Source organism: Lampetra fluviatilis, chromosome 79 (genome assembly GCF_964198595.1).
Source record: "Lampetra fluviatilis chromosome 79, kcLamFluv1.1, whole genome shotgun sequence".
In the NCBI taxonomy this organism is placed as follows: domain Eukaryota; kingdom Metazoa; phylum Chordata; class Hyperoartia; order Petromyzontiformes; family Petromyzontidae; genus Lampetra; species Lampetra fluviatilis.
In genome coordinates, this window is record NC_136353.1 from 940036 (window position 1) to 1012124 (window position 72089).

The 72089-nt window shown below is 46.5% G+C and overlaps 1 pseudogene across 1 annotated transcript; it reads right to left on the reverse strand.

The window, feature by feature from the left end:
• Positions 1-8675: 8675 nt before the first annotated feature.
• LOC144953627 (ribonuclease inhibitor-like) lies at positions 8676-32777 on the reverse strand (annotated as a pseudogene). Its single transcript, XR_013640863.1, has 15 exons — positions 32330-32777; positions 28867-28999; positions 25487-25573; positions 23470-23553; positions 22810-22896; positions 21022-21105; positions 20358-20448; positions 18587-18669; positions 17933-18019; positions 14823-14906; positions 14166-14252; positions 12182-12265; positions 11529-11615; positions 9730-9813; positions 8676-8943 (listed from the first exon to the last, which is right to left on the reverse strand). The product of XR_013640863.1 is annotated as a ribonuclease inhibitor-like (transcript).
• Between the last annotated feature and the right edge of the window lie 39312 nt (positions 32778-72089).

Genomic DNA, 72089 nt, shown 5'->3' on the forward strand with positions numbered 1-72089 from the left:
GGGTTGGCTCCGTTGCTTGGTGGTGGCGAGGCCGCAGATGGGGCGCCTGCTGAACGGCTTCGTGGTGGCGGCATCACACAGTCTCGGATAAAATCCGCACGGAGAGACGCACGCTCCCAGCAAGGCACTCTCGTGGACTCCAGCTCCAACTGGCGCTCTTTACGCTGTTGATCCAGGCCCCTGTTCTCTCTCTGGAGAGTCTCTCGGTTCTTCATCAACTCCTGCTGATGCTGTAGCTTCAGATGGAGCGTCTTGTTCGTCTGGCAGAGCTCCACATTCTGCTGGCCCATCCTCTCCGTTTGCAACGTCGTGGTCTCGCGGTAAAAGTCTGAGATAGAAAGCGTAAAACGACGTAAAATGAAGATCTCCATCCAAAGCAGGGCCAAGAGCAGAACGCCAACGATCAGCAGCGCCATGCTCAGCTCGTGTTGACGGCACGCGGGACATAATCAAATGTGAGACACGTCACGAAGGGGCGTGTCATTTATCGCGGCGTCATCACCGGATGTGACGTGTTTTATGACGTAACAGCCTTTCCTGCCCGCACTTTCTGTCAATCATTGGGCACCACGTGACTCTACAGCCCCGCTCCTAACCGCACAGCTCCTCCCCCTACTCTTCGTCTGTCTTCCCCACGTGACGCGAAGCGAGCCAATCACGCGAGAGGCGGCGCGCGGTAGGCCCTGCGTCAGCTTCCCACCATTCTTGCAATGGGCGGCGGGGCCGCGCAGGGTGGGGGGGACGCGGGGGACTGAGGGGGGGGGGGGCTGAGGGGGGGGTGCTGAGGGGGGGGGGCGGGGGGCTGAGGGGGGGCCGGAGGGGGGGGACGCGGGGGGCGGGGCTGAGTCCACCCCACGTCGCGAGCGGGAGGAGGAGGGACGAGGGGGAGGGGCCAGGAGCGGGAGGGGGGGAGCCGCGGCGCCACGCGGAGACCGCGTCAGCAGCAGCAGGTGGTGGTGGTGGTGTTTGAGGTTGGAGGCAAGGGAGAGGTGGTGGTGGTGTTTGTGGTTGGAGGCACGGGAGAGGTGGTGGTGGTGTTTGTGGTTGGAGGCAAGGGAGAGGTGGTCACGGAGAGGCGGTAAGTGCCGGGTAATGGAGACGAGGGAGTGGATGACAGGGTGAGGGTGGAGTGAGTGAGTGAATGAGACGGAGAATGAGTGAGGAGGTGAGTGAGTGGAAGGGTGAGGTGAGTGAGTAAGTGGGTGAGTGGTGAGTTCACGAGAGGGAGATTGGGGCTGAGTGAGTGAACGCAGCGCACGGTAAAGTGTACACATTTGCCACTGGGAAAACCACACGCAAATTACTCACTTGGCATGATATACATATTAACCATTGTAAACGATTATAACTATGTATGCTATTTGTCAGAGCTAATGCGATGCGCGTTTAGCATATTTGTAGCACGTTAACCAATGTCAACATCATCACTTAGAGTAACCATTAGTTCATACGTGTCACTTGCTAATAATCCCCGGGTCAATCACAACTTTGCCGTGCGTGCAGGCTTTCTCTCTGGCTGCTCGCAAGGCTGCGATGCCTTTCCATGCCACAAGATGACGTTCATTGCTCCTTCCACACTGCGACAATATCTACTGCAGTGTTCTATAACGCGGTAGTTGCGTTGCTGAAGAACACCGCGTTGTGGAAACTCCCTCATTATAATGAATAATACAGGGTGAAGCACAGTCCGTGATAACACGTGAGATGCGTGTGTCGGCTGAACAGAGACTGAGGCGCGTGGGTAGCATCAGGAAGCATCCAGCAGCATCCCAATGCCTCGTGTGATGCTGTGCTGAGGCAGCCGTACAACCGCACATTCCTACTCGCGTTATATCCAATTAGCATCGATATTATAAAACGTGTTCCCTAATACATTCATCGTGTTATATCCAAATGGCGTTATGAAAACATTTGGTTGTAATGGTGGTATTGATGACGGTAATGGTGGTTGACTGTTACCCCTTTCGTGTCCTTCCACCACCAGGTTCAAAATCTGCTGGCGTCTGTGCTGGAGGTGGAAGTCTGGATATCTATGCTGTCTGGAGCGGTGGACAATAGACTCCTGCAGCTCAACCAGGTGGACGCACTGGGCAGGGAGCAAGAGGGGGTGGCCTTAAAGACCCACTTACTCCCACGGAGAGCCACAGACTCACTCACAGAGTTCACTCACAGAGAGCCAAAGTCTCACTGACACAGAGCCATAGACTCACTCACATGGAGAGATATAGACTCACTCACACAGAGAACCATATGCAGTACATCCTCGTCTTTTATGTATTATGTTTCGCTTAGCGCACACCACACTCACTATAACTGGAGTAGCACATAACGGACTGCTCTTATGAATGGTGTGGGTGTTGGCAGTGTTGTTTTGTGATGCTGGGAGCTGATGCTGTACTGGTGCGCGCTGTGTTACGTGGCATGTCATCCTCTTCCTCAGCCTTTGTTCCAGCATCTTTGTGTTTGTAGTGTCATCTCACTCCCTTATACTTTTCACTCGCCATATCTCCCTTTCACATCGTTTGTATGTATATTAATGGCCGTCACGCAATTATTTAGATTATTTGGCTGCTATAAATTTCCACATCATAAGCCACTTCATTGAGCTATCATTTGTGGCCAGGTCGCTTCTGAAAAAGAAGCTAATCGCTTAGAGGGCTTTACCTGGTAAGATAAAAATGTTTTCATTTTATTTTTTGTGATTTGCTTACCTTTCCTATACTTTGCACTACGATTGTGTTTTTGCATCGTTTGTTCTTGTAACTTTCTGTACCACCCCGACTGAAAATCTGAATAATGGCTTTTTAGATTCCTCTAGTATAATTAAAGATTATAATATAGATCTTCTACATATACACAACACATTTAAAATAAACATATAAAACAGTGTACTGTACTCTCAATTAAAAACAATAATAAAAGTTTGTGCTGAAACGGAGCCACTCCCCCTTTACCGTTGTTCCTGATAGACAAGTTTTCTGCTTCACGTAAAATTGCTTTAAGCAGCAATTTTCGACAACGCAACCCCCACGTTAAGCAAGGATCAGCTGTACTCACTTACACAGAGAACCATATACTCGCACAGAAAGCCATAAACTCACTTGAACAGAGAGACTTGGAGTCATTCACACAGAGCCATCGACTCATTCAAACACAGATAATAACAGAGACTCATGAATTCACATTGAGACCCATGGACTCACACAGAGTCCAGTAAACTTACCAGACCCGTAGACTCACAGGGACCCATAGACTGGTGAGCGAGAATTGAACTCGGATCACCAGATTTGTAGCGCAGCGCACTCGCCGATACATTACCTTTCACCTTACACACTTACACTTGCACTCACATGCTCACTCATTCACGCAATCAGATGCTCACTTACACACTCAATCAATCACTCATACTCGCGTTTTCTTGCATGTAGCAATATCTTCAGGAGATAAATGACAATTATTGAGGTCTGTCAAGATAAATGATTGTGTGGGTATGTGGGTGACATAGCAACAGTGGGTGAGTAGGTAAGTGAAGAGGTGAGCTCAATAGCATGTTGCAGGTCTCACACAGGACACGCCGGGTCATGTTTAGGGTGTGTAACATGTTGATTGACTGGGTGAGTGTTGTGGGTTTGTGAGTGAGTGGGTGAGCTCACTCGCATGTCGCAGGTCTCCCCCAGCGTTTTTCAATCAAAGATGAAACAGATTAATGAGCTTTGAGATTTTTTTTTTTTCAAGTGAGCAGCACAACGTTACTACACATATCTTTATTACATCTTTATCCATGTAACAGCTGTATCCCTCTTACACATCGATTGTCTTAGAAGCCTCTGGATTTTACATAGGAGATCTTTTTCTGCGTGTGTCCGTGTGACCCAGTCCTGGGCCTTCCCTTGGTCGACTCACCCTCTAATGAGTACCTGGTGCAGTGTCTATACTAAACATCAGCACTTGGGAGAGACAAAGGTGGCCGCGTGTATGGTGTTGGCCACATCCCCACAGCGAATTTTGGCAAACCATCGAACAAAGGCAGTCGCTGCATCGCGCTTTCAGAAGCGATTCTGCGGCAGTCTCGAACGCTCTTCCTTCTGATATTAGGAAGCCACTGGAGCTGTGCACTTTTACATCTCGATTGAAAACTAATTTCTTTACAACTACTTTTGTGCTTGGTTTGTTGTCCTTCCCCTGCACCTCCGATTAGCACGGTTGGCTACGTACCGTGCAAAAGTTCAACATACAAAATACATACCACCCCCTCGTGTGTTCCACAGCACAAGGCTCCACAACTGGCCCTAACATGTCTAGTGAGGCTACTTTGGTGACCTGTGTGTGTGCATAATTAATTCTCATTATTTTATGAAATGGCCTTCATCAACAAAGGACACGAGTCCATTGTGGGATGGGGACAACGTGTGGGGCCCTTCGTGGAGCTGATTCTCGCAATGGCAAAGGAAGAGTTGGAGGGACGCAGCAGAGGAGGGGGTGGCACCACACGATGGTCGTGCTGAGAGTGAACGTGGCACTGGGGGAGGCTCCGGAGTTGGGCCTCCTCAGGGCGACTGGCGATGGAGTGGAGAAGTCAAGGTGAGAGTGACTCGGGGAATGGGGGTGAGGTGAGTGGATGGGTGACTCGGGGAGTGAGATTAGTGGAGGGGTGACTAGGGGAGTGGACGTGCACCTGGTTATGCACGAATGTGAGTGGACTGCCCATGCATTCATCATCATCATCCGCATTGTCACCAGTGGTAAATCCACTGTTGGATGAAGGCCTCCCCAAACCAACGTCACTTCTTGTGACTCCTGCGCTGTGACAATTGGTCCCAGCTCCTTCTGTGCATGATTTTCCCACCTCCTCCTCCCCTCCAAGTTACTCTTGATCATCGGCCATCGTCACTTCCAGAAAAGTTTTCATCTACGTGTTGCTCTTTCCGTCTCTTGGTTTAATCATCATGGTCAACATGAGGGATCTTACCTCTGTGTATGTTCTCTCATCTGCGCGTTCCTCTGTATTGGTGTGATTTCGAGCACGCGTCTCTTCATGCTTCTCTGTGCATGGTTTGTTCTGTACGTGTTTTTTGCGCTGGTGGCCGCGTCTGAACTGTGTGGTGCCATCAGGATGCCACTCAATACAAAGCAAATGGAAGGAGTGAAATTCTCTTGGGACCACAACCTCCTCTCAATTCTTCACTCCTGGTGTACAAGTCAGCAGCTTGGACCATCATTGCTATCCATTAATATGTACGGGCTGATAAGGATCCTCTAAACGATGACTCTCTGAGTATCGACCGCAGTGCATTTCTCAGCTCTATCGAGCACCCGGTAAAGATCGAGAAACTCTCAGCTCACACGGTGACTTCGGGTGATCAGCTAATAAATACATCAGGATGTGCAGCCTTGTGAATAACAAACCTGCATTGTGGATGGTGCCGACTGACCGCCACGCTGCATACTGCTGTATTAATAACCCACCCTCACATGTACAAGCCTGTGTGCGTATGCGTATCATCCGGTAATTGTATAGTGTTTCGCGGGTGAACTTGGCAACACCAGTACCGATGAACTAAACTGGTTTTGGGCTAACCCTAGGTCGACTCAGCCTCCAGTGAGTACCTGGTGCGTGAGTTAACATCACCACTCGGGAGATAAAGGCGGCCAGGCATGGTGCTGGCCACCCACCTCATTGTGTACCGTGCTGGCTCTCATCGGTGCTGGCTCTCATAGGTGCTCGCTAAAAGCACTTGCCTCAAGAGTCCATTGAGGTTATACAGACAACCTTTGTCTTTGTGTTTAATGTTTTAATTGTGGCAGTGAAATTTTCAATGTTAATTTTTTTTCATGGCCAACTTGCACTTCGGCCACTTCCGGACCCAAAAAATAAATCTGTTCCTCGTGGTGGCGGTGGGCGCGGTGGGCGCGGTGGTGGTGTATATTTATAGAGTGCCTTCTCTCAAGGTGCTGTTTTTGTTTCATGTATGTAATGGCAGAGATTAGGGATTACTAAAGTACAACCATAACCACAATCATATTAACAGAAATCTATTTTACACGCGTTAATTTAACTCACTCCGTCTGTTGTCGTATCCTCAAAAAATATTGTAACTCAATTTTTACCCACTTCCCAATGTGCTATCGACTGCAAACTTGGTATACTTATGTCATACTGATGACAAGACTATATTCTATCATTAAAAATATATATTTAAACATTTTACACGATTTTATTTAACTCACTGTTGTCGTATCCTCAAATCTTGTAACTCAATTTCAACCGTCTTCCCAATGTCGTATCAACTGCAAACTTGGTATAGGTATGTCATACTGATGACAATACTATATTCTATCATTAAAAATCCAAAACATATATTTTTAAACATTTTACACGCTTTTATTTAACTCACACTGTCTTTTGTCATATCCTAAAATCTTGTAACTCAATTTCAACCGTCTTCCCAATTTCGTATCGACTGCAAACTTGGTATAGGTATGTCATACTGATGACAATACTATATTCTATCATAAAAAAAAATGTAAACATTTTTACGGGTATAATTGTCCACGCTCAACTCACGTTGGCTGTAAATCACCACGGTCCCTTACGTTATGGCAAGCTTCGGGGAGCCACGTCGAGGGGCGGGGGATGTGGAAGGAGGGGAGGGGCGATGGGGGAAGGGAGCACGGGGAGGGGCAGCTCGGAGTTGGCCGCGGGGGGGGGGGCTTCCTTACGCTATGGCAAGCTTCGGGGCCACTTCCTGGAGTCGTGGAGTTCTGCCATTACTCGTACGGTACATTTCATTAAAGTGTGTTTAAAAAAAAGATTATTTTAAATATTTTATTATAGGAATATATTTGGGGCGGAAATTTTTAGCATATTTGATTATTGGGGGGGATGTGTCCCCCTCTATATATTATAATTACGGCCTTGGTTTAATAATATTGAAACATGTACATTGCAACGCCGCATAAGTAACCAGGAGACTCTTCTTGTGAGTTACACCGAGTTTGTATTCTCCAGCACGTAGTCCATTCGAAAAGTTAGAATGCTTGACAAGCAAGAGAAGAAGCAAGTGGAGTGTGCCAAATGGAAATTTCCTAAACCTCCTGCACCAAAAGCTCAATGCGCTGAAACTGGGAGGGGTGGAGTAGGGCCACTGGGAGTATCTTCTCTGTTCCCGTGTTTCATCACCACATACACCACGGCTACCCCCACACACAAGTACAACACAGATCCCCCATATACAGTACACACAAGGAAACACAGATCCTCCATGTAGCCTACACAGACTGTTGGGAAAAGTGCAGTTAGTGAACACCTATTCAGGCTGACATGGCCACACGATGGTGTGGTGTGGTCAGTGCCACGCTCGGCCACCTGTCTCCCCAGTGCTGATGTTTACACACTGCGATGGGTACTTGGTTAAGGCTGAAAATGTAATAACAAAGCTACATCTAATCGCAGAATCTGAATATTTATACTGGAGTAAAATCCAATGAGTACAGTAGAGACAGGACAGGAAGTTACAACCAACACAAATACACGATAAGAGTGCAAAGTAGAGTGAAGTTGATCAAATTACTTGAAGATATACAAATGAAACTAAACTCTTTTTGTATCTTACCAGGTAAGGCCCAGAGCTATTTCATTTTTCAGAAGCGAGCTGGCCACAAATAATAGCTCGAGGAAGTGGATTATCACGTGAAAATCTATAGCAGCAAAATAATCTAAATGTAGAGAAAAAATCTGGAGAACCCAGAGATAAAATACAAGCATCCACGGAGAGAACATGCACACTCCAACTATACAGCAGGTGTCAGGGTCTGGATCAAACCCCCGAACTCTTGCATACCAGGCGAGGAAGATAGCATCACACCACCATGGTGTCACTTGAATAAATACATAAAAGTATGCAAGTTCAACTTGCATCAATTCCCAAGCTTGTGAAAGGCAGTAAAACAACAGCAATAAACATTCCCAGACCACACCCAGACAATGACAGTCTTATTCTTAGGTTTTTTTGGTAAAGTTACGTAAGAATATGAATCCTTGCAGTCACGAAAGCTTGACATCTAAAATGACAATCTTCCAATAAAATTGTACATTAAAATTGAATTATTAATACATTGTTAAGCATTCCGAGGCTGTTCAAGTGCTGTTATTTGGTATGCAGATATATGTATACGCAAAGATTAGAAATATCAAGTGTATTTATTTAGCCAGGTTTTTTACCTGGATAGTTCATTTGCAAGTGTAATCTGAGACACCAAAATCGAAAACTAATACATTAGAGCAATTAAAGAGAATTCAGAGCAACAACAACTTTTATGCAAGAAATCGACAACATTGCACAATCATTCATAAATTCCTTCTAGCTGAAGTCGACTTGGAAGATTGTTTTTAGACCGATCATTGCGCAATTGAAAGTTAAAATACATGAATTTTAAACAGATATAGGGTGACTATTGAAGTCATAAATAGACTAGGATATGTGCATGAGTGTGATACAAACCCCTATGTACGCACATTTATGAAAAACTTTCCTACTCGGTGAAACCATGGTGAGCTGCCAGACCATTTAAAATCCCCCCCGCATGCCCCCCGCCACCCCTCCTCCACAACCCCCAACGTTTCTATACACCACATTCATAAATACACTTACATATCAGAATCACCACGTTTATCAGCATTTTGGAGCCGCGTTTACCCTCGGCTCCGTGTGGAGCTCACAGAGAGCTCCCCCGCTCATTGTCGTCTCAGAGTCGGTGTCGGCGATCGGAGCCGTGGAGGTGAAATATGCTGGGCTGCTGTGCGAGTCACGCGTGGGGCAGCTCCGTCTGCTGCAGGGCCAGCACGTCCTCTCAGCTTATATATAAATATCCAGGCCTCCTCGGTGATTCCATTTGCTCCTCAGCTCCTGCATCATTTTGCCACTGAAGTTATTTTGCTGCAACCTGCAGCACAGAGAGAGGTTCACGCTGACGCGGGTTCACACGGAGACTCGGGCAGCTCCCCACAGTTCGAGACCCACGCAGCCCCCACAACAACCACGCTGGATGAAGGTCTCCCCATGCCATGAGAGCTGCTTTACCATACTTCACCACGCAGGTCATTGCAGGTCTGTGACGGCAGGGACTGCAGAATAGTTCAAGGGTAGATTGTGCTGCACACCACAGTCTGTTGCCCGCAACTTAGCTCTGCTGCCTATAACACCTGTGGTTATGTGCGGTGGTCAACCATCTAAGCACTATCCAGGCTCAATTCTGCTTACCTTGCAGATTTGAGATTGGGGGCATTCCCAGTGGTTTGGCCATGTGCCTGCATCTGATATAATGAATATTACATGCACTGGAACACATCCACTACTAATCCCACTTCTGACAATGGCTCTGATAGCACATAAACGTCATGTGCAGGAGGCCCATTGCCCAAAACGTTGCCTTTGCCATATTTGTTCTGTTAAGGCCACAGTGTTACTAACGAATCTAAGTTGTATTATTGGTTCTTTTGGTAAAGTCACATAGGAGGGAAATAATAAAGTAATAAAAATAAAACAACAATTGTTATAATGTGTTATTTAATTATTTTTATGCTTTATTTTTATTATTTCCCTTTTATGTGACTTTACCGAAAGAACCAAGAATATGAATCCCTGCAGTCACGAAAGCTTTAAATTGGATATCTAAGTTGTTTTGTCTGTAGCAACAGAGCACATGTGAGACACGAGTAGCAGAGCTTACCAGAGTTTCCTCAATGCTTTGTTGGTGATCATGATGTCATGAAGAGCTGGGATCGATTTGTCCGTCAGTGAGCAGCTCTGCAGACTACAGGGAGAGAAGGAGGCACTGAGTGGGGTGAAATTGGAAAAAAAAGTGTACACTCACAAGAAATGGAGAGCAAATCAACATCCTTCAATACAATTACAAGGGAGTAAATCTCGTAGAATCAGTTAAACAAAGAGGTAGGGAGTGATCATTGCGGACCCAGCAACGCAACCCTACTTGTCTATTATTTGTTTAATGCGCCTTTGTCCAACACGGCATTTTCCAGGAACATAACACCTTGCATTCGGCGAGGTCTGCCTGTGCGATATTGTATTAAACATTGCGTTGGTCCATGAAAGGCCACTGTAGATACAGGCAGTCAGAATCAAAATCTGAATATTTAAATTGGAGAATCCGAAAAGCTATGAAGCTCATTATCACAAGCCCACACTACCCATTACGAGGCCAAGGCTGGTTTAAATTGTATATTGGGTAAGGGTAAAAAGAATGTTAAAATGTATAGGGTCGGCGTATAAGAGTCATTGGTGACTTTATGGCTTTAATAAGGATCATGTTGTGTTATTAATATAAACGTATGGGTGGCCAATTAATGTCAAGCTTGCAGCCGTTCGTTATATTAAATTCTTAATTTAAATTTATAACGTTAAACACAGATGATCATCGATTATATCCAGAGCGTGCCCATCTGGCTTCCAACATCTGGTGAAACCGGTAAAACCTCTCCAAAGGATGTACCATTCCGGCAACTGCCACCATGTGCATGACAAAACAAGTAGCTATGCTTTATTTCAGGATCAAATACTATATACAGTACATTACACACTACATACAACTTAAACAATGAAAATACTGCACGTATATAAATGTTTCATGACTAATAACTACAGTCATATAAACAGAAAACATACAGTGAGATATGGCGAAAATTGCGTGCAATTCGGCGTTCGCCAGAGCACCGGTCTGAAGGCTGCATCAGTCTGACGATTGTCAAACACAGGTTGTTGTCTAACACAAGTTGTTGTTGTCAAACACAAGTCGTTGTTATCAAACACAAGTTGTTGTCAAACACAAGTTGACGTCAAACACAAGTTGACGTCAAACACAAGTTGACGTCAAACACAAGTTGACGTCAAACACAAGTTGACGTCAAACACAAGTTGACGTCAAACACAAGTTGTTGAACAGGAGCGCAGTACGCACATCAGCCCTTGCGGAGTCTTCAATATTGGAGTGGTGAGTGCGGTATAGTAAATACAGTAACTTTTTACAGCAGGATATACATTTTTCTTTGTAGATTTATTTCAGAGATTTTCACATCGCAAACTATTTTAAAACACTAAATATATACAGAACACTTTAAAATAAAATTTTCAAAAATATGCAAAAGTAAGCTATTTTAAACAATGATGCGATTATCGAGTGTTTTTGAAAATCCGGCACCCCCTTCCCCCCGAAGCCGCCAGATAATCGATGATCTACTGTATTAGCATAATATAGTTTGAAACAATATCATTGGTGAGAGTAGGTAACGTGACAATTGTAATGGTATTGTGATTTAATAGTGATTTAAAGTGCTGTAATAAGTGTGGCTAATAACTTAATTGATGCACACAAAAGAAAGTTATAATAGACGTTAAAATACTGTATAACATTATTATGAGATACCGAGTATCTTTGTGTTTTGTGTCCACATGTGTGTATATATTTGTTTAGGTGTACTTATCAAAGTGTGTCTGCATCAGGACATTACTCACAATAACATCTCCAAACTCCCTTCTCTCCCCAACATCCCGTCCGCTAAAAGTCGCAGTCCGCTGTCTCCGATCTTGTTGCCATTCAGCCTAAACCCGGGTGGACGGGAGAAGGGACAGCGCTGACTCACTGAGCCCACGGGAACCGCGGAGTCAAACGCGGTGAGTGAGGGACACTCACAATGGCGGTGAACATGACCAGAGCACACGTTCATGAGCAAAGCTGCTCATTGTTTAATGCTTCTGTGTTACACATTTTATATATAACAGGTGCCATTCACAAATATCAGTTTACTCACAATCATCCATTCAATTATACTGCACTGTACCTTTATAATATGAAAAGTGTTTGCGTTTATATAAACACAAAGTTACAACAGAGGATCACACACAAGTACATTTTCATTGAGGAACACAGGGAGATATTTACAATTAATTAATGTATCTGCTAACTATATGAATATTGCTTTAGCCGACACGTTAAACTAAACAAATGTGTTAAGATTACAGTAAAAGATTTTGAAAGTGGACTCGATTAAGCAGGACAGCAAGATTAAATGTGTTCACATTTAAATGTTTACTTCACGACGCGTTGCACCAACAATTAGCACAGTTCGTGCACAGAGCACATGTGAGAAACGAACAGCAAAGCTTACCAGATAATCTTCAATCCTGTGTTGGCCTTGAGGATGACACTGAGAGAGGAACCCGACTTGTCCCTCAGGAAGCAGTCAGACAGGCTGCAGGGAGAGAAAAGGCGGTGAGTGGGGGCAGAGAGGATGGGTGGAGGGTCTGGGCACAGAGTGGGGGATGGTGAGAGGTGGTGGTGGTTGACGGAACAGTGGTTGAGGGTCGTGTTTGTGGATACTGTGCACATAATCTTGGGTATTTCGGTAAAGTCAAGTAGATAGGTTCAAATAAAATAACAAAAAACTACGACGTTTCGATCACAACACAAGCGATCGTCATCAGGAGAAAAAAGAGCAGGGAAGCTATTGAGGCAGGCTGTTTTAAAGGTTTGAAATGGGTGTAGTCACCTATATGACCCTTGGACTGCACCCATTTCAAACCTTTAAAACAGCCTGCCTCAGCAGCTTTCCCGCCCTTGTTTCTTCTGATGACAATCGCTTGTGTTGCGATCGAAACGTCGTAATTTTTTTATCTTGGTTATTTTATTTGAACCTATCTACTTGACTTTACCGAAATACCCAAGTTTATGTGCACAGTCTCCACAAACACGACCCTCAACCACTGTTCCGTCAACCACCACCAACTCAGGTAGCCGGGTTCGTAGCACTGTGGTGAAGCAGCCTCACCACCCAAACACATCATCAACACAACCACAGGTGGAGAAGGGGAAATCCTCGAACCTGGCATCACAAAGTTAAACCACACAGGTTACGTCACCGGGCACACGTCTGTGAAAACTACTGGACATGTGTGCAAAAAGAGCTTTATAGGATTCCTCCGATACGAAAATATTCTGAACAACGAAACATCAGCACGCAACTTTCTCGTGGCTGTAGCAGGGAAACCCCCTCTGAGCTGACACTCTAAACGTCGTAGTTTTTTTTTCTTTGAACCTATCTACGCGACTTCACAAATAGACCCACGAATATGAATTACTAAAATCACGAAAGTTTTTAAACAAAATGTAATCTATGACGTTAAATACAGATGATCATCCATTAAATCCAGAGCGTGCCTATCTGGCTTCCAACATCCGGTAAAACCGCTGCAAATGCTCTACCAGTCCGGCGATCGGCACTATGTGCATGACAAAACAAGTAGCTATGCTTTATTTCAGTGTCAAATAATATATACAGTACATTATACACGAAATACAACAACTTAAATAATGCAAACACTGCACGTGTATAAATGTTTAATGACTAATAACTACAGTAACAGAAAACATACAGTGCGATCCTGAAAAAATTGCGTGCAATTCGGCGTTCGCCAGAGCACCGATCTGAAGGCTGCATCAGTCTGACTATTGTCACACACAAGTTGTTGTTGTCAAACACAAGTTGTTGTTGTCAAACACAAGTTGTTGTTGTCAAACACAAGTTGTTGTCTAACACGAGTTGTTATTGTCAAACACAAGTTGTTGAACAAGAGCGTAGTACGCACACCACCCCATGCAGAGTCTTCGATATTGGAGTGGTGAGTGCGGTACAGTAATACAGTCACTTTCTACAGCAGGATATTTATTTTGTCTTTGTATATTTATCTAAGCAATTTTGATATCGCAAGCTATTTAAAAACACTAAATATATATACAGAACACATAAAAATATAATCTTATTAAAGAATTTGCAAAAATAAGCCATTTTTATATAATGATGCTATTATCTTGTTTTAAAAAATCCGGCTGCCGAATAATCGACGATCTACTGTATTAACATAATATAGTTTGAAACAATATAATTGGTTAGAGTAGGTAATGTGACAATTTTAATTGTGTTGTTATTTAATAGTGGTGAAAAGTGCTGTAATAAGTGAATAAAAAAGAAAGTAAAAATAGACGTTCCAATTTTTTTTACCTGATACTGAGTATCTTTGTGTTTTGTGTCTGTGTGTGTGTATATATTTGTTTAGGTGTACTTATATAAGTGTGTGCATCAGGACATTACTCACTATAACGTCTCCAAACTCCCTTCTCTCCCCAACATCCCGTCCGCTAAAAGTCGGAGTCCGCTGTCTCTGATCTTGTTGCGAGTCAGCCTAAACCCGCGTGGACGGGAGAAGGGACAGCGCTGACTCACTGAGCCCACGGGAACCGCGGAGTCAAACACGCGGTGAGTGAGGGACACTCACAATGGTGGTGAACGTGACCACAGCACACATGTTCATGAGCAAAGCTGCTCATTGTTTAATGCTTCTGTGTTACACATTTTATATTTAATAGGTAGCTTTCACAAATATCAGTTTACTCACAATCATCCATCCAATTATACTGCATTGTACCTTTATAATATGAAAAGTGTTTGCGTTTATATAAACACAAAGTTACAACAGAGGATCACACACAAGTAAATTTTCATCGAGGAACACAGGGAGATGTTTACAATTAATTAATGTATCTACTAACAATATGAATATTGCTTTAGCCTACGTGTTAAACTATACAAATGTGTTAAGATTACAGTAAAACATTTTGAAAGTGGACTCGATTAAGCAGGACAGAAAGATTAAATGTGTTCACATTTAAATGTTTACTTCACGACACGTTGCACCAACAATTAGCACAGTTCGTGCACAGAGCACATGTGAGAAACGAACAGCAGAGCTTACCCGAGAATCTTCAATCCTGTGTTGGCCTTGAGGATGACAACGAGAGAGGAACCCGACTTGTCTGTCAGTGAACACTGATACAGGCTGCAGGGAGAGAAGAGACGGTGAGTGGGGGCAGAGAGGATGGGTGGAGGGTCTGGGAACAGAGTGGGGGATGGTGAGGGATAGGGAGAGGTGGTGGTAGTTGACGGAACAGTGGTTGAGGGTCCTATTTGTGAAGACTGCATATTCTTGGGTATTTCGGTAAAGTCAAGTAGATAGGTTCAAATAAAATAACAAAGATCACAAAAACTACGAGGATTTAAAGCTTTCGTGACTGCAGGGATTCATCTTCTTGGTTCTTTCGGTAAAGTCACGTAGAAGGGAAGTAATAAAATAATAAAAATAAAACATAATAAAATAATTTTCACGACGTTTCGGCTACAACGCAAGCAGCCGTCTTCAGGTGAAGAATGAGACACTGCCAAGCTAGGAGCTTATATATAAGCTGAGTTGGGGGTGTAAGAAGAGCGCTTTAACAAAAGAATGTGCATATCAAGAGGAATTTAGCATATTCATGGAAAATGCGTATGAGGTGGGCGGGGGGGTTTCAAAGTCATATTATGCCCATGCATTATGCAGGATCAGCAGCACCAAAGGGAGGGGGCAGGGGGTAGCATTAACAAAGGGAGGGAATGTTAATAGTATGTAGAAGCAATTAAACATGTGAATGGGAGAGCGGTGGCAGGAGACCCGCAGCGGAGCAAATAATGCACAAGTAGTTGTTGTCAAACACAAGTAGTTGTTGTCAAACACAAGTAGTTGTCAAACACAAGTTGTTATTGTTAAACACAAGTAGTTGTTGTCAAACACAAGTTGTTGTCGTCAAACACAAGTTGTTGTCATCAAACACAAGTTGTCATCAAACACAAGTTGTCATCAAACACAAGTTGTCATCAAACACAAGTTGTTGACAAGAGCATAGTACGCACACCACCCCATGCAGAGTCTTCGATATTGGAGTGGTGAGTGCGGTACAGTAAATAGTCACTTTTTACAGCAGGATATTTATTGTCTTTGTATATTTATTGTCTTGCCTTACGGCAGATGTGGAGCGTACGTTCACAGGAAGTTCCTGTTTTTTTATGCTAATTTTGGTCACGTGACCAGGAAGTTACAATTTTAGATTTCCACTGTACCACGCGGGCGTCGGCCATTACACAGATAAGTCAAGATGGCGGCATGCATCGCATCTCAGTGAGACCACAGCCGCACTTGTCCATTGTGGGAGCTTAAGAAGCATTGTCTGTAAGTTGTTTATATTCCTATAATATTGGCAATGCTGTTGTAATGTTGGAATGACCGTTATAGTGATGTAAATGCCTTTAAGGTGCCGTTAAGTTGTTGTAGTAAATACGAGGCCTAGTTAGTAACGAAGCCTGCAACTTTCCTTATTGTGGATGTTACTTGTGATTTAGTAGGTCGAGTCAGACTTGTGCCCAGGTGGCTATGTTGCGATCCTGAGAGTAAAGATGACGAAATAAAGATAACTCATCCACAGTTTAGTGTTATGTGTAATGCTGTACCTTTGAGGTGCAGTGGGATGAATACCCGATGTGCCTGTAAGCAACGCACCGGCTTGTGCTTTTGTCTAGTTGTTCAGTGGTAATGTAGGGGCCTGGTCCGTCCAGGATCGATTGTTATCTAAGACAATGTTCTGATGCTGTGGTGTTCATTGTGTTGGTGTTTCCGGATTATAACAGATGCTGTATCTGTGTTTTCTCACCAGTTTTACCTTGTTACAATCAATAAATGATGATTGGAGTTGGACGTTCATCCTGGCTCCGAGGGTTTATTGAACGTAAGGTTATCTACTCGACTAGCGGTGCAACGCAGCGCACAGCAAGGCCGAGATATTTATTTAAGAGATTTTCATATCGCAAACAATTTTAAGACTAAATATATATATACATAACACCTAAAAACATAATCTTATTCAAGAATCTGCAAAGATAAGCCATTTTAAATAATGACGCGATTATCTGGATATAATCGATGATCTACTGTATTAACATAATATAGTTTGAAACAATATAATTGTTTAGAGTAGGTAATGTGACAATTGTAATTGTATTGTTATTTAATAGTGGTTAAAAGTGCTGGAATAAGTGTGGCTAATAACTTAATTGATGAGTGCATAAAAAAGAAAGTTATAAAAGACGTTAAAATACAACATTATGCTACTTACTTATTAGCCCGTCCTAGGACGGAAGCTGTAATATTTACAAACAAAAATGAGCAGAGTATATTTGTATATTGTGTTAATTGAATGCCAGTGAATCTTGGCACGAAAGTTTGTCATAAAACACTTCACTGCATTTCACAATAGGACTGTATATAACTGACCTTAAATTTGTTCAAATTCACTGCTCTTATACTTTATTCTCTTCTGCTTTCGGTTGCTGGGGTTCAAATAAATTGGATTGCAGTACAATATCTGGAAAATCACCGAGAAATATCTATTTAACTAAAATGTAGAAGCATAAATTAGACTTACCTTTTGTTTCAAGTGCTGAAGAAAAAATAAAGACCCCAAATCCACTTTGTTGCTGCGTATAATTATTTATTAGATTCACTTTCAATAAAAAAAAACGTCAAATTTAAAGCGAATTTGCAAAAAATATATATTTCCGCTCGACCTTCTTAATGACGGGGGGATGCGGCATGTGGAATGACGTCACGCGCGGGACGCAACTCCCTCATTAATAATCAAGAGCGGATGACGTCACTCCACATGGAGCCCCCCCCCTCCCTCACCTTCTGTAAATAAACGTCTGCGTAGAGTTATTTATTTGGTTAACTTTCAATAAAGAAAAGTCTAATTTAAAGCGAATTTGCGTTAAAAAAAATTCCGCTCGACCTGCATGAGTTAAAATCCACCCGCTCATGATTATTTTATTATTAATGACGGGGGGGGGGGGGGGGAGTGTGGCATGTAGAGTGACGTCACACGCATTACACACATTTCTGGGCTATTATAGTAGTAATACTGTGTTTTGTGTCCACATGTGTGTATATATATTTGTTTAGGTGTACTTGTATTAGTGTGTGTGCATCAGGACATTACTCACTCTAACGTCTCCAAACTCCCTTCTCTCCCCAACATCCCGTCCGCTAAAAGTCGGAGGCCGCTGTCTCCGATCTCGTTGCGACTCAGACTAAACCCGGATGGACGGGAGAAGGGACAGCGCTGACTCACTGAGCCCACGGGAGCCGCGGAGTCAAACACGTGGTGAGTGAGGGACACTCACAATGGTGGTGAACATGACCACAGCACACAGGTTCATGAGCAAAGATGCTCATTGTTTAATGCTTCTGTGTTAAACATTTTATATATAATAGGTGGCTTTCACAAATATCAGTTTAATCACAATCATCCATTCAATTATACTGCACTGTACCTTTTATAATATAAAAAAATGTTTGTGTTTTCTCAACACAAAGTTACAACAGAGGATCACACAAGTACATTTTCATCGAGTAACACAGGGAGATGTTTACAATTAATTAATGTATCTACTAACAATATGAATATTGCTTTAGCCTACGTGTTAAATTAAACAAATGTGTTAAGATTACAGTAAAACATTTTTAAAGTGGACTCGATTAAGCAGTACAGCAAGATTATGTGTTCACATTAAAATGTTTACTTCACAACGCGTTGCACCAACAAATAGCACAGTTCGTCCACAGAGCACATGTGAGAAACGAACAGCAGAACTTACCAGAGATTCTTCAATCCTGTGTTGGCCTTGAGGATGACACTGAGAGAGGAACTCGACTTGTCCGTCAGTGAACACTTAACAGGCTGCAGGGAGAGAAGAGACGGTGAGTGGGGGCAGAGAGGATGGGTGGAGGGTCTGGGCACAGAGTGGGGGATGGTGAGGGATGGTGAGAGGTGGTGGTAGTTGACGGTACAGTGGTTGAGGGTCGTGTTTGTGGAGACTGTGCACAGAGTCTTGGGTATTTCGGTAAAGTCAAGTAGATAGGTTCAAATAAAATAACAAAGATAACAAAAAACTACGAGGTTTCGATCGCAACACAAGCGATCGTCATCGGGAGAAAAAAGAGCGAGGAAGCTGCTGAGGCAGGCTGTTTTAAAGGTTTGAAATGGGTGTAGTCACCCATATGACCCTTGGACTGCACCCATTTCAAACCTTTAAAACAGCCTGCCTCAGCAGCTTTCCTGCCATTTTTTCTCCTGATGACGATCGATTGTGTTGTGATCGAAACGTTGTAGTTTTTTTATTTGAACCTATCTACGTGACTTTACCGATAGACCTACGAAAATGAATTCCTGCAATCACGAAAGTTTTTAAACAAAATTTAATCTATGACATTAAATACAGATGATCATCGATTATATCCAGAGCATGCTTATCTGGCTTCCAACATCCGGCAAAACCGCTGCAAAGGCTGTACCAGTCCAGCTTATCGGCACTATGTGCGTGACAAAACAAGTAGCTGTGCTTTATTTCAGTGTCAAATACTATATACAGTACATTATACACTACATACAACTTAAACGATGAAAATGCTGAACGTATATAAATGTTTCATGACTAATAATGACAGTCATAGAAACAGAAAACATACAGTGTGATCTGGCGAAAATTGCGTGCAATTCGGCGTTCGCCAGAGCACCGATCTGAAGGCTGCATCAGTCCGACGATTGTCAAACACAAGTTGTTGTCAAACACAAGTTGTTGTTGTCAAACACAAGTTGTTGTTGTTGTCAAACACAAGTTGTTGTTATTCTTGGTTCTTTCGGTAAAGTCACGTATAAGAGAAATAATAAAATAATACAAATACGTGACTTTGCCGAAAGAACCAAGAATATGAATCCCTGCAATCACGAAAGATTTAAATGAAAACAATACGAATTGTCAAACACAAGTTGTTGTCTAACATAAGTTGTTGTTATCAAATACAAGTTATTGACAAGAGCGTAGTACACACATCACCCCATGGAGAGTTTTCGATATTGGAGTGGTGAGTGCGGTACAGTAAATAGTCACTTTTAATAGCAGGATATTTATTTTGTCTTTGTATATTTATTTAAGCGATTTTCATATCGCAAACTATTTTAAACACTAAATATATACAGAACACCTATAAACATCTTATTCAAGAATGTGCAAAAACAAGCTATTTTAAATCATGATGCGATTATCTGGTGTTTTTATTTATCCAGTACCCCTTTCCCTCCGAAGCCATTGGATAATCGATGATCTACTGTATTAACATATCGTTTAAAACAATATCATTGTTTAGAGTAGGTAATGTGACAATTGTATTGTTATTTAATAGTGGTTAAAAGTGCTGTAATAAGTGTGGTTAATAACTTCATTGATGAGTGCATAAAAACGAAAGTTATAATAGACGTTAAAATACAACATTACTATGCTATACTGATTATCTTTGTGTTTTGTGTCTGTATGTGTGTATATATTTGTTTAGGTGTATTATATAAGTGTGTGTGCATCAGGACATTACTCACTGTAACGTCTCCAAACTCCCTTCTCTCCCCAACATCCCGTCCGCTAAAAGTCGGAGGCCGCTGTCTCCGATGTAGTTGTCACTCAGCCTAAACCCGGGTGGACGGGAGAAGGGACAGCGCTGACTCACTGAGCTCACGGGAGCCGCGGAGTCAATCACGCGGTGAGGGACACTCACAACGGTGGTGAACGTGACCAGAGCACACACGTTCATGAGCAAAGCTGCTCATTGTTTAATGCTTCTGTGTTATACATTTTATATATAATAGGTGGCTTTCACAAACATCAGTTTAATGACAATCATCCATTCAATTATACTGCACTGTACCTTTATAATGTGAAAAGTGTTTGCGTTTATATAAACACAAAGTTACAACAGAGGATCACACGCAAGTACATTTTCATCGAGGAACACAGGGAGATGTTTACAATTAATGTATCTGCTAACAATATGTTGTGAATATGAATATTGCTTTAGCCTATGTGTTAAATTAAACAAATGTGTTAAGATTACAGTAAAACATTTTGAAAGTGGACTCGATTAAGCAGGACAGCAAGATTAAATGTGTTCACATATACATGTTTACTTCACGACGCGTTGCACCAACAATTAGCACAATTCGTGCACAGAGCACTTGTGAGAAACGAACAGCAGAGCTTACCAGAGACTCTTCAATCCTGTGTTGGCCTTGAGGATGACACTGAGAGAGGAACCCGACTTGTCCGTCAGTGAACACCCATGCAGGCTGCAGGGAGAGAAGAAACGGTGAATGGGGGCAGAGAGGATGGGTGGAGGGTCTGGGCACAGAGTGGGGGATGGTGAGAGGTGGTGGTGGTTGACGGAACAGTGGTTGAGGGTCGTGTTTGTGGAGACTGTGCACATAGTCTTGGGTATTTCGGTAAAGTCAAGTAGATAGATTCAAATAAAATATCAAAGATAACAAACAAACTATGACGTTTCGATCGCAACACAAGCGATCGTCATTAGGAGAAAAAAGGGCGAGAAAGCTGCTGAGGCAGGCTGTTTTAAAGGTTTGAAATGGGTGTAGTCCAAGGGTCATATGGGTGACTACACCCATTTCAAACCTTTAAAACAGCCTGCCTCAGCAGCTTTCCCGCCCTTTTTTCTCCTGATGACAATCGCTTGTTTTGCAATCGAAACGTCGTAGTTTTTTTTATTATTTGAACCTATCTACGTGACTTTACCGATAGACCCACGAATATGAATTCCTGCGATCACGAAAGTTTTGAAACAAAATTTAATCTATGACGTTAAATACAGATGACCATCGATTATATCCAGAGCGTGCTGATCTGGCTTCCAACATCCGGTAAAACTGGTGAAGCCACTGCAAAGGCTGTACCAGTCCGGCGATCGGCACCATGTGCGTGACAAAACAAGTAGCTATGCTTTATTTCAGTGTCAAATAATATATACAGTACATTACACACTACATACAACTTAAACGATGAAATGCTGAACGTATATACATTTTTCATGACTAATAATTACAGTAATAGAAGCAGAACATATATAGTGTGATCTGGCGAAAATTGCGTGCAATTTGGCGTTCGCCAGAGCACCGATCTGAAGGCTGCATCAGTCCGACGACTGTCAAACACAAGTTGTCATCAAACACAAGTTGTTGTCAAACACAAGTTGTTGTTGTTGTCAAACACAGTTGTCATCAAACACAAGTTGTTGTTGTCAAACACAAGTTGTTGTTGTCAAACACAGTTGTTGTCAAACACAAGTTGTCGTCAAACACAAGTTGTTGTGAAACACAGGTTGTTGTCAAACACAAGTTGTTGTTGTGAAACATAAGTTGTTGTGAAACACAAGTTGTTGTCAAACACAGGTTGTTGTCAAACACAGGTTGTTGTCAAAGACAAGTTGATGTCTAACACAAGTTGTTGTCAAACACAAGTTGTTATCAAACACAAGTTGTTATCAAACACAGGTTGTTGTAAAACACAAGTTGATGTTGTGAAACACAAGTTGTTGTTGTCTAACACAAGTTGTTGATCAACAGCGTAGTACACACATCACCCCATGCAGAGTCTTCGACATTGGAGTGGTGAATGCGGTACAGTAAATACAGTCACCGTTTACAGCAGGATATTTATTGTCTTTGTATATTTATTTAAGCGATTTTCATATCGCAAACTATTTTAAACACTAAATATATACAGAACACCTATAAATATCTTATTCAATAATGTGCAAAAATAATCAATTTTAAATAAAGACGTGATTATCTGGGTTTTTTTTTTAATAAGTGTGGTTAATAACTTCATTGATGAGTGCATAAAAAAAGAAAGTTATAATCGACGTGAAAATACAACATTATTATGCTATACTGAGTATCTTTGTGTTTTGTGTCCACATGTGTGTATATATTTGTTTAGGTGTACTCATATAAGTGTGTGTGCATCAGGACATTACGCACTATAACGTCTCCAAACTCCCTTCTCTCCCCAACATCCCGTCCGCTAAAAGTCGAAGTCCACTGTCTCCGATCTTGTTGCCAATCAGCCTAAACCCACATGGACGGGAGAAGGGACGGCGCTGACTCACTGAGCCCACGGGAACCGCGGAGTCAAACACGCGGTGAGTGAGGGACACTCACAATGGTGGTGAACATGACCAGAGCACACACGTTCATGAGCAAAGCTGCTCATTGTTTAATGCTTCTGTGTTAGACATTTTATATAACAGGTGGCTTTCACACATATCAGTTTAATCACAATCATCCATTCAATTATACTGCACTGTACCTTTATAATGTGAAAAGTGTTTGCGTTTATATAAACACAAAGTTACAACAGAGGATCACACACAAGTACATTTTCATCGAGGAACACAGGGAGATGTTTACAAATAATGTATCTGCTAACAATATGTTGTGAATATGAATATTGCTTTAGCCTACGTGTTAAATTAAACAAATGTGTTAAGATTACAGTAAAACATTTTGAAAGTGGACTCGATTAAGCAGGACAGCAAGAGTAAATGTGTTCACATTTAAATGTTTACTTCACGACGCGTTGCACCAACAATTAGCAGTTTGTGCACAGAGCACATGTGAGAAACGAACAGCAGAGCTTACCGGAGACTCTTCAATCCTCTGTTGGCCTTGAGGATGACACTGAGAGAGGAACCCGACTTGTCCGTCAGTGAACACAGACACAGGCTGCAGGGAGAGAATAGACGGTGAGTGGGGGCAGAGAGGATGGGTGGAGGGTCTGGGCACAGAGTGGGGGATGGTGAGGGATGGTGAAAGGTGGTGGTGGTTGACGGAACAGTGGTTGAGGGTCGTGTTTGTGGAGACTGCACATATTCTTGGGTATTTTGGTAAAGTCAAGTAGATAGGTTCAAATAAAATAACAAGGATAACAAAAAACTACGACGTTTCGATCGCAGCACAAGTGTAGAGGTGGTACGTATCGGGATGTATGTGTCTACATCACGGTCCGCACATGGGTGGCTACACCGACGTCCGCACTCGCCCCGCCCCTCGGGGAGCAGAGGGCTATATAAGGCGATGCGCATGAGCGCTCGGGAGTCGTTGGAGCCAGTGAAGAATGAAGACGGAGCAAGCTACATAGGACGCTGGGACCCCTAGCCCCGCTGCCCTTATCAGGGCCAGGACTCTGTGTGGCTCAGTGGTGAGACCCTGGGTACCTGCGGCCCGACGTCCTTATCAGGGCCGGGTTTGATGGGCCAGTGGTTGAGACCCGTACCCTGGCTAGGACGGGTCAGATAGCCTCCTCTAGGAAGGACGTAGCCGGAGGACCTGAGAGCGTAGCCGGTGTCAGGCACGCGTAGCCGTAGGCTGTGTTCCTAGGCTGTATAGCTGTTTTTGTAGGGTGTTATAATAAATACGTGCTGCCTCCGTCAACTCGTCTCCTGCAGTATTCACGCCATTACACAAGCGATCGTCATCAGGAGAACAAGGGCGGGAAAGCTGCTCAGGCAGGCTGTTTAAAAGGTTTGAAATGGGTGTAGTCACCCATATGACCCTTGTACTACACCCATTTCAAACCTTTAAAACAGCCTGCCTCAGCAGCTTTCCCGCCCTTTTTTCTCCTGATGACGATCGCTTGTGTTGCGATCAAAACGTCGTAGTTTTTTGTTATTTTATTTGAACCTATCTACGTGACTTTACCGAAATACCAAAGAATATGAATTCCTGCAATCACGAAAGTTTTGAAACAAAATTTAATCTATGACGTTAAATACAGATGATCATCGATTATTACCAGTTCGTGCTTATCTGACTTCCAACATCCGGTAAAACCGCTGCAAAGGCTGTACCAGTCCGGCGATCGGCACCATGTGCGTGACAAAACAAGTAGATTTGCTCTATTTACGTGTCAAATACTATATACAGTACATTACACACTACATACAACTTAAACAATGCAAACACTGCATGTGTATAAATGTTCCATGACTAATAACTACAGTGACAGAAACAGAAAACATACAGTGCGATCTGGCGAAAATTGCGTGCAATTCGGCATTCGCCAGAGCACCGGTCCTAAGGCTGCATCAGTCCGACGATTATCAAACACAAGTTGTTGTTGTCAAACACAAGTTGTTGAACAAGAGTGTAGTACACACATCACCCCATGCAGTCTTCGATATTGGAGTGGTGAGTGCGGTACAGTAAATAGTCACTTTTTACAGCAGGATATTTAGTTTGTCTTTGTATATTTATGTAAGCTATTTTGATATCGCAAGCTATTTAAAAACACTATATATACAGAACACCTACAAATATAATCTTATTCAAGAATATGCAAAAATAAGCCATTTTAAATGATGCGATTATTTGGTGTTTTTGAAAATCCGTCTGCCGGATAATCGATTATCTACTGTATTAACATAATATAGTTTGAAACAATATCATTGGTTAGAGTAGGTAATGTGACAATTGTAATTGTGTTGTTATTTAATAGTGGTGAAAAGTGCTGTAAAAAGTGAATAAAAAAGAAAATTATAATAGACGTTCCAAAATGTTTTACCTTATACTGAGTATCTTTGTGTTTTGTGTTCGCATGTGTGTATATATTTGTTTATGTGTGCTTATATTAGTGTGAGTGCATCAGGACATTACTCACTCTAATGTCTCCAAACTCCCTTCTCTCCCCAACATCCCGTCCGCTAAAAGTCGAAGTCCACTGTCTCCGATCTTGTTGCCACTCAGCCTAAACCCGCATGGACGGGAAGAAGGGACAGTGCTGACTCACTGAGCCCACGGGAACCGCGGAGTCAAACACGCGGTGAGTGAGGGACACTCAAAATGGTGGTGAACATGACCAGAGCACACACGTTCATGAGCAAAGCTGCTCATTGTTTCATATATAACACAGAAGCATATGATATTTGTGGCATTCACAAATATCAGTTTACTCACAATCATCCATTCATTTATACTGCACTGTACCTTTATAATCTGAAACTTGTTTGTGTTTATAAGGGTGTTGTTTTGCAAGACCTCGTCTACAAAAAAGACAAAGATCCCCCGTATAGCCTTAACAGACTGTAGGGGCACGTTCTGTTAGTGAGCACCTATGAAGGCCAGAACGGCACACGAGGGGGTGGGTGGCCTGCACCACACGCCCGACCGCCTTTGTCTCCCCAGTGGCGATGTTTACACACTGCACCAGGTACTCATTTGGGGCTGAGTCGACCTAGAGGGAGGCCCAGGTTCGGTTCAGATAATCGTCACTGGTGTTGGCCGTGAGCGGGAATCGAACCCGGGATGCCGGGTTCATAGCGCAGCGTAGCACTAACCACTACACTATCGCTCCTCGTCTACCAGAGGTCGCAACCGGGTACCCGATACCCGTACCCTACCCGATACCCGGCTACCCGTACCCGGCCGGGTAAGGGTAGCCGTTTGCGACCCTGGTGCGGCCGGGTATGGGTAGGCCGTGAGTCACTGGTGAGTAACCGTTTGTCACTCATTTTGGGTAGGGTACGGGTAGGGAACGGGTATCCGTACCCAGCCGGGTACGGGTACCCATTTGCGACCCTGGTACGGCCGGGTACGGGTAAGGAATCAAAACCCGTTTGCGACCTCTGTCGTCTACACACCCACAGTAACTAAAGTAAATAACTCAAGAAATGACCTTAAAATGAAAACCAGTAATAGAAACATGGGAAAATATATAGTACTAAGCATATAAAACAAACAATTACGTAATGCTACAAAAGGAAAATAATTACGTAATGATATAAAAAAATGAAATTGACCTTAATCCTCGTGAAGCTCGGGCTCGGTGAAGGCGACGTTTTAGTTGGGGCTGGGCTTACGCCTCGCTCAACAGTATACATCGTCAACCTCAACTCGCTGAACTAGTTGCACTTATGTAAACTAATGCAAACATTTCCACACGTTGATTTTATTACATGATTTATGGGAGCATTTCCGTAAATTCGGATTTCCGTAAACCTGGGACTGCCTGCACATACATGCGTATATTAACTAATGTTGTTGTCCATTGCGCACTCAGATCACTCGACAAATTGCGCCTTATTAATATCAATCCTTATTATATGAAGAGTGCTTGCATTTATTTTAATGTAAAAAATACTGTAACATTAAAACAACTGCAGACTCAAACATGGGTGTGTATAAGTGTGTAGTAATGTGCAAGTATTCGTGTATATGGATATTAGTGTATATGTACATATGAGTGTGTGTATATTCATACATGAGAGTGTGTATATTAGTGTACATGTACGATCTAATAAATTTGAAAATCTAAATAGGATCGAGCCTGGATGGTGCTTCTACCCGTGACTAACATGCATAACAGGTGTTGTAGCCTGCGGAGCTGCGTTATGGCAATGGAACAACATTCATCTATGCTCGACACCAACCCACACTGACACCCCCAAGACCTGCATGGTGTGGGAGTGCCTTATCCAGCAGTGGAGTGACCAAAAGCTGTACTTGTACATATGTAGGAGTGTGTAAGTTTATATGTACACTATGTACGTTTGTGTGTGTACATGTCTGTGTGTATATACGAGTGTCTTTCATTGCATATTTTTATGCGTTTATGGGAATGGTGGGAAAGTCGTTGGCACATTCCATTACTAAGTGACCTGGGTTCAATATCTGGTAACAGCATCAGTGGTGAGTGATATAAAATCTGGTCCAGGAACTCCCCTAAGGTGACTGAGCCTTAAATGAGTACCCTGGTATGGTGTGTAAACATCAGCAATGGGGATAGAAAGACAGCCAAGGACGGTGCTAGTCAGGGAAGTGTGCTCAGCACTTGCCTCAAAAGTGTATGCAGGCTCCACGGGGAGATTGTCTTTGTGCTCTAAAATGCAGTGTAGTAGTGTGTGCTTGTTCTCTGTCACGGGCTTCACTTTCCTCAACAGTTTGTATGGGCTACTTGGGGGATCGTTGTCTCTTTAATGCTTTACAACTAAGATTAACACCCATTACGTATCAGCTGTCTCTGTAGTGGGGGGCACCATCACTGACCATGATCCACTGTGAACCAGGGGCTTGAATCGGCCACGTGGATCAAACCGCTACCCTCACTCTCCACTGCAGAGCCGCTATCAGGGCTCCATTTTCTCAGTCGGGTCTATGGTCACCTCATTTCCTGCACCTAGTGTGAGGGTTATCATTATCGCTAATTAAATGTTGCTGAAGATGATGGAAAGTGTTACAGCAGCCATGCATATGCATAACTTTTCTTCCCTTTGTACTTTAATGTACAGTGAGTGCAGCATTCACTGTGGACCCACCTACTCACTACACATTTACTCACCCACTCACACTAATTCACTCATCCACCAACCCACTCACACCACTGACCCACCTACTCACTCACATCCTCACCTAACTCAACATTCACTCATCGATCCACCCACCAAGTCACCCACCAACTCAATCAGGCACGCATTCACTCACCAAACATTATCCCTCAATGGATGAGTGGGCGTGAGTATGGGGGGAGAAGAGTGAAGGGATGGGCAAGGGAGGGGTTGGGTTATGGGAAAAGTGACAGCAGGAGCAGATTGGGGGATTTGGGGGTTAAGGGGAGGGGTGAGCGTGGAGTGCGGGGAGAGGAGTGAAGTGAGGAGTGAAGACTAATTGCAGTGGCGAGGGGAAATATTGTCAAAAGTTGTGTTCATGCATCGGCTATGCATGTCCGAGTGTTTACGCAAGTATGGGGTTACATTGCACTCTGTGCGTGCACAGTTATTAAGTGAGGATTCTTATAGAAAAAGATCCGCCGTATAGTCTTAACAGGCTGCTGGGGCAAGTGCTGTTAGGGAGCACCTATGAAGGCCGGCATGGCATATGATGGGGTGGGTGACCAGCATCGCGCCTGGCCGCCATTGTCTCCTGAATCACGATGTTTTACACACTGCACCTGGTACTCATTTGAAGACGAGTTGATATCACACACACACACACATATGCACGCACAATTTGTGAAATAGTGAATGCGAGGTGTGCAAGTCTTACTCTAGCTTTTTACATTTGTGCAGTCCAGGCTGAAGTCTCTTCATTTCCTCAGTGCCGATGCCACAGTCCAATAGGTTGAGTGTCTCCACAAGTTCTTCTCGATGCTGCAGGATCCAGGAGAGGGCAGCGCAGTCTGGCAAGGACAGCCTTGTCTTTGACAGGTCTATCTCAGTCATGGACCGAGTGGCATCACTCAGGGACTTGCGGTCGTGCAGCTCGTGCACGCAGTGCAGGAGACTGATGAGCCTGTGTTTGTCAACCCTCTGAGTCTCTATGCTGCGATTGAGCCACTCGATTATTTCCTTTTGAGAATCTGCAGATGGAGGATCCAAGATACTCTCAAAAAACGTCCATGGAGTGCTTGATGCTAGTCCACAAAAAAACCTCTGAAACACATCAAACCTCCCATCTTTGCTGTCCTCAATAGCTTCGATGATGTAACTCACTGGCCGTGTTGAATGTGACAGATGCACGGCTATTGCTGCAAAGAATTCCTGCATTGTCAAGTGTGAAAATGAATAACAACTCCCTTGTTTAATGCCCTCACATGTGAACACTTTGTTGATGAATGTACTTCCTAGTTCGAAAGAACTAACAACACACTCTTCTAGATCTTTGTGGATGTTTTGCTGAACCCCCTTCAGAGCCATATTGGCAAGAGACGATACAATTTCCTTGGCTCCGCGGCTGCCACGTCCATGGTGTACTGTGAGCCCAAACACGTATTGTGTGAAGAGGTCGGTCATTGATTTTAGGATAATCTCAGAATGTTCAGACTTTTTAAAATGTTCCTTCAGTGTAATGGCTGCTATATGGCAGAATGACGGGTTCTGGGACAATGTATTCACTGTTTCATTTTCCTTCAGGAGCTTGAGTGCCCTTTCTGCTAGACTACTATCTTGGTAAAATTTATTAAAGAATGCTATTTTATCTTCGTTGGAAAACCCAGTGATTTCAACAGCTCGATCAACATTCACTTCACTCAGCTGCTCCATGGCAATGGGTCTGGTCGTTATCAAGACCGAGGCCTTGGGCAAGAGATTTCCGTTCACTAGGGCAGCAATGATGGCTTCTACGGTTGCAGTCTTACGTGGATCAGTGCAAGCATTGGCATAGTGAAGGCACTTTCCAAACTCGTCTAACCCATCCATAACAAAAAGGGTTCTCTCTTGGTTTGCGAAAACCTCATCTGCTTTGTTTCCCAAACATGAGTGCAGCACAGAAAACAGCTCTGCGAGTGACACCTCTCCAACATCATTTATCTCCCGGCACATTATGAGCACAATGTGCTCAAAGCGTTGTGCAAACACTCTCTCCCCTGACAGCAGGTTGTGCACAATGAATTTGCTCAACATGGTTTTACCGCTGCCTGGAGTCCCCACTATAATAACCAGTCGGGGATGTATTTTTTTCTCAGTGGAATCAATGGGATCAAAGAGCTTGTTGTAAGTCATCCCTTCTCTCTGTGCTCTCTTCATTAGCTCCTCGTGCTGCTTTCCTCTCGCTAGTAACTCGTGCTCCTTGTTTTTTTGTTGGTGGTAGTAGGGAACCAGAATTGGCTTCACTATCCTCTCCAGCAAAAACACTGCAGGTTCTCCAGGTCGTGCATCGTAGTTTCGTGTTAATGATGTCAGCTTCAGCAAGAATTCTCTGTAATCATCACCAGGGTTATCTAAATAAAACAGAAATCATTTAACTAACAAATTAGTTTCATTGACACTAAAGAAAAATTTGTATAGCAGACATACGTTAAAAATAAACTACATCATTAAAAAAGTCTAGCGAATTCATTCACCATTGATAATGCAGCAACATCATGTGCATCATGAATTATTGCGTGGAAGTTTTCCCGATATGTATTCTACATATATCCAATTTTTATAAACACTGTACCTTTGTAAAATATATTTTTATCTTGACAAAAAATGTTCCCACCACTTGTCTTGTTTGTTTTGTATGTGAAAAAGATAGTATCACCTAATTTAGCATTCATCAAATCATCATAACCTAATTCTATAAATCTGTGTGTAAAAGTCACTGCTGCCTTGTCCTACAATTATTGTTTTTTGTTGTTTAGGATGTTGAATTTTACTTTTTATATTTCACTGGTATTGGGCCGTTTTTCCTCTCCCATCTCAAGCTGGCCTACACCACGTAGCACGGGGGCTACACTGTGGTGGAGTGTAGTACACCAGGCACGGTCCTCTGCAGGCAGAGAAGATGCAGCGCGTGCACCACAACAACAGCCACATGAATCACACAACTCGTAGCATCCCACGTGATGCATCGTAGGTTCACTTGAACTTCAACTAATCTGGCTACTGCATCGTCAGCAAGCACTGTGGCATTCACTACATTTGGGAGACTGGCGATTTCCTATGACAAATTTGCTCAACAACTTCCATCGGCTTCCCAAGGAAACATTGAACCCAGTGGCTCATAACTTTGACAGTGTTAAATATCTCCGTAATCAAATACTTCGAGTCATGAAATAGTGTACTTTTTATAATCGTCGAGGGCTTAAAAATGACATTTTATCTGGAGGAAGTTATAACCAATCCAAGTCAGGGTGTAAGAGGAAAGTATGTTCCTTTATATGAGTCAATGGCAATATAAGGTCGGGTGTCATTAGAAATATCAGTTATAGTCGATAATAAAAATGTATAATTATTTCTCAAAAGGAGGAGATTGTACTGAGAAATGCAGATGGCCAAGGACTGTGCCACGTGGAACACCACAGAATTGGGGCTTCTGAACAGAAGGCAGTCCTTGCATGGAAAAATATGAATCAATTTCAGAGGTTTAAGCAGAACCAGAAGAGAAGTTTGTCAGACAAGACCTGCATAGCCATGACGATTCAAGAGGATGGAGCGGTGTGTGGTGTCAAAAGCAGCCCAAAGGTCAAGAACTAGAAGCAGCATCTATAGTTTAACAGAAGTGGTCATTCACCATGCATAGGGGAAGTTTCATTGACATGGCCCTGGTGGAATCCAGATTGTACCAAGTCATGGAGACCATGGCAGCAGATGGATTTGCTGCCATGGCCAAACATCTTGGGCTTGACACTTGAAAGAGAGCTTCATAGCTCATTATATTCTTCCAGCTTAAATAAAATGTCTGTGTCTGAAGAGGTGAGAGAAAATCACCATGTTCAAGTCTTTTCCAAGGAAAGGGAGGTGTAGGATAGGACAAATTCAGGAATGTTGGGGTCCAGTGTGGATGTAATGTTTTGATACTGACACATTTGTATTATCCATCAATCCTTTCCTCCCAATTGCTGATCGCTTGTACATACCCTGCTATGGCATGGAATATTAATGTCCTCCTCCTGAGAGGGATGTTGTCATGCAAGAGTGGTGCAGTTTGCGAATATCAAATGATAATTAATATCAGTTCAAAGCAATTCCGTTACCTAAACTTGCCCAAGACATGCGAATGGGTAAGTGAAGTTAGCATCACTCACGAGAAGTTGCTCCAGGGATGGCTTTGCCTGCAGTACTGATCAGATCGACACCCATCACGTTGAGCTGCTGCTCATGCTGTGATATCCACTGATCCAAGAGAGGGATTTGGGATCTCAGCAGCACCAGCACATCTTCAATGAATCTCATGCAGACTTGTTCTCCGTTGTCGAGCACCAGGTCAACCAGGTTCCGTGTTCGTGCAATGGGGTTATTCTCGCTTTTGAGGGACACGTATTCATCCTTCAGGACTATCTGTTTTTGATAGATATGGTCAAGCACTTCTAAAGACTTCGCCTGGAGGTATTCCTGTAGTTTCACTTTGTTGGTTCTAATGATCTCATATGCAGGATCTTTTGATGCCATCACGACAAATGCATCAAGTCACCTGAAGAAAATGAAAACAAACCACGTGTCACCTGTAAGCATAGTCGTGTAATTTTAGCCAGGTACGGGAAAGAATAATAATTATTATAATAAAATTCTGCTACTAAAATCTGAGAGGTCTCGGTTAGGTACAATTGTGACTTTAGGTATTTTATTGTGAATACATTGAGATATTTAAATTGTAATTTAAATTTCAAATTGTTATTGGAATTTATGGAAATACATTAAATAGCATCGAAACACCTTAGGCATCTCAAAACACTCTTCAGTACAAGCATATGAACATTCATATGAACACAACACTACGACAAAAAAAGTAAAATGTAAACCTAATTCAAAACACCACACAGGTTTAGCAGATTAAGCAGCTGCCTGACACCACGTGCTCACTGCCACGACCACCGTGATGCCACGCAGACGGCGAATTGCGCTGTGATGTGCAATGATCGGGATAGCGTCACCTCTAGTTGAGTGTCGATTAGGATGGAGGTGGAATGGCAGAGGGTGGGACCCAGGTTTGATCTTGGGTGGTCCCCATGTAGTGGGCACTCCCATGCTCTCAATGTATGGGTAGAGGGTGCTCTGAGGTTGTCTAGCAGTGGTATGACATCACAAACGCTTCACGGAAATTAGTGAACATGATCTTTGCAGAGGTACAGTGTGTTTGTGTGGGGAAGCCAAAACTTAAAGTACACACATGAGGCAGCGTCAATTTTACGGTGATGTTCATTATGTTAAATAAATCACTTATCCAGGACAGCAGTGGTCCAGGTGTCTATGCAGCCACCTTCCTATGCCTTTGAATCTCCACCTACACCGTCTCTTAGGAGTCTTTCAAAATAAGCAGCACGTTACATCATCATTAGCAGCCATTGTCTCTCTCCGCTGGATGAACGCCTCCCTATATACAGGTAGGAACAATGTTCCACACTGCCCACCAGGGATTTATTGTCTGTGTCGTGCATAAATAAATATATAATACACACAGCTCTTTGATTGGTGGAGACCTTACAAACAGCTCTTTGATTGGTGGAGACCTACTGCCGGGTACGGAGAGGGGAGGTGCCTAAGGGAGGAGGGTCAGGGGAGGGGCCTAAGGGAGGGGGGGTCAGGGGAGGGGCCTAAGGGAGGGGGGTAATGGGAGGGGCCTAAGCAAGGGGGAGGGGCCGATAGTTAAGGGGGCTGGCTACCTGGCTGGCTGCCTGGCTACCTGGCTGGCTGCCTGGCTACCTGGCTGGCTGCCTGGCTACCTGGCTGGCTGCCTGGCTACCTCAAGTCAAGTTATCTTTTATACAGGTAGGAACAACAGGTTTCACACTGCCCACCAGGTATGAGTTGTCTGGCTGTCGTGCACGAATGCGCTGTCCAACCAAGTTCCTACCTGCCCACTCCGAAGGAACGTGTTTTGTTTTACATAATAAATGAATGAAAAAAAAATCCTTATTAGTATCAATAATAATGAAGCAGCTCCGTCGGTGAGCATGCACCACATGCATTTACAACAGCACGCAGAGCATAAGACTATAACAAGTTTTGTACACCATGTTCGTAAACGCAAGTGAGCCATTCTTTAGTGGATTTTACTTGGTAAATAAAATCTTTTCTTTGTTTTTGACCTCACGTGACAAACACCAGCATTGAAAAAAACAGTAAATGCACCAGAATGAAGCAGGGAACATCTCACCAAGTCGTATATGTGTAGTGCCATAAGAGGGGCCACTGTGCCAGCCCAAGAGGGGAGGGGCTGCTGGGGGCTCTGGGATCCTAGACAGATAAGCCTCGGCGCCAGGCGCTAGGATCCCAGGCAACCCAGACGCATAAGCCCCTTGGCGCCACCAACGGGGGGGCTGTGTGTGCTCTGTGGGATATCTGGGGGCGCACACAACCCCACCCCTCGTTGGGGACGAGGCATAAAAGAGCAGCTCCCTGGCCGATCGGGGCCAGTCGCAGCTCAAGACCCAAGACCCGCCAGCCAGCCTAGGACCCTGGACCCCCTCGTCCCGCTTGTCCTTGTAAGGGCCGGGACGCTGTGAGGGCCGGTGGTGGGACTCTGGGACTCCAGGCTCTACGTCCTTGTAAGGGCGAGTTCTGAGGAAGACCGAGTCCAGACCCGCACCTTGGCTGGGTCGGGTCAATTAGCCTCCCCTTGGGTAATTGTAGCCGGAGGACCCCAGAGCGTAGCCAGAGTAGTGTATCTAGGCTGTGTACCTAGGCTGTGTACCTAGGCTGTAACAGAGTATCAGGACTGTTGGAGTGTTGTATTTTAATAAAGAAGTTACCTCTACAAGTGTCTCCGGAACCCATTACATATGCAACAAAGAGACAACTATAGACAAATAATCACATCCACAACCAGACCTGGATATGATAATAAAGTAAAGCCCTGCTAGATAATGGGCACCCTATTCCCTGTCGGTCGTAGTTGCTTGTTTTGTTTTGTGATACTTCACCACACTGGCCAGTGCAGGTTGGTGAAGCGAGGGCGCCAGGACCGATTCATTTGTCACTCGCCTCTGATATTCGGCCATGGGTTCGTAGTGCAGTGCGCTAAGCGCTGTGCAACTGCTCCACCCCATATGCCCTGGGCATCCCCGCGCATGAGAATTCAATCTCAATGGAATTTCCAGGTGAAATATATAATTTAAAAAATGACAGTGCAATGAAGAATAATAGATCAATTGGAAAGTGCAACGACACGGTGGACAGGTGGAAGATACAATGGATTAAAATGATGAATCAGAACTGAACGTACAGGCCAAGCACACCATGATGGTGTTCGCTTTATCCACCAATCTTCACACTTCAGTGCCATTGTTTTCCAGCACATACGTCGTGACTCTATGGAAATCGCTGCGTCGGTGTTCGCTCGTGCAGCTCCACGCTACCCACAGCATACGCGCGCTCCCTACAGAGGATCCACAGTCGCGCATCTTCTACGCCTATAACACGAGCTCTAACACAAACACGTCCTCGAGTCAGCGGAGGTCATCAGCATCGAGGCCATGGTCCTCAAGATACAGCTTCGTTGGGCAGGGCACATTGCCAGGATGGAGAACCACCGCTTACCTAAGATTGTGCTGTATGGGGAACTGTCCTCTGGCCATCGCGACATAGGGGCACCACGAAAGCGATACAAAGACTCCCTGAAGAAGTCCCTCACTGCTTGCTGCATCGATCACCGTCAGTGGGCAACACAAGCAGCTGATCGCAACTCCTGGCGGCACACAGTCCACCAGGCCACCTCCTTCTTCGAAGATACCCGCAGGGCCCGTATGGAGGACAAAAGGAGGAGGAACCATGATCCCTCAGCACCCATCCCAGATCAGACCTATACTTGCAGCTGTTGTGGCAGGACCTGCTTGTCCCGCATAGGCCTCTTCAGCCACCAGCGTGCCTGCAGAAGACGTGGAAGTCCTTCCTAGATCTTCGTTCGCGAAACCAAGCCATGATGATGGAACACAAACACCCCCCATGTAGCTTCACAGACTGGTGGAGCAAGTGCTGTTATTGAGCCCCTATAAAGGTCAGCAAGGTACATGCGGGGTTAGGTGATCAGAACTACACCGGACCGCCTGTGTCTCCCCAATGTATGATGTTTACACACCGCCCCAGGTACTCATTTGAGTCACACACACACACACTGACCACCCGTGCTACACCATCTTCCACACACACAGACATTGATACACAAACAAAACATCCCTCGTGTTGCCTACACAGGCGGTTTACAGTCTGGACCACACCACCCATCGTCCCCCATGCTGGCTATTATAGGCGCTCGCTAACATCACTTGCCCCAGGCTGTGATTATAGCCCCCTAACCTCACCCCCCTACCCCACATCACAAACTCCCCACACTCACCCACGCTGTGAAGTGTTGAGTCGCTTGCCTCTTTTGTCCCTGACACACGCAATCGCGGACCCTCTCCCTAACTTATCTGATGTAGTATTATTAAACAGAGGTTTCGGTTCAATTGACGTGAACTCAGGCTTTTATATAACGACGAGTCGCATAGGCAACACCACGGGATGAAGGGGACAGTGGGGGGGGGTCTATCGCTCTGTCGATGGACTGGGCGTGAGTAACAGACTTCAGCCTCTATTTACAATCTCTGTGAACAGGGAGGTAGAAGCCAAGAGTTAATTTGAACAACAAAAACGGTGACTTTTAAATTAGCAATGTTCCTGCTAAAATACGATTGACTTTACCATTTTGCTAATGTCAATCGTTTTATTTGTAAAATTGTTAAATATGGAATCAAATCCCACCTGTTGTTGATTATGGCTTCCCTCTCCGTGGGTTTTCACAACAGGAATTGTGGAGAAATTATTTTACTCTATGGTAATGAAACTTTAAAATATGTTTCAAATGGAAAACAATAATTTGTGTTAACATCCCCGATTGTGAATTTTGTTTTGGCAAACCAACAGGCCGAAAAGAAACGGCGTTACATTTTGGATGTGAGTACCATGAGACAAATACACACACCCACAAAACTACTAACTTTTATATATAGATAAAATATTGTGACGTGTTTTTTTTTTACCATGTGATGAGTACCGATCTCCCAGCAGAGAGTGTGGGGCAGTGTGGTCCCTCGTGGGTACGGATAGTAAGGTCACCCTGAGCGGTTTCCAGAAGATGATCGGTGGAAACTCTTGTGCTGCCATTCTCTACCACAAGATTCGTTGATTAGCACGGTTGGCTACATATGTTGTGAAAGAAGTTCAACATACATACATGCGTAAATGCTCTCCGAGATTTCTAATGGGATTCTTAATCAAATAACCACTTGCCGATATGCATTAAGGATAACACTGAACATCAAACACTGGATTAACTCAGAAAAGAGGGGGATATGGAAGAAGTGGGGAGCATTTTCCATTAGTCTCTGGTCGCTCGCTGGGATTGTTCTCTTGCATCCTCCAAAGATAAACCACGGGGCCTCAAGCCACACTGGACCGTTTCCACCATCCTCGGAGTCTGCAAAGATCGACAGATCCCATTCTCTCTCTCTCTCTGCATAGCTAGTATGGGGCAATGCATCCCTTAAAATAGAGAGTCAATTAATTTATTGCCAGCATGGAACATCTGCTAATATTGACAAGATAGGGGACCTGTTGACCGAAGAAGGGCACATTTATTATTTCCATCAGATACAGGCACGTCACGATGTCTCACAGTCACACTTCTACAATTATCTACACATCAGGGACGCCATCACCAAGGCCCCAACCAAAAACTTTGCCCAGAGCACCCACCCCATTGTGGACTGTCTCGTGGAGAAAAAGGAGACGTACAAACGAGCAGAGGCGTGCCATCTCCTCGACTCAGGCAAAGAGTGGATCAGACTAAAAGCAAAGAAACTGTGGGAAGCACTGCTGGGGTATGACATCTCATCCCCGCCCCCCCCCCCAAAAAAAAAGGGGGGGCAGGGATATGGTGAGCATGGACAGCTGATTCTACGTCGCTCCCATTGAAAGTGATCCAATATAAAACCTCAATCTCCTACCCAGACTGCCTCAGATGTCCACAAAGCACTACACAGGCATGTTTGCATGCCTTGTGGATATCCTCAGACATTGCCGATTTCTACCGGAACATCGCCACCTACTTCTACTCGATCTGTGGCACCAAGGTCGGCCCTTAAGTGGATTCATCCCTCTGGGGCATGAAACTGTTGGGGGTATCCACACACCAACACACATTGCTCCAAGCCTTCGATACCAAGGTAATACAAACTGTCCTGGGAAACTGGAGGCCTTGTTATAAATCTCTATATGCATTTGGAGCGATGGAGCACCTCAGCTACAAGATTAAGGGAGGAAGAAAAAAAATACTACATGAGGCGATATGTACCCTATTCCATCAGAATCCCACGTAACATAAAACTTCTGGATGTGATGAGGAAAGACAGTAACCAGTGGGCGGCGGGTGGGGAGGAGGAATGGGTGACAGGAATCACACCACTCTACCACACTCTGACTGACAGTGGTCCCCAGGAGGGATAAAGGCAGAAGCAGGCTCCACACTTATGTTGTTCTTTATATTATTTTATTTTCCCATTCCTTGATTTGGTTCTAACCCCCCTGTCCGGAATATCCCTCCCCACCCTTCCCCTCCCCCCTCTAATACTCCTCTCCCGATCTCGAGCGCTACCTTTAGGAGGGAAAGGAACACGACAACCCCCAAACAGCCCCCGTTAGGGGGAGCGTAAACACCCAGAGGGCATGGCTCCTAGTCACGTTACCCGTGCACAAATCTGTTTACCGTCTGTTTTGTTCAGGGTTCAAGAAAAAACGTAAAAAGGTCAACTGAAAACAAACCAACATATTTGTTGCGCAGATGTTTAATTAATTAGTCCAGTTTGTCGAGTGAGGTGCATGCTATTGCACTGCTCTCAATTTAGAAGTAATTATACGACCAGTTGCAAAATCGCTCTGTGTCATACCGCTTTAAAGAGCTCATGCAATCCACAGCTTTAGTCATGTTAACCTTTTAAATTTAGATATCTTTCTTATGCAGGAGCCAAAGTTTCAATTACAGTAAATGTAACTTCCATATCCCCACACAAACATGAATAAGGATTTTTTTAAATGAAAATTGTTACTTGTTAGACAGCATGAATGGTTGCTATAGTGTCTATGATGGGGAATATACTTCGGATGGTAAAAAAAGTAAAGCACACAAAGTGAAATTAAAAACGATATTCAGAATCATTCATTGCGGTTATAATTCTTATGGTGCTGTTTATACTGTTGATGGTGTTGGTTGTAATTTTCAAACGAGATATTGTACATCAGTTAATTCCTTCTTACAACAACAATAATGAAGTATTTTCAAATCACTGCTGCAGGCCGTCGTCCCCATGCCGTCGCAGTCGTAAAGGTTGTTGGACCATACTTCTCCACACTCTTCTGGATTTGACCAGCAAAAATTCGCCTCGAGAAAGTCTTGACATGCAGAGTTGACTGACATTTTCTGCTGATCTGCTGAGCAGTCAAATAGTACGAGGGGAGAATGTAATGGGAGGGATAGGGACGTGGTCTCAGTCACGAGCTCTCTCATACAGCACACACATCTTATATATAAAAAGTCTCCGCGCGCTCGCGCTTGCGGGGGATTTGGCTCTCGGACGGTGGGCTTCACGTAGAAATGTTTTTGACAGGCGGCACGCCCTAAGCCCCGCGGTGGGAATAGGCTATTCCGTTTTCCCATCCGTAAACTTTAAAGTAGTTTAATTAACGCAATTGTGCCGTTTCTATTATTCATTATTTACTTATTGCGCGACATCGACCGTACCAACTCACGACAATTGCGTGGGGGGGGGACCCTACCAAGTGAAGCGCGTTCGCTCCAGCTCACGGGAGATATTTTATTTTACGCGTTTAACATGGAATAAATATCCACATCACGCTGCCGATTTCTCTTCACAGTGTCATGTCGTCTTCCCCCCCCCCCCACCACAATGCGTGCCGTTACTGCTATAAAGCCCTTACATATTCTTAATTTAGGAGCTTTCGTGACTGCAGGAATTATTCTTTGGTTCTTTTCGGTTAAGTCACGTCTAAAAATAAAATAATAAATTAAAATAAAATAACATATTGCGACGTTTCGATTGCAACACAAGCAATCATCATCAGGCATAAAAGAAATAGCAACAAAAATCTAACTAGAAAAAACTATAGACAGACATACAAGCAGACAGACATCACAACGGCACACAGAGAGAGGAGCAAGCTGACAACGCGGCACGGGCACGCAAGCCTGAAAATTAGGAGGCAGGCACACGAAAATTAAATAACCTAGTAAAATATCGAAATGTAATGTAATACAACACAGAGAGTCGGTTAACACACAATTAACGCATAGCCTGGTTGATTACGTGTTTCAAAATTTGCTAAGTTAGAATTTTAAGTGTGAGCAACGAAAATCTAACTAGTAAACTATAGACAGACATACAAGCAGACAGACATCACAACGGCACACAGAGAGAGGACACACATCGGCACAAAGAGAGGGGTCGTTTCTGTGACGGTCCCTTAAATATAGAGAGGAGGGGGTGGGGACGGGGAGAGGGCGGAGAGAATCAAGCATATCAAAGACTGCACGCCAACGTACCCTATTGTAAGTAAACTGACAACGCGGCACGGGAGCGCAAGCCTGAAAATTAGGAGACAGGCACAACGAAAATTAAATAACCTAGTAAAATATCGAAATGTGATGTAATACAACACAGAGAGTCGGTTAACACACAATTAACGCATATCCTGGTTGATTACGTGTTTCAAAATTTGCTAAGTTAGAATTTTAAGTGTGAAAATTCCAAGGAGAGCACACAGGCAGAGAGAACAAATAGCCAGAAAGAAAAAGGATAAGTTTAAAACTTCCCCGTAGAAGTGGTTCAATCTTAATTTAGGAGCTTTCGTGACTGCAGGAATTATTCTTTGGTTCTTTTCGGTTAAGTCACGTCTAAAAATAAAATAATAAATTAAAATAAAATAACATATTGCGACGTTTCATATTAATTTACATATTAATTTAATATTATGACAACGCTTACATGGTATTATTCTGCCTCGGGCGGGGGGATGGTGGGGGGGGGTAGCGGCCCAGCTCGCAGCCTGGCAACGTCTCACCTCCGGCTTGCCAATCTAGGCGAGGCCGCAGGCTCTGCATGGGACGATGCGTCACCACGCCAATGTAAAGTACAATTTTCTTGCATCTTTCGCAAACAACTGAGGTTTACTGTTTACTATTATTAAACAAATAAGTTTACAAATATTGCAATGATGTTTGTGTGCAGAAACTACATGTGTGTCCCTAAAGTCGATGTCTGTGTGTGTGAGTCCATATGTCTTTGTGTGCATGTAAGTCGATGGGATTCTATGTGTGTGGGTCCATGTCTGTGTGTGAGTCCATGTGTGTCTGTACATGTGTGTTTATTTCACTTCCTTTGCAGTTCACAAACACTCCCCGTTGCTGGCAGGCAACGGGAAGCGGGCAGACAGTCACCAGAGACCCACCACCACGTGGCACCTGGAGCCCCACTCGCGCGTGGCCTCTCCCTCTCTTAGTTCCGTGTCTGACCCCGTGTCTCTCCTCTCTTCCCTTATTTAATGCCTGGGTCACGTGGTACACTCCAGCCAATCCTCAATAGCCTGCGCCGAATGTTCCAGATCCCCCATCAACTCCCGGGACCACGCCCCCGACTTGTCTTCCCATTGGCTGAGGCCAAGACCAACGAAACCAATCACCTAGCTGACATCCCGTGATCATGCCGGGGCCATGCTCCCAGGCTCTCCCCCCATTGGCTGTAAAGCGGGACCGGCAAAGCCGATCACCACGTGAATCTGACATAGGCTCTTATTACAAATGTATGTGCTTTATTGACCTGCTCAAGGCCTATGATACTATCAGTAGGCCTGGCCTCTGCGTTGTTTTTTATGCTTTCGGAGTCCCTCAAACTTTGCTCACGATCCTTAAGGACCTTCATGATGGTGAGCGGCCCCACGTCAAACTACGTGGCCGTCAGTCAGAGCCATTCCCTCTACACCTTGGGGTGTGACAGGGATGTCCTCTGGCTCCACATTTTTTAACATATCTTTTGACCACGTAGTTCGTGAAGCCTTCAATGGCTGTACCCGATGAATTACCATATGTTGCAGATACAATGGGAGGCTGATCGATGCCCGGGTGCGGTCAACGGATGCCTCCCTATTGCTCAACCATGTTATGTATGCCGATGCTCTGGTGATTGCTGCTCACTGCTGCTGAACCTGGAGCTTGCCACTAAGAGGTGGGGCCTTACCATCAGCCCCACCAAAACTAAGCACCTGCCTGGGTATTTTGTACCATCGAACAATCCACCCCCATAGCTCACAATTCGTGATGCGCCAGTTGTGGAGAGATTGCCGAGATTCCCATACCTGCCCAGTGTGCTCATGACCGGCTTCAGTTTAACCGCAGAGGTCTCACTTCAAATCAGTCGAGCGCCATTATCTTTTCATCGGCTGCGTTACGCTGTGTGGAAGCTACCTGGTCTGTCGCTCCGCAAGAAGCTTCAGGTCTTCTCGGCCATGGTAATTCCCTCCCTTCTATACGCTTGTGAAACGTGCATCCCCGTAATGGAACATCTTCGCCTGTTAGAAACATTTAGGCTGGCCTGCTAACGATCGATCCTGGGTTTAACCATATATGTGTGTGTGTGTGCGTCTAAGTCGATGTGTTTCTATGTGTGTCAGTCAATGTCTGTGTGTAAGTCCATGTGTGTGTCTGTGTGTAAGTCCATGTGTGTGTCTGCCTTTTTCGACCGAGCAACGCCGGGTACTTACCGCTAGTACAAAATACATGAACTTGAACTTGAACTCCCTTCTCTACGCTTGCGAAACGTGGACCCCCCTAATGGAGCATCAACGCCGGTTAGAAACATTTAGGCTGGCCTGCCTACGATCCATCCTGGGTTTAACCGGGCTGGATTGTGTCAGGAGCTCACAAATCCTTGAAAGATCTGGGCAAAGTCCCATCGGTGAGCTCATCCGGCAGGCAAGGCTGCATTGGCTGGGTCATGTAGCCCGCATGCCCAGCCACCGCATGCCTAAACAGCTTTTATTCGGCCGGATAGAGGGGGCTAAACGGGCGCGGCACGGGCTAGAGAAGAGATGGAGTGATGTGGTACAGGAGGACGTGAAGCTGAGTGGACTTGCTGATGACTGGTACCAGCGGTGTCAAGATCGGCCTCTGTGGAGGAGGCTCGTGAAGGACGCTGCTGGGCAGTTGGAGGCAGTCGCCCTCCAACAACAACTAAGGGTGGAGGAGTGACGCTCACAACAATCAGCGGAGCGCCGGGTGGCTAAAGCACAGCAAGTTGGCACAGTAGGGGGCACAGGTGGTGCATCAGCCAGCCATCTCAGTCAGTCGACCCGTGGCACCTGGGTCTGCCCCGTGACCTCTTGCCAGCGGGCGTTCGACACTTCACGTGGCCTCAAGGTGCATATAGCCTGGCACAAGCGTCGTAGTGACGTCACCGCCACTTAGTGGCGAATGGCGGTTGTTGTTGTTATGTGTGTGTATGTGTTTGTAAACGGCCAACACCAATGCCGATTATCTGAACCAGTCCCGGGCCTCCCCTAGGTCGACTCAGCCTCAAATGAGTACCTGGTGCGGTGTGTAAATATCGTCACTAGGGAGACAAAGGCGGCCGGGCGTGATATGGGCCACCCACCCCCTCGTGTGCCGTGCCGGCCTTCATAGGTGCTCGCTAACAGCACTTGCCCCAACAGTCTGTTAAGGCTAAATGGCAGATCGTTGTCTTTGTAAACGCGTGTGTGTGTGCATGTGTGTGTCAAATCAGCCTCAAAATAAGTACCTGGTGTGGCGTGTAAACAACGCCATTAGGAAAATAAAGGCGGCCGGACGTGGTGTTGGCCACCCAACCCACCGTGTGCCGTGTAGGCCTTCATAGGTGTTCGCTAACAGCACTTGGTCCTACAGTATGTTAAGGCTATATGAGGGATCATTGTCTTTGTGTGTGAAAACGCTTGTGGGGAGCGGTGGCGCCACGGTTATCACACTGCGCTATGAACCACTCATGTTCGACATTGTTGACGAATATCTGAACCGGTCTTTGGCCTTCCCTAAGTCGACTCAGCATATGATCACAATTGAGGAGCCAAAGGCGGCTGGGCATGGTGCTAGCCAGGAACCCCCTCGTTCGCAAATTCTCTCCTTCATATATACTCACTGTTCTTCGGGACGTCTGGCAAAATATTAACCAAGCTGCAGCATTTACAAAACTCTTTGGTACGTGTCGTGACCGATAGTGCGAGATCTGACCATGTCTGTCCAGTGCTTGCCGAGCCAATTTGGCTTCCTGTTGCCGAACGAATCGATAAGGTCGCACTCATTACACACAAAATGCTGGTCACAATTGTACCACAATACCTTGCTGATCTCGTTAAGAGCATAAACTTACACGCGAACCCCAGTCACCATCGCAGTAGTTTTTCATTCGCCATCGAACAAAGACGGTCACTGCATCGTGCGCTTTTATATGCGCTTCTGCGGCCATCTGGAACGCTCTTCCGTGCGATATTATGAAGCCACTGGGAGCTATGCACTTTTAAATTTAGATTGAAATCTAATTTCTTTAGAACTGCTTTTTATTTTTCGTTTGTTGTCCTTACATCACACCTCCAATTATCAGGGTTGGCTGCATACGGTGTGAAAAAAGTTCAACATATATACAGAAATACTCACAAACTGAACTTTCACCAATATCCTGATCAAACTATACGGGTTATCTATGTTCTTGATTTGAAGCTTTCGTTACTGCAGGAATCCATACTCTTTGGTTATTTCGGTAAAGTCACGTAGGTAGAAAAATAATAGATCACGACGTTTCGATCGGAACACAAGCGACCGTCATCAGGTGGAACAAATACAGCGACTCAACACTTCACATCGTGGGTGAGTGTGAGGAGTTCGTGGTGCGTGGGGGACGGTGGGTGGTGTGAAACTTGACAGCGTGGGTGAGTGTGGGGAGTTTGTGGTGCGTGGGGGATGGTGGGTGGTGTGACACTTCACAGCGTGGGTGTGGGGAGTTTGTGGTGCGTGTGGGACGGTGGGTGGTGTGGTCCAGACTATAAACCGCCTGTGTAGGCTACACGGGGGATTTTTTATTGGTGCCTAAATGTCTGTGTGTGTGTGGAAGAAGGTGTAGTGTGTGAGTGTGTGTGCGGTGGTGGGTCGGGAGGTCAATGTGTGTGTAACGCAAATGAGTATCTGGTGCGGTGTGTAAACATCACACATTGGCAAGACAAAGGCGGTCGGGCGTGGTTCTGACCACCTACGATTTTGTGTACTATGCTGACCTTCATAGGGGCTCAATAACAGCACTTGCCCCACCAGTCTGTGGAGCTGCATAGGGGATGTTCGTGCTGAAGCTCGTGTTGTAGGCGTAGAAGACGCGCGACCATGGATCCTCTGTGGGGAGCGCGCGTCTGCTGTGTGTAGCGTGGACCTGCACGAGCGGACACCGACGCAGCGATTTCCATAGCGTGTCACGAGATAGGCGCTGGAAAACAATCGCGCTGAAGTGTATGGTTGGGTGGATGAAGAGAGCACACCTGTGCATCATGTCATGGCAGTTTCCGTTTTTCCTTTATTGTATTTTCATTCCAGAAAATATTTCACCAGCAAAATTTATTGAGATTGAATATCTCATGCGATAGGGTGCCCAGGGCATGCATGTGGGGTCGACCAATTGCACAGTGCTTGCCGTACATCACTACACACCTATGGACTAAATCCAGAGGCGAGTGACAAATTAATCAATCCTGCCCCCCTCGCTTCACCAACCTGCACTCGGCAGCGTGGTGAAGTATGGTAAAAAAACAACACGACAGACAGGACATAGGGTCCCAATTATCCAGCAGGGCTTTACTCTATTACATTGGTCAACACACTTTTTCTGGCATAAGGTATTCGAACGGTTTTAATGTAATTTTGGGGTGCTGATTACAAATCTGGCATCAGTTTTTGTCTATCACATCAGGTTTTTGAGATATCAAATATAGCATTTTCAATAAAAACAGCAAATTTATGCTCATATACGAATAGCTAAACAGACATCCATACAAGAATAAGATAATATAAAATAATAATGAAACAAAAATTTAATGAGCCGTAGCACAAAGTTGTGAGAGTGACTGCATATCAATGTGAGTGAATGCATATTACCATGTAAGAACTGAATTGTGAAGATAAGAAAAATATGTACAAAAAGGTCATTCACAATAGTGATGTTACATCTGCATAAACGACCTCTTCTTTGACGATCTCCGATGTACAGCTTGTGGAATGTCTCTCATCAAGGACCAGCAGTAGCCTACCATCATGTTTGAGTCCCATCGGCCTTGGTAACGTTCTTCCATAACTTTAATGTCTTGATGAAAGCGTTCACCTTGCTCTTCGCTCACGTGACCCATGTTCTCTGGAAACTGGGCCAAGTGACGATGTAAGTAGTGAACCTTGATGCTCATTCTACATCCAAGTGCTTGGAAACTCAAGAGCAGCTCCTCCACAATCTCTCGATAGTTGTCCGCTTTCCTGTTCCCAAGGAAATTCCGCACCACATCAGAGAATGCATTCCAAGCTCTAGCCTCTGCTGCAGTCATTGTTGTAACAAAGTGTGGATCCCTGATGAGTGTTCTTATTTGAGGGCCATCAAATATTCCTGCCTTTTTCTTCTCTGCACTGAGACTTGAAAAGGTTGAACATATATAGCTGAAGCAGTCTCCAGTGTGATCAAGAGCTTTGACGAATTGCTTCATTAACCCAAGTTTTATGTGCAGTGGGGGAAATACAATTTTATTCCTATCAACCAGAGGCTCATTCTTGATGTTCTTGTCACCAGGCGTCAAACTGATTCTTGGTGGCCAGTTCTTTTTAATTCTAGATTTGAAGCTTTCGTGACTGCAAGGATTCATACTCTTAGTTCTTTCGGTAAAGTCACGTAAGTAAAAAATGAAATTAAAATTAATAAAAATAAAACAATAAAAATCACGACGTTTCGGAGGCAACACAAGCTTCCGTCTTCAGGTGAAACCGTCACAGCAAAATATCTGTACCTTATATAGTGGTTAAGGGGGGAGGAGCCAGCAAGGGCAGCGGGGGAGGAGGAGTTGTGAAGTGGTCAATTACTGCTTTTGTTATACTGCTGGGTGGGTAAATGAATTAGATACGATTAAGCCGCTCTTTGTTATGCTGTTTGTGCGCAAGTCACTGTGGGATGAATGGACTCGTGGTCAGGGACGTGTTGCGCAAGTAACTGTGGATGTACATAATAGAAAAAGAGCGGAAATGCCCATGTTTATACCAGTGTTGGCTGACAATAAAGAGTACTGTTAAACGTTAGGGATGTTAACACTCGGTGAAGTAAAATAGTGCCTGTCAGATAAGATGGTCCAAAAATGTGTAATTAAATATTTTTTGCATGGTTGATAACATCTTTCCAATGATTACTAAGTTTGTACCCATCATCACGGTTGAAATTATGTCTGTGTTTGTATATCTAAATGGCTTCGTGTACAAACCTTTGATGGTAGCCAGAAGGCTTGCAGAGCACCTTAGTCTCGGAGAAAACAATCTCATGAGAGCCCACCGAGTTGTAGCAATGATCGGCAACGGCGGACGACTCAATTTTGCCGTGTTTCAAATCTGACTTGTGCTCGCGTACACAATCAGAGACATGACGTTTCGTTTCCCCAATGTAACAGTCACCACAGCTGCAACTCAGTTTATAGACTCCAGGGTATTGCAAGTCAGGGATGACATCCTTCACAGATGGAATTAGATCACGGATTTTATGTACTGTACTGAATCGGACTTGGATCTTATGTTTGTTTAGAATTTTGGAGATCTTTTTGGTCACGCCTGCTATGTATGGTAACGTGACAGTTTTGATCGGAGTTTCAAGTGGCTGTTTCTGTATGGTGGGAGAAACAACTTGGCGGATGGTGCGTTCAGAGTATCCGTTCATCCTGAGGGCCCAGTGTACATGTCTCAATTCACTGGCCAGGTGGTGTTGGTCAAAAATGCCATGAGCTCTGTGGTATAGCGTTTTGATGAGAGAATTCTTTTGAGATGGGTGGTGCTGAGAATCCGGTTTCAAGTAGGAATCTGTGTGGGTGGCTTTCCTGTAAACAGAATGTCCCAAGGATCCGTCAGATCTCCTCTCAAACAGAATATCTAAGAATGGTAGTTTGCCATCTTTCTCCACTTCCATGGTGAATCTGATGGATGGATGTCTGGAATTGATGTGGTCCAAGAAGTGGTTCAATGCTGGGAGGCCATGTGGCCAAATGACGAAAGTGTCATCCACATACCTCTTCCACAGGGAAGGATGCAGGGTGGATGTCTGGATGGCGTCTGATTCAAACTTTTCCATGAACATGTTGGCTATCACTGGTGACAAGGGGGAGCCCATAGGGGTACCCTCATTCTGTTTGTAGAAGGTGCCATTCCAGGTAAAATAAGTGTTGGTGAGGCAATGCCTAACCAGCGCAGGTACATCCGAATTCAATCCATGTTGGACCAAGTCCTCAATTATTGTTAGGGTATCAGGCACTGGAACTTTGGTAAACAGAGATACTACATCAACACTGACGAGGATATCATCAGGAGATAGTACCATGTCCTTGACCAAAGAGACTAGTTGGGTTGAGTTGAGTACTGCCGAAGAGGTCTTGCCTGTGAAGGGAAGTAGAGTGTCTGATAGAAAACGGGCTAGTCTACAATATTTGAGATAAAAAAGATAACTGTCAAATGGACACCCATTGATGTTTACGCCCAAGGCACAACAACTAAATCTGCGTCAAGCTCGGGATGTGGCCCGTCCAGCCTTGTCACACACAGGCAGTGGAGGGAACAGAGTGGAAAATAATACAATGGAGAGTGCATTTACAGAGCATCTCGAATATATCTGAATAATAAAATTCAGTGCAGAACAATCAGACAAGCATCATGGGGAACAAGGAGGCGTGCATAGACTGCATACATTCATACAGAGAGAACAGACAGTCATGGGCACAGGAGAAGTGGGTGGATGGTGAGAGACAGGTTCAGAGAGTTGTGCCAGAAGGGAAGAATAAGTGCCCTGATAATGAGTGAAGTTTGACGAAAAACTCCCTTATTTGCTGGGCAGAGAGGACGGAGGGCAGTAGACAACGATGAGAGGGGCAATAGGAGAGCAAGGCTAAAGGAGAGGAGTGAATATTTTTTTATATTTATCAGGTAAAGCCCACTGGAGCTATTAAGCTATTTTTGAGAAGCTACCTGGCAACAAATGATGGTACTCTTTGGTTCTTTCGGTAAAGTCACGTAGAAAGTAAATACATTAAATAATATAATACGACGTTTCGATTGCAACACAAGCAACCATCATAAGGTAGAACTAAATTTGAGAGAGAAACAAAACACAGACACGGAGACACAGACACACACACAAGCAGAGAGAGAAACAATACAAAGACACACAGAGAGAGAGACACACACAACATAGACACACAGAGACCCAATGCCTGTGTCGAGGCCTTAAATAGAGAGATGGGGGGGGGCAGAGAGAGAGGTGGGTCTGCTGGGGCAGCTGATGAAGCAGAGAAATTAGCATGATGCCCTGAGCATGCTTGCGCATGAGATATTCAATCTCAATAAAATTTGCAGGCGAAATATTTTATAAAATTAAAGAAAAATGTGCAATTAAGGAAAACAGAAAAATTGAAAACTTCCATGACATGGTGGATAAAAATGATGAATCACGACTGAACATACAAGCCAAGCACACCAAGGTGGTGCTCGCTTCATCAACCCAGCCACACACTTCAGCGCGATTGCTTTCCAGCGCGTATCTCGTGACTCGCGAAGGGAATATCTGCGTCGGTGTCTCGCTCGTGCAGCTCCACGCAACCAACAGAAGACGCGCGCTCCCTACAGAGGATCCACGGTCGCGCGTCTTCAACGCCTACAGCACGAGCTCCAGCACAAACATCCCCCATGTAGCTCCACAGACTGGTGGGGCAGTACCCTTATTGAGCCCCTATAAAGGCCGGAATGGCACACGATGGGGTGGGTGTTCAGAACCACGTGGGACCGCCTTTGTCTCCCCAATGTGTCATATTTACACACCGCCCCAGATACTCATTTTAGTTCCACACACAGTGGCCTTGCTCGTGAGACACCGCGCCCACACTCACACGTGCTACACCATCTTCCACACACACGCATACATTTATGCGCCAATTAAAACATTTGCTCTGTAGCCTACACAGGCAGTTTTATAGTCTGGACCACACCACCCACCGTCCCCCACGCACCACAAACTCCCCACACTCACCCACGCTGTGAAGTGTCACACCACCCACCGTCCCCCACACACCACAAACTCCCCACACTCACCCACACTGTGAAGTGTTGAGTCGCCTCGCGTCTCTCGCCCCTGACACGCGCAAACGCGGCACGGCTCCCCGTGGCTGCTTTCTCAGTCTCAGGCCCTGTGGCATCAGGAAGTCAGTGGCAGTCTCCTCCAGCAGCAGCAGGATGGCGAGGGGTGGAGTGAGGCGTGAGGGAGGGGTTGGAGGAGGGGTAAGGGAAGGTTGGGGGGAGGGTTTTGGGGAGGGGAGGGGTTAGGGTTGGGGAGGGGTGGGGAGAGCGGGAAAGGGGTGGGGAGAGGGGAACGGTGGCACCTGCAACTCTGCAAGCACTGTGGTTATTTATGTGTGGTGTTACATTTGTTGTTCTATTACTTTATTTTACAAATTATATTTTGTATCTCTCACGATAATAAAGTTGCTCAAGAGTGGAACATGTTAAGGCTGAAACGTAACTCAGCTTGTAGCATGGTATGACTGTTTGCTTAGAGCATTTTCCAAGGAACGGATCTCGCTCGTTAAGCGAGTATTAGAATTGTACTGAGACAATGTTGGTTATACAGGTAGGAACAATGTTCCACACTGCCCACCAGGGATTTATTGTCTGTCTGTCGTGCATAAATAAATATATAATACACACAGCTCTTTGATTGGTGGAGACCTACTGCCGGGTACGGAGAGGGGAGGTGCCTAAGGGAGGAGGGTCAGGGGAGGGGCCTAAGGAAGGGGGGAGTCATGAAAGGGGCCTGAAGGGGGAGGGGTTTAGAGGAGGGGCCTAAGGGAGGGGTGGTCAGGGGAGGGGCCTAAGGATATGGGGGGTTGGTCAAGGGAGGGGGGTAATGGGAGGGGCCTAAGCAAGGGGGAGGGGCCGATAGTTAAGGGGGCTGGCTACCTGGCTGGCTGCCTGGCTACCTGGCTGGCTGCCTGGCTACCTCAAGTCATCTTTTATACAGGTGTAGTGGTGATACGCGCTGGGTGTATATGTCGTGTGCCAGCGCGTATGTACGGGTGTGTGTGTGGTGACGCGCGCTGACGGGGAGGAGCAGGCGTCAGTGCGCGGGTGGGGGTAGTGCTGCTGATTGGCTGTGTGCCGGTGACGCGCCCAGAGGGAGTGATCGGGTAGCAGCGCGGTGTGATTGGTCGGGGAGTGGAAACACGCGCTGAGCGGAACCGGATCGTAGGGATAGCGCGTGGGGATTGGGTAACTGAGGAGCGGTGCCGACGTTGAGGTCCGCATCCGCTCCGTCTCCCGGGAAGAAGGGGTATATAAGGTGATGCACAGAGGAGCAGGGGCAGAAGTGGAACCATCTAAGAATGAAGACGAAGGTGCAGAGATAGAGCCCGGAGAGGAGAGTAATGGAGAGTAGAGGAGAGTAAGGTATAAGTGTGTAGCCAGCGAGAGAGAACGGTCTACACGAGCTGAGTAATGTATAGTGTGTAGCCAGCGAGAGAGAACGGTCTACACGAGCTGAGTAATGTATAGTGTGTAGCCAGCGAGAGAGAACGGTCTACACGAGCCGAGTATGCATACGGTGTAGCCAGCGAGAGAGGAAGGTCTACACGAGCCGAGTATGCATACGGTGTAGCCAGAGAGAGAGAGATGCAAAGTCTACACGAGGCGAGTGGAGAGTGTAGCAGAGGCGCAGAGTCTACACGAGGCGAGAGAGGAGTGTAGCCGAGGCGCGGAGTCTACACGAGGCACAGAGAGCCGGCAGCACAGAATCCAGAGTCAAGAGAAGCGCATTGTGAAGAAGAGAGGCCACGCGTTGTATTGTTACAAGTCAAGATTTAATAAAAGAAGTGTGTTCCCGTCAAGGAGTTTCCTGCCGTCATTTTCCAATACTTCACAGGTAGGAACAACAGGTTCCACACTGCCCACCAGGTATGAGTTGTCTGGCTGTCGTGCATCTGGCTGTCGTGCACGAATGCGCTGTCCAACCAAGTTCCTACCTGCCCACTCCGAAGGAACGTGTTTTTGATTGCCAGTTCCACACCAGGTGACTTGTCATTGGTCGGTGAGCTCAACTCACGATAACCACCAATGTGATCAGCTCACGCGGCACGCAACTCGTGCAATGCACTGATGCAGTCTGAGACACACATTATAATTGACTAAAGTGAAGTGATGTTCCTAAAATAAACATTAAGGTGGTGCTTATCTCCTGCTTACAGCCCTGTTCCGGTAGTGGAGATAATTATTCCACGTTCCTATGACGGTGACGAGTTGATTCTCAAGACAAGCAGCATTGATATCGTGTGGAGCTTTTATGGCTGGGAAGACAGCGGCAGTGTAGCAATCATTGCTCAATAAGAATTTAGTATTCTTCTGAACCCGGGCTACTTGCAAATGAGACTGACTTGACTTCACCTGACTGGACTTCTCCACAAAGTAGTGGCCATTTAATCGACCCATTAAGGATGATGGGATGAGTCAACCCCAACCAGGGTTTGAACTCAACATTCTGATTTTGAAGCCGCTTACTCCTCTATTGAGATAGCAGGCCAGTTAGTTAACATGTAATTATTATCATATTTAAAATCACGCTAAATATTAAATGTGGAATATCTGAGCCCGTTGTGCCTCCACAAAACAGAACTTGTATCCCAGCTGATATCGTCGGCATTCGACCAACGTGGCCTCACCATAGTCCACGTCTTCCCTCGCACTGCTCCACTTGGAAATTCCCTCCCATCGTCTTTGTCCCAAGTTGTTTGATACATCATGGGTCAATGTCTAGAAACGTGTTAACTAGCATCTATTACAACTTGAATCGTGCTGTTTGTTGCTGGCCGCTTTGCGTTATTGGCCATTGTGCCTTCACTCAACAACCTCGATTTAAGACAAAATGCCGATTTGTTTTTGGCTATGAAGTAGTCTCATTCCCACACTGTGTGAGTGTGTGAACTGTTATACGTGTAGGTGTGTATGCGTTCTCCAGGTGCGCGGTTATAAATTCCCCCCCCCCCCATGTACAGAGCTCACGACTCCAGTGCAAAACCACTCCTGTTGTAATGGTTACATTTTTACCCCACGTTACATCGTATGCATTGCTATTTAAATCTCCGTTTTCCACAACACTCACTATAACCGTGGCGTTTAGTGAGCGTTACTGCGAGAGCTTCTGTTTAGTGGGTCTCGTGTAAATCTGTCTGGCAGGAGTTATGATTAACAACGCGAAAAGCATCACTAAGTGGTGTAAGTGCACACCTGCTTCACTCATTTAAACACAGGCAAACATTCACAAAAGACAAATATAGCTTTGTACAGGATATTGGTTAAAGTTCAGTTTGTGAGTATTTACGTATATATGTTGAACTTCTTTCGCACCGTATGATAATCGGAGGTGCAGCGTAAGACCAAACTAAACACAAAAAGCAGTTCTAAAGAAATTAGAGTTCAATCTAGATTTAAAGTTACAATATCGGACGGAAGAGCGTTCCAGACGGCCGCAGAAGCGCATTTAAAAGCGCGCGAAGCAGTTACCATCTTTGTTCGATGGCGAGTCAAAAGATGCTGCGATGGTGACTGGGATTCGCGTGCTAGTTTATGCTCTTAACGAGATCAGCAAGATATTGTTGTTCATTTGTGGCAATCACGTTGTGTGTAATGAGTGCGACCTTTACATCTATTCGTTCGGCAACAGGAAGCCAATGTGGCTCGGCGAGCACTGTACAGACATGGTCAGACCTTGCACTACTGGTCACGACACGTACCAAAGAGCTTTGTAAATGCTGCAGCTTGGTAATATTTTGCCAGACGTCCCTTAGAGTAGTGAGTATATATTAAGGAGAGAATGGCGAACGAAGGGGTACCTGGCTAGCACAATGCCCAGCCGCCTTTGGCTCCTCAATTGTGATATGCTGAGTCGACTTAAGAAAGGCCAAAGAGCGGTTCAGATATTCGTCAACAATGTCGAACATGAGTGGTTCATAGTGCAGTGCGATAACCACGGCGCCACCGCTCCCCACAAGCGTTTTCACACACAGACAACGATCCCTCATAGCCTTAACATACTGTAGGACCAAGTGCTGTTAGCGAGCACCTATGAAGGCCGGCACGGCACACGAGGGGGTGGGTGGCCAACATCACGCCCGGCCGCCTTTGTCTCCCTAGTGACGATGTTTACACACCACACCAGGTTCTCATTTGAGGCTGAGTCGACCTAGGAGAGGCCCGGGACTGGTTCAGATAATCGTCACTGGTGTTGGCCGTTTACACACACACACAACAACAACCGCAATTCGCCACTAAGTGGTCGTGACGTCACTACGACGCTTGTGCCAGGCTATGTGCACCTTGAGGCCACGTGTCGTGTCGAACGCCCGCTGGCAAGAGGTCACGGGGCAGACCCAGGTGCCACGGGTCGACTGACTGAGATGGCTGGCTGATGCACCACCTGTGCCCCCTACTGTGCCAACTTGCTGTGCTTTAGCCACCTGGTGCTCTGCTCGTTGTTGTGAGCGTCGCTCCTCCGCCCTCCGTTGTTGTTGGAGGGTGACTGCCTCCAACTGCCCAGTAGCGTCCTTCACGAGCCTCCTCCACAGAGGCCGATCTTGACACCGCTGGTACCAATCATCGGCAAGTCCACTCAGCTCCACATCCTTCTGTACCACATCACTCCATCTCTTCTCTAGCCCGTGCCGTGCCAAATTAGCCCCCTCGATCCGGCCGAACATAAGGTGTTTGGGCATGCGGTGATTGGGCATGCGGGCTACATGGCCCAGCCAACGCAGCCTTGCCTGCCGGAGGAGCTCACCGATGGGACTTTGTCCAGATCTTTCGAGGATTTGTGAGCTCCTCACACAATCCAGCCTGGTTAAACCCAGGATTGATCGTAGGCACACACATACGCGTTTACACACACATGCACACACACGCGCGTTTACACACACATACACACACGTTTACACACACGTTTACACACACACATGCACACGAAGCATCACGGGTAAATGTCATGGGTCCTTGACCACCGCGCGTGACTTTACATTACAATTAAATGGATGTAAATTGCGCGGCAGCGCGTACAACTGTAGACCCCCAAGTCGTATGCGCTGTGCAACTTTAGGCCTTGTCGTAAATATGCCCATGCACACTTCTTCTCAACGCGATTTTGTTTTCAGTTGTAGAGGATAATTTCCGTTTAATTTGTGTTACTCACACACGTATTGATGCATGAATGTATATTTTTGACGCCGGTGCGATTTCATCAACACTTTTCACACATTAGACTTTCGCGACTACAAAGTAGAATAGCAATGCATGGTGCTGATTTTTTTTATTAGATTCGCGGAGGGTTCATGTGGAGTGTTTTTAAATCTGAATGTGTAAACGTAGAAATAAGTCACCGACAGCTTAATTCGCTGCTCTTTATCCGCTTCACCGTCACACTCAACGGGAGGCGAAGTAATGGTTCACTGATAACAGGGACAGACTGTTAGGGTTCAACGCGACACTTGGGGCAATGCAGACCTCTAGGCTGGACCCTGCTCTGCGAGTGACACCAATCAACCTCCGCGCCCTCACTGCTCTCGGGTAACAATTCGCTAGTCGAGTTTACCACTGTGTATTAATATTGTGTTGGGTTTTGGTGCACATGTACACAATTGTCAAATACCTCACGCGTACATGTGTGCACACACGCAATAAATAGAGTTGTTAACATGTTCTACGCGTGTGTCTATATAAATTCCCCTTGTACATGTGTGTGTGTACACAACCATACGGACCGACCTTTAGGAGGGAAAGGAACCCAACAAACCCCAATCAATCCCAAATAGGGGGAGAATAAATACCCAGAGGGCACGGCTCCCAATCACCACATGCAAATCGGTTTACCCTCTGTTTTGCTCATGATTGCAGGTTAAATGAAAACATTAAAGGAATACATATTGATATTTGTATTGCACAGATAATAAATAAATGTGACTAGTTTGTAGGGTAAGGTGATCGATGTTCCATTGCTCTCACTTTAGAAATAACTATACTCCCAGTTGCATAATCACTCTCTGTCATACCCATCTGCTTTAGTCATGTAAAACTTTTCATTTTAAATATATTTCTTACGAAAAAGCCATCATTAAACTACAGTAAATATAGCAAAAAAAATCCCACGTAAACATGTGTGTCGTAAGTGTCTTCTTCCTTCTCGCTCGAGGCTTGTGTGTGTGTGCAGGTGGCATGCGTCGCGCACACCTCAGTTGGAGACGAGGTAGTCGCCGGAGGCACCGTCCTCCCCTCTCATACAGCACACATCTCCACACGAATGATGAAAAGAGTAAACATTGACATCTGGCCAATGGACATCCATTGATGTTTACGCCCTAACGCAGCAACAACTCTCTTGGCTTCACTTTCGGAATGTGGCTCATCCAGCTTTGTCACACACAGGCAGTGAAGGGAGCCCAGCCTTGTCAAACACAGGGAGTGGAGGGAGTCCAACTCTAATTAAACAAAGGCAGTCGACGGAGCAGGGTTGAAAAGAATACAAGAGAGAACGCATTTACGGAGCTTCTCAAATGCATCTGCATCTCAAGAAACTGCACAACAGTCAGACACAAACATCATGGGGAACAAGAAGGCATGTATAGACCGCATACATACAGTGAGGGAAAAAAGTATTTGATCCCCTGCTGATTTTGTATGTTTGCCCACTGACAAATAAATGATCAGTCTATAATTTTAATGGTAGGTTTATTTGAACAGTGATAGACAGAATAACAACAACAAAATCCAGAAAAACGCATGCCAAACATGTTATAAATTGATTTGCATTTGAATGAGGGAAATAAGTATTTGATCCCCTCTCAATCAGAAAGATTTCTGGCTCCCAGGTGTCTTTTATACAGGTAACGAGCTGAGATTAGGAGCACACTCTTAAAGGGAGTGCTCCTAATCTCAGCTTGTTACCTGTATAAAAGACACCTGTTCACAGAAGCAATCAATCAATCAGATTCCAAACTCTCCACCATGGCCAAGACCAAAGAGCTCTCCAAGGATGTCAGGGACAAGATTGTAGACCTACACAAGGCTGGAATGGGCTACAAGACCATCGCCAAGCAGCTTGGTGAGAAGGTGACAACAGTTGGTGCGATTATTCGCAAATGGAAGAAACACAAAAGAACTGTCAATCTCTTAATTCTAGATTTGAAGCTTTCGTGACTGCAAGGATTCATATTCTTAGGTTTTTTCGGTAAAGTCACGTAGGTAAAACAGCAAAATTAATTAAAATAAAATAAAACAAAAATCACGACGTTTCGGAGGCAACACAAGTCTCCGTCATCAGGTGGGACCGTCACAGCCGAATTAGCTGCATCAAGCCGAATTAGCTGCTTGATGCAGCTAATTCGGCTGTGACGGTCCCACCTGATGACGGAGACTTGTGTTGCCTCCGAAACGTCGTGATTTTTGTTTTATTTTATTTTAATTAATTTTGATGTTTTACCTACGTGACTTTACCGAAAAAACCTAAGAATACTGTCAATGTCCCTCGGCCTGTGGCTCCATGCAAGATCTCACCTCGTGGAGTTGCAATGATCATGAGAACGGTGAGGAATCAGCCCAGAACTACACGGGAGGATCTTGTCAATGATCTCAAGGCAGCTGGGACCATAGTCACCAAGAAAACAGTTGGTAACACACTACGCCGTGAAGGACTGAAATCCTGCAGCACCCGCAAGGTCCCCCTGCTCAAGAAAGCACATATACATGCCCGTCTGAAGTTTGCCAATGAACATCTGAATGATTCAAAGGACAACTGGGTGAAAGTGTTGTGGTCAGATGAGACCAAAATGGAGCTCTTTGGCATCAACTCAACTCGCTGTATTTGGAGAAGGAATGCTGCCTATGACCACAAGAACACGATCCCCACCGTCAAACATGGAGGTGGAAACATTTTGCTTTGGGGGTCTTTTTCTGCTAAGGGGACAGGACAACTTCACCGCATCAAAGGGACGATGGACGGGGCTATGTACCGTCAAATCTTGGGTGGAAACCTCCTTCCCTCAGCCAGGGCATTGAAAATGGGTCGTGGATGGGTATTCCAGTATGACAATGACCCAAAACACACGGCCAAAGCAACAAAGGAGTGGCTCAAGAAGAAGCACATTAAGGTTCTGGAGTGGCCTAGCCAGTCTCCAGACATTAATCCCATAGAAAATCTGTGGAGGGAGCTGAAGGTTCGAGTTTCCAAACGTCAGCCTCGAAACCTTAATGACCTGGAGAAGATCTGCAAAGAGGAATGGGACAAAATCCCTCCTGAGATGTGTGCAAACCTAGTGGCCAACTACAAAAACGTCTGACCTCTGTGATTGCCAACAAAGGTTTTGCCACCAAGTACTAAGTCATGTTTTTCAGAGGGGTCAAATACTTATTTCCCTCATTAAAATGCAAATCAATTTATAACATTTTTGACATGCGTTTTTCTGGATTTTTTTGTTGTTATTCTGTCCCTCACTGTTGAAATAAATCTACCATTAAAATTATAGACTGATAATTTATTTGTCAGTGGGCAAACGTACAAAATCAGCAGGGGATAAAATACTTTTTTCCCTCACTGTACATTTATACAGAGAGAACAGACAGTGATGGGTACAGGAGAAGTGGGTGGATGGCTAGAGAGACAGGCTCAGAGAACTATACCAGAAGGAGGGAATACATAGCCTCCTAATCAGTCATGGTAGAATAAATGTCCACAAATGATAGCCCAACGAAGTGGCTTATTACGTGGAAATTTATAACAGTCAAATAATCTGAACGCATGCTTACAAATGTAGAGGGAAAAACTGGAGGATCCGAAGAAAATTCAACACGACCATGGGGAGAACTGCAAACTCCAAATATAGAACAGGAATCAGGATCAGAACTGATCCACCACCTCCTTCATACTAAGCAAGGAAGATAACATCTGATTTTTCATTACAATTCAATGGATTGCAACTGTGTGGCAGTTCACACAGCTGTAGACCTCCAAGTAAAACGATAAAATATTTTTATTTTAGCAGGCAAGGCCCACTCAGCTATATAGATATATTCAGAAGTTACCACGTTACACGTAATAGTTAATCGAAGTGGTTTATCATCACGTGGGAATTTATCATTGGCAAATAATTTACACGTGTGTTTCTATATGTGGAGGGCAAAACCGAAGGGCCAGAAGAAAATTCTACGTTACCACCACGAGGAGAGAACATATAAAAGCCCACTTACGTATTAACTAATTTTTCAGAAGTGACCTGGCCACTAAAAGATAGCTCAACGAAGTGGCTTACCATGTGGACATTTACAGCAGTTAAATAATCTAAGTAATTTCGATACACGATTCTAAATGTGGAGGGAAAACCCGGATGACTCGGAGCAAATATCCACGGGGAGAACTTCAAACTTCAAATATATGTAGGGGTGTTAGAGAGAGAGCCCGTTATGCATGGCAGCTTATGGCAAACAAACACAGTGGGCGGGGCTACGTGAGTGCACGGGGAGGTGCTCTCTACGACGTCCGCGCCAGGCACCCCGGGGGGGCCCCACCCCTCAGCGGGGGGTTGGGTATAAAAGGGGATGTATCGGAGGGCTCGGGGTTCTTGTTAAGCTAACCAGTGAAGACTGAAGACGTCTTAGCTAGAGCCCTGGACTCCCCTGGTTCGCCGTCCTTATCAGGGCCGAACAGGACCGAGTCAGCGGCGTGGTCCCGAGATCCAGAGCCGGTGCTCTTGTCAGCGCTGGTCTGGGACTCAGGGTACCGGGCCCGACTTACCAGTGTCGGGCCAGATAGCCTCCCCTAGCCCGTTAGAGGAGGACTAGGAGGCAGGCTAGGAAGTAGCTAGCGCGTGTATCCCCAGCTAGCCGGGTGAGGGGGCCGACACCCCCTCTAGTGTTGTATGCCAGAACCGTGCTGTGTGAATAAAACCCGTGTGCCTCCAACTCCGGCGTCCAAGAGTCGTGAACTCTATTACATCTGGTGTCAGAAGTAAAGATCTACGAACATGGACACGCGCCGGACAGCTCGAGTCAGGGTACCGGAGGGGGAGGACACCGTTGCAGTCGGGGAGCCCGGGACGGCTGAAGAAAACACGGAGCAGTCGGGGTCGGATGCGTCCACACCGCAGCAACAGGAGAATGGAGAGCCGTCGACAGAGGGGCTGAGGCAGGCGCACGCTAAGCTGGCGGAGCTGCTGTACGCCGCTGCCGCCATGCTGGACCAGATCACACAGCTGGGGGCTGCTGGACCGCCACGGGGCGACGGCAGCCGGCGACCACAGCGCCTTCCCGCCATTTCGACGGAGCACCACTTTAAAAATCCCGCCATCGCCGCAGCTGCTGTTGAGGGCGTGGCCGGGTTGAGCATCGAGTCCAACGGCGGGCATACAGTACCTGCCGCGTCATCACCAACGGACGGCACGTCACCACGGGTGCGACCGGCGATGCCATCGGTTGTTCGAGCCGCGGCACAGCCGGGTGGGGGAGACGGAGCCGCGGCACAGCCGGGTGGGGGAGACGGAGCCGCGGCACAGCCGGGTGGGGGAGACGGAGTCGCGGCACAGCCGGGTGGGGGAGACGGGGGAGTGCGACCTTCCGCGGCAGCCGCTGCGTTACATCAGCGGCTACCTCCACTCAAAGAATTTGTGGGCGAGGAAGGCGACTGGGGCGGCTTCCAGCGGCGCTTCCTCGCTCACCAGGAAATGGCGCAGTGGACGGACGCCGAGGCTCTCCGCGCGCTGCCGGCACTCCTCGACAGCGACGCCCTTGCCACTCTAACATCGGCACCGAAGGAGAGGCGCTCCACGCTGCAGACGGCGATGCAGCTGCTGGCTGCGGTCTACGGTCCGCCGTCGGACTGTCGGCAATTCTTTTACGATCGCCAGCGGGGGGCAAAGGAGTCGCCCCTGGCGTACCACACAAGCCTCCTGGCACTGGCGAAGGCGGCCTTTCCACGGATGGACATCGAAGGTGTCGACGCCATGGTCACGGAAAAGATACTCCTGCTGGCGGACGACTTGGATATCGTCATCGTCGCACAAGACGACGCGGAGATGTGCTCCCTCCAAGTGGCACGACTCCTCCACGCAAACCTGCTCGCGCAACGACGGAAGGCCAGCAAGGCGGCGAGCGGGCGTGCCGTGGCTGCAGCCACCCTCCCGGCGGAAGAGATTTGCGCCATCGACCATCAACGGCAGCAGGGAGCGGGAGTACGGGCGGACCGGGGCGGTTCGGGCCATCTCGACCATCCATCGTCTTCGCCAGCGCTCCCGCGCTGTTACAACTGCGGCATCCGGGGCCATGTCGCCTCGGGGTGCCGCTCTCCTCGGCAGCGGGGGACGATACCTCGACGGGACGCCGGCCCTCTTCCCAAGCTCCGTCATCATAACCCGGCGAGTCGCGGCACCCCTCATGTTTGGCCCACGCACACGCCCGTCACACACTCAAACACCGCAGCGAATGGGGGGTCGATATTGCGCACCATCGCACCAACACGCACCACTCTGGGTACTCATATCGAACCCAGCCAGTGGTCCGTGTTGGCCCATTGTGTTGTAGCCGCATCATCGGGGTCGTCTGCCGTTGTGGAGCACATCGACGGGGTTGAGGTGCGCATCCTGGTCGATACGGGAGCATCGGCGACCATTATTTCGGAATTGATTTACAATATTCTCCCTGTTCAGAGCCGTCCTTTGATGCCCGTTAACGTGCCATTCTATGCTGCTAATGGGGGCTCACTTGGCATCATTGGACAAATTCGAGCCAAAATTTGTATCGGGGATATTAAATTGTCTGGGCCGATTTTTGTTTCCTCCTCGCTGGCGGTTCCGTGCCTGCTGGGGACGGACTTCCTGGCCAAAATGCCGATTAGGATATTAATCGACCAGGGATGCATTGAGCTCCCATCGGGCCGACGCATGGCGTTTCTGCCATCCCCCGTTACGAGTCGGACGGCGTTCGCGACGGTGCCGGCGTTCGTAGATAGAACGGTGCGCGTTCCTCCGGGGGCACAAATGTTGATTCCTTTGAAACTTCGGCGGCCCTTCGCTAAGGGCATTGGGGCCCAGGGGGTTCTGCTGGGGCCGTCTAGGGCCGGGGTTAGTGGACCTCATTTACTTCCGGCCCAGACCATAGTAAGAGGGGACGGAGACCCCTTCATCGCGGTCCTCAATGTGGGCTCGCAGACGGTGGTGGTCCCACAGGGGACCGTGCTTGCTCACGCAACGCCGGTGCCCTGTGAGGAACCCGTCGCGAATCACGTGAGCACTGTCCCTGCGCCGCGACCACATTCGGACAGCGATGAAGGGTGGCTCGAGGCGCTTTGTGCGGGATTGACGGACCTGTCAAATTCAGAGCGTCAACAGCTTAAAACACTACTGCGGGAATTTTCCGACGTTTTCAGTCGGGACAAATACGATTTGGGTTGCACTCATCTGCTGCGTCACCATATTGATACGGGTGACAGCGCACCAATACGCCAGAATCCTTTTCGGTTAAGTCCCGCCGAAAAGGACCATGTCAAATCGGCTGTTGATGACATGTTAGCCACCGACATCATTTCTCCTTCCACCAGCCCTTGGGGAGCGCCGATCGTCCTAGTTAAGAAACAGGACGGCTCATTGCGGTTTTGCGTTGATTTTCGGCGCCTTAACAAAATTTCGGTGGCCGACGCATACCCGCTCCCACGGATGGACGAATCGCTTGACGCCTTGGCGGGAGCGCGATTCTTCTCCACATTGGATTTACTTTCGGGATTCTGGCAGCTTCCTCTGGACGATGATTCAAAGCCTAAAACTGCTTTCCGTACACCGCACGGCCTGTTCCAATTCAACCGGTTGCCGATGGGACTCCATTCAGCGCCGGCAACTTTCCAGCGTTTGATGGAATTAGTTTTGGCTGGATTGCAATGGGACTCGTGCTTGATTTATTTGGATGACGTTATCGTCTTTAGTAAAACATTTGACGAACATCTCCAGAGGTTGCGGGCGGTTTTCCAAAAGATGCGGGCTGCTAATTTGAAATTCAAACCCCAAAAATGTCATCTGTTACGCGAATCGGTGCGTTATTTGGGACACATCGTGGGACGCTCAGGTATTGCTACCGATCCCGCCAAAACGCAGTGCGTCAGCTCCTGGCCGACTCCCACCTCGGTGGGAGAGGTCAGGAGTTTCATTGGCTTCGCGTCCTATTACCGACGGTTTGTCGCGGATTTTGCGACGATTGCGAAACCCCAACACGCTTTAACGTCAAAAGGGGTTCGGTTCCACTGGGGACAGGAGGAGGAGGCTGCTTTCCGCTCCCTTCGGGACGCTCTGGTGAAAGCTCCTCCCTTGGTTTACCCCGATTTTTCTAAGCCATTTTTGCTTGACACCGATGCGAGCAACACGGGTATTGGGGGCGTGCTTTCCCAGGTGGTTGACGGCGTGGAACGGGTGGTCGCGTACGGTAGTCGGGTGTTGTCTCCTGCGGAGCAAAGATATTGTGTCACCCGTCGGGAACTGTTGGCAATTGTCTATTTCATCCAACAGTATTGCCCATATCTGTACGGTCGGCATTTCACCGTCCGCACAGATCATGCGGCACTACAGTATGCCCTGCGAGTTCAACAACCATCGGGACAATTGTCTCTGGTTGGAGATTCTCCAGGACTTTGATTTTGAAACCACCTACCGTAAGGGCGTTCGCCACACCAATGCGGACGCTCTGTCGCGCATGCCAACCACCTCCGAATGTGCATGCCTCCTGGGGTCTGGACGTTGCAGGCCTCCGGGGGACATATCGGTTCCGGTCTTGGCGGCCGCCGACGACGACGAAACATTGATTACTAATTCGATCGCACAACAGGGAAAAGATTCCCTGTTGGGGTTGCCCGTCACTGAATGGGGGCGCCTCCAGATGGAGGATACCTCCCTCCTCGGGTGGCGTCGTCGCGTCGGGGGTGCTGCGCGGGAGAGGGGTGATGCCGACGCATGGGAGATGGTGCAAGGTCTGCTGATGCATTGGGACGGGAAATCCCATCGACACCGGCTGGTGGTCCCTTCTGGGTTGCGGGGCAAGGTGGTGTGGGCCGCTCACGAGCGCCTCCTACACCTGGGGACCCAAAAGACCCTCGCCTTGCTCCAACTTGATTTTTTTTGGCCAGGCATGACGAGGGATGTCGGGGATTTATTGGGGTCATGCCCTCGGTGCGCGCAACGAAAACCGCCGGCACGGGAGTCTAACCCACCCTTGCAATCAATCAAAGTGTCCAGAATAAATGAGCTTGTCGCACTGGATATTTTGGGCCCATTCCCCGCCACCCCCAGGGGTAATAGATATTTGTTGACTGGTGTGGAGTATTTTACGCGCTGGCCTATGGCCTGGCCCCTTGCCAATCAGTCGGCAGCAGCCATCGTGGAGGCCTTTGTTCAGGGATATGTCCTGGACAAAGGTGCTCCGGAGTGGCTGCTGACCGACCAGGGCAGAAATTTTTCCGGCAAACTACTCCAACAAGTCTGTGAGCTCCTGGGCACGAAGAAAATTCGTACCTCCCCGTATCACCCGCAAACTGACGGGATGGTCGAGCGTCTGCATCGCACCATCACGTCAATGTTGTCACAGCAGGTTTCGGACTCACAGACCGATTGGGACCTGCAAATTCAAGGGGACTTGGCAGCATACCGAATGGCCCCCCATGCAGCTACGGGATTTTCCCCCTTCTACCTCATGTACGGCCGCGAACCTGACCTGCCTGTTCGTGCCCAGCTGCAGATCCCCGCGCCGCAGAGTAAAACTAAATTGGCTGACCATGTAAAATTTAATCTGGCCAAATTAACTGAGGCACGGGATGCTGCCATGCAAAACTCTGACCGCCGTCAGAAAGCGAATGAGCGGCTCAGACTGGGTCGGGCGCACATGCTGCAGTGGAAGCCGGGGGACAAGGCATGGCTGCACTGTCCCCAGGTGCCACTTGCTACCTCCTCTAAGCTGGTGCGGCCGTGGCGGGGCCCTGTGGAGGTGGTCGAGGTTTTGCGACCGCAGTGCGTGCGCATCAAATGGGGGAAGCGGCGGTGGTTCGTGCACCCCTCTAGATTAAAACCCTTCGTTGCGGTACACATCCCCACTTCACACACGCGTGGCCAAACATGTGGGGGGTCGACCGACTCACTGGGTCCGTCTCCGTCACTCTCACCTAACGCCTTTCCGGCTGTGCCACCTCCAGGTGCATCAGGAGTGACGGGCTCACGCCCGATCACCCCTCCTGGGGATGCCAAGGGTCACGCGGCGTCGGATGAGGACTCACTCCGAGACGGACAGTTGCCACCTGACGGTCCGCCACCCGGGGTTACCCCATGTGAGGGGCCTGCTGCAAGGACGCGCGCTAAAATGCGCAGACTGTTGTGAGGCCGGAAGATGTGTACATAGGTTGTGTTCATTGTGTGTTGTGTGGGTGGTGTGTTCCCGGCTCATTGGATGTACATATGTTGGGTTCGCCATGTGTTGTGTGTGTGGTGAGTTCCCTGCAAATTGTATATAGGCTGTTTTTACGGAATTCGTATTTATTCGGGGGGGGGGGGGGGGGGGGTGCGTCGGGTTGTTTTCTCTTCTCGCTGTTGCGTTCTTGTTGTGTTCTTGTTGTTGTTCTTGTTATTGTTGAAAAATAGTGAGGCACACACGCGGTCAGGGGATAAATGCGCTTTTATTGTCATTTTTTTGTATGTTGGCAGCCGGGACGGCTGCAAGCTATGCGGGGGGGGGGGGTGATGTAGGGGTGTTAGAGAGAGAGCCCGTTATGCATGGCAGCTTATGGCAAACAAACACAGTGGGCGGGGCTACGTGAGTGCACGGGGAGGTGCTCTCTACGACGTCCGCGCCAGGCACCCCGGGGGGGCCCCACCCCTCAGCGGGGGGTTGGGTATAAAAGGGGATGTATCGGAGGGCTCGGGGTTCTTGTTAAGCTAACCAGTGAAGACTGAAGACGTCTTAGCTAGAGCCCTGGACTCCCCTGGTTCGCCGTCCTTATCAGGGCCGAACAGGACCGAGCCAGCGGCGTGGTCCCGAGATCCAGAGCCGGTGCTCTTGTCAGCGCTGGTCTGGGACTCAGGGTACCGGGCCCGACTTACCAGTGTCGGGCCAGATAGCCTCCCCTAGCCCGTTAGAGGAGGACTAGGAGGCAGGCTAGGAAGTAGCTAGCGCATGTATCCCCAGCTAGCCGGGTGAGGGGGCCGACACCCCCTCTAGTGTTGTATGCCAGAACCGTGCTGTGTGAATAAAACCCGTGTGCCTCCAACTCCGGCGTCCAAGAGTCGTGAACTCTATTACATATACAACAGGCATCAGGGTCAGGACCGACCCCACGACCTCCTCCATACCAGTCTAGAGAATTCACATCTCGCCACCACGGGGACCCATGAGAGAAGGGGTGGCAGGCAGAAGTGAGACCAGTGAAGATTTTCAAGACGGCGAGGGCGATCTTGTATTTGATCCACAAATGAATTGGGAGCCAGTAGAGGGATCATAAACAAGACTGTAGCTTTACCAACAAAAGAGGGGAAACAGAAAAAATCGAGTACTGTACTATGAAAGACAACTCCCAGTTGCTTGGCACACTTGATAAAAAGCGACATTTTAATTGCATTCAAACATTACAGCGAGGTGGGTTCCACTCCAGTATAACTTAATTGTAAACTCAGGCTTCTACGTGGGAATGAGTCTCGTAGGTAACACCACGGGGTGAACGGGACAGTGGGTGTCTGTCACTCCCTCACTTGACTGACTGGGCACGAGTAACAGACTTCAGCCCCCATTGACAATGTCTGTAAATAGGGAGGTGGGAGTAAATCGAGTCTGCAACAAAAACCGTGACTTTTAAATACGCAGTTTTCCTTAAAAATACGATCTTATATATAAAAGTCTCCACGCGCTCGCGCTTGCGGGGGATTTGGCTCTCGGACGGTGGGCTTCACGTAGAAATGTTTTTGACAGGCGGCACGCCCTAAGCCCCGCGGTGGGAATAGGCTATTCCGTTTTCCCATCCGTAAACTTTAAAGTAGTTTAATTAACGCAATTGTGCCGTTTCTATTATTCATTATTTACTTATTGCGCGACATCGACCGTACCAACTCACGACAATTGCGTGGGGGGGGGGGGACCCTACCAAGTGAAGCGCGTTCGCTCCAGCTCACGGGAGATATTTTATTTTACGCGTTTAACATGGAATAAATATCCACATCACGCTGCCGATTTCTCTTCACAGTGTCATGTCGTCTTCCCCCCCCCCCACCACAATGCGTGCAGTTACTGCTACAAAGCCCTTACATATTAATTTAATATTATGACAACGCTTACATGGTATTATTCTGCCTCGGGCGGTGGGATGGTGGGGGGGCGGGGGTAGCGGCCCAGCTCGCAGCCTGGCAACGTCTCACCTCCGGCTTGCCAATCTAGGCGAGGCCGCAGGCTCTGCATGGGACGATGCGTCACCACGCCAATGTAAAGTACAATTTTCTTGCATCTTTTGCAAACAACTGAGGTTTACTGTTTACTATTATTAAACAAATAAGTTTACAAATATTGCAATGATAATGTTTGTGTGCAGAAACTACATGTGTGTCCCTAAAGTCGATGTCTGTGTGTGTGAGTCCATATGTCTTTGTGTGCATGTAAGTCGATGGGTTTCTATGTGTGTGGGTCCATGTCTGTGTGTGAGTCCATTTGTGTCTGTACATGTGTGTTTATTTCACTTCCTTTGCAGTTCACAAACACTCCCCGTTGCTGGCAGGCAACGGGAAGCGGGCAGACAGTCACCAGAGACCCACCACCACGTGGCACTTGGAGCCCCACTCGCGCGTGGCCTCTCCCTCTCTTAGTTCCGTGTCTGACCCCGTGTCTCTCCTCCCTTCCCTTATTTAATGCCTGGGTCACGTGGTACACTCCAGCCAATCCTCAATAGCCTGCGCCGAATGTTCCAGATCCCCCATCAACTCCCGGGACCACGCCCCCGACTTGTCTTCCCATTGGCTGAGGCCAAGACCAACGAAACCAATCACCTAGCTGACATCCCGCTCTTATTACAAATGTATGTGCTTTATTGACCTGCTCAAGGCCTATGATACTATCAGTAGGCCTGGCCTCTGGGTTGTTTTTTATGCTTTCGGAGTCCCTCAAACTTTGCTCACGATCCTTAAGGACCTTCATGATGGTGAGCGGCCCCACGTCAAACTACGTGGCCGTCAGTCAGAGCCATTCCCTCTACACCTTGGGGTGTGACAGGGATGTCCTCTGGCTCCACATTTTTTAACATATCTTTTGACCACGTAGTTCGTGAAGCCTTCAATGGCTGTACCCGATGAATTACCATATGGTGCAGATACAATGGGAGGCTGATCGATGCCCGGGTGCGGTCAACGGATGCCTCCCTATTGCTCAACCATGTTATGTATGCCGATGCTCTGGTGATTGCTGCTCACTGCTGCTGAACCTGGAGCTTGCCACTAAGAGGTGGGGCCTTACCATCAGCCCCACCAAAACTAAGCACCTGCCTGGGTATTTTGTACCATCGAACAATCCACCCCCACAGCTCACAATTCGTGATGCGCCAGTTGTGGAGAGATTGCCGAGATTCCCATACCTGCCCAGTGTGCTCATGACCGGCTTCGGTTTAACCGCAGAGGTCTCACTTCAAATCAGTCGAGCGCCATTATCTTTTCATCGGCTGCGTTACGCTGTGTGGAAGCTACCTGGTCTGTCGCTCCGCACGAAGCTTCAGGTCTTCTCGGCCATGGTAATTCCCTCCCTTCTATACGCTTGTGAAACGTGCATCCCCGTAATGGAACATCTTCGCCGGTTAGAAACATTTAGGCTGGCCTGCTAACGATTCATCCTGGGTTTAACCATATATGTGTGTGTGTGCGTCTAAGTCGATGTGTTTCTATGTGTGTCGGTCAATGTCTGTGTGTAAGTCCATGTGTGTGTCTGCCTTTTTAGACCGAGCAACGCCGGGTACTTACCGCTAGTTGACTATATAATACGGTGATGCAAAGGGCAGTAAAGTGACCAAGGCCACCAGGCGATGTACCAGTATACCGCGTCAGATTAATATGGGACGCCGCAGTGGCGAGATGTTATCTCCATTGGAGTTTGCAAGTTCTCCCCGTGAGAATTAAATATTATTATGTTTAATTTGTATTATTTTATTATTTCCCTTCTACGTGACATTACCGAAAGAACCAAGAAGATTCTCCCCGTGGTCGCGTGGATTTTTTTCTGGGTCCTCCGGGTTTCCCCTCCACATTTAGAAACATGTGTTTTGATTATTTGGCTGTTACAAATGTCCACATGACAAGCCACTTCGTTGGGCTATCATTTGTGGCCAGGTTGCTTCTAAAAATGCGAATAGCTCAGTGGATTTTACCTAATAAATAAAGTCGTTTTGTTTGTTTTGAACCTCACGTGACAAACATCAAATCCAACCAACACGCCCAGTGCAGACGCATTGAAAAAAGCAGGAAATGCACCAGAATGAAGCAGGAAACATCTCGCCAAGTCGTATATGGATCAAAGAGACAACTAAAGAAACATAATCAAATCCACAACCAGACCTGGATATGATAGTAAAATAAACTGCCCAGTAGCGTCCTTCACGAGCCTCCTCCGTGCCTACAGCACGAGCTCCAACACAAACATCCCCCATGTAGTTCCACAGACTGGTGGGGCAAGTGCTGGTATTGAGCCCCTATGAAGGCATAGCACATGAGGGGGTCGGTGGTCAGAACCACGCCGGACCGCCTTTGTGTGCGATGTTTACACACCGCCCTAGGTACCCATTTGAGTTACACACACAGTGACCTCCCTACCGCCCACAGTGCACGCACACTCACACGCGCTACATCAGCTTACACACAGTGAGACATTCGTTAACAAAAATAAAAAGACCCCGTGTAGACTCCCCACACTCACCCACGCCGTGAAGTGTCACACCACCCACCGTCCGCCACGCACCACAAACTCCCCACACTCACCCACGCTGTGAAGTGTCGAGTCGCCCCGCGTCTCTCGCCCCCTGACACGCGCACACGCGGCACGACTCTCCGTGTCGCCTCCTCTGCCGCTCTCTCAGTCTCAGGCCCTGACGCCAGCAGTGGCATCAACAAGTCTCCTCCAGCAGCAGCAGGGACGAGAGGGGTGGGGAAGGGGTGAGGGGAGGGGTGGAGGGGTAAGGGGGAGGGGTGGGGGGGAGTGTGGGGAGCTGTGGCACCTACAAGCACTGTTGTTCCTCATGTATGGTGAGTGTTACATTTGATGTTTTATTACTTTATATTTTTTATTAGAATTTGTATCTCTCACCGTAATAAAGTTGCTCAAGAGGGGAACATTATGGGGCTGAAACGTAGCTCAGATTTTAGCATGGGAGTCAAAGGGATAACGATGATTGTTCGACGAGTTTTTGCTTATCGAGCATTTTCCACGGAACGTATCTCGCTCGTGAAGCGATACACGCCTGTTTTACATTGCACTGAGACAATGTTGGTTATTTTTATTGTGAGTTCCTCACCAGGTGACTTGTCATTGGTCGGTGAGCTCACCTCACGATAACCACCAATGTGATCACCTCACCTTTCACGCAACTCGTGTGATGCACTGATGAAGTCTGTGACACTCATCATGTTTGTCTTAAGTGAGTAATTTGTTCCTAAAATAAGCATTTAGGTGGTGATTATCTCCTGCTTACAGCCCTTTTCCGGTGATGGTGATAATTCCACTTTTCTATGACGGGAGCGATTTCTATTCTCAAGACAAGCAGCATTGATATCGTGTGACGCTTTTTTATGTCTGGGTAGACAGCGGCAGTGTAGCAATCATTGCGCAATGAGATTTTATTATTTTTATGACCCCGGGCTACTTGCAAATGAGACTGACTTGACTTCATCTGACTGGACTTCCCCACAAAGTAGTGCATCATTTTATCGACCCATTAAGGATGATGGGATTAGTCAACCCCAACCAGGGTTTGAACTCAACTTTCTGATTCCAAAGCCGCTTACTCTACTACTAAGATACCATGAGTATTATCATCCATAGTAGAGGTTTTTTTGGGTTATATCACGTAAATATACAGGGTGTTTCAAAGAGATGGACCCGATTTCAAGGCAGTACTGCTTTGAAATTGGATCCACCTTTTTAAAACACCCTGTATAAATGTGTTATTAAAACCCGCCACCACCCGACACAGACAACTAGTAAGGGTTGTCACGTAAACAGAACGTGCCAATTCGTCACTAGTACAGCGCACCGGTGTGTTAGAGAGCCATGCCGCAACATTTACAATCTGAGTACGACGTTTCGCCAGTAATTACAACTAGCTTCATCAGGCGACAGCCAGATTTCAGGAGAAGTCTAACCGTTTCGTTCCTTATACAGAGGCGTAGATGTGGTAACTACACTTCTGCGCTCTTGCGCAAAGTGGGGGGAGGGGATTAATGAGTCAACGTACA